Source organism: Zonotrichia leucophrys, chromosome 8 (assembly GCF_028769735.1).
Source record: "Zonotrichia leucophrys gambelii isolate GWCS_2022_RI chromosome 8, RI_Zleu_2.0, whole genome shotgun sequence".
Lineage (NCBI taxonomy): Eukaryota > Metazoa > Chordata > Aves > Passeriformes > Passerellidae > Zonotrichia > Zonotrichia leucophrys.
Window position 1 is genome coordinate 27,197,740 of NC_088178.1, and position 70,953 is coordinate 27,268,692.

The following is a 70,953-nucleotide window of genomic DNA, read 5'->3' on the forward strand; positions in this document are numbered from 1 at the left end:
GGCCAAAATCTAATTGGCTTTGAAAGAGCAAAAAGCTCAAACCTCCTGCTTGGAGAGACCTCAAACCCTTCACCTTTATGTTCCATGCACAGTGTACAAATCCACACATTTTACTGAAATAATCACAATACTGAGGTGTTTTTTTAAATGTTTATACTAAAGGAGAGAATTCTGGAAGATTTTAAGTTTCCTAGGTGACAAGTTTTGGGTTTTTGAAGCCCACCTGTGAGGATGACAGTTACAGATATAGACTCGTTTTCTCTTTTTTATATTTTTCTCTTTCCTTTCTATAAATCACACACAGCTTCATGATATACCCTTGCACCAGAATGTCTAAAGCATCAGGAAGCCTGTGGAAGCTGTATTTTGCCAAGGATTTGGGGGTTGATTTTTATTTCTGTATTCTCAATGTAGGCAATTCTTGTAGAAGCAAAATACTGTAATTAAATTGTCTCAGTATTGACAGTTTCTTTGTTGCATTTTTCCTATTCCCTTTTCACTAGGTCACCCTGATGGACTGGAGCAGATTAAAAACATGAATTCCAGGAAGTACTGCAATCCAAACCTATCAGCCCTAACCTGAGAATGTTCTATTCCATAGTATTCAATACAATTTTAAGAGAAGCAGGATTTCCTAGGTTAGGAAACTAACAAAGATACAGAATATCAATGAAAACATAAAATCACTCCTCTCTGCTTCCAAGACTGGCTTCAGAACTGGGATTTGCACAGACCAAGGTGCCCATCAGTCCCTGTGACCTGGCAAGGGTCATTCTCTTGGTGGAGGAGTTTTCTGACCTCCTAAAGATGGGGAAATCAGGTTCACTAAGCAGCTCCAACACAAACCTTTCATCCCTGACCTCCAGGCTGGATTCCTGCAACTCATTAGGTAGCTAGAGTGAAAGATGCTAATAGATTGCACATTCAGAGCCACTGGTGCCTCAGCACCTGGGGTGGAAGTCTCTGCAGGCAGAGTTCAAGGTGGCACACATCACTTGCTGCCACTGCCACGTGCCATGGGTTAAGTCACCTCAGCTCACCTGGGCTCTCAGCTGTCAAAGCTTCTCTTGTTATTTGGAAACAGAGGCAGAACAGAGTAACAGATGGACTAATAATCTGGATTTATCTTTACAGTTTTCACAAGAAGCCAAGTTTTAAGCACAAAAGCAGGGTATAAGAAAAAAGGTTAGGAGGAGGAAGCCTCAGAGGAAGGCAAAGATCACAAAGCAGCTCTGCCTAGTGGTAGAGAGGAAGAGCTGTGCCTGCAGCTCCTGCAGCAGAGGATTAAACATGTGTTTTATTCCAGGAGACAGAATTGTGTACACACACTATAAAAATGACACCAAGTCCAAATGACTGTAAGGAACATTTTTTTGACATATGAAAATTTGTAAACCATTAGAGCAGAGTGTTTCTAGGCAAAGTTATACATGGCAAAAGTGTGCTATTAGTGGAATCAAATAAGCAAAACTGGTATAAATACTGTGTTGAGGTTTGTTTCCTCTAAAAATAACTATGTTTTTATTATGTCTTGGTGTGACCCTTCTGCTTATCAGCACCCACATCCCTTCACACCCATGTCTGACTGGTAACCAGTTACAGCCTGACTCCACCTCAGTGGGAATAAAAGGGAAAGTTTAAAGACACCCAAAGCTGTTATTGTTCTGGATAATGACAAGTGTTATCAGTTATCAATGCACGAGAACCTTTTGAATATTTCTCTCTGCTAATGCTGTGCTCATTTTACTGGCTGTCTTTTTTTGTCCCTATTGAATTCAAGGTCCTCTTTCTAAAGTCCTAGATGGATCAGGTCATGAAGGCCATTCAGAAACATCCTGCAAGATGTGATGCCTCTTGACATATATGTCCCACAGGCACCATGAAACATTAAAGTGACAAAACTGCAAGTACAAAGTTAAGATGGAGATTTCTCCAGGGATAGCCTGACAGACTGGGACCTGCTCACAGAGAAAATCAAGAGGTCTGCAAGTGTCAATGGCTTCCACAGCCACATGGAAAAGGTATTTCAGGGGATCCTCACTCACACAATGCTGACAACAAAGAATGAGAGGTCAGTATGTCAGAAGTTACTAACAAAGCAGGAGAGACCAAACAGCCTCGAGGAGTTGTAGCTGAAGCACATTTAAGTTCTACACCCCAAGACAACCATGAGAAGTTCTCTAATTCCATACAGGGACATGTGTGATGTGTGTGATGTTTGCTATCACTACAAACACCTCTGGTCACCGAAGCTGCAGCTGAGGCAGAACAGAGCTGTAACAGGTGTGGGAGTGATGATTCACTGCTGAAGATGGGCAGCACTCAGCACAGCCCCAGGACACACTTCAGCTACAGCAAAATGTGTCTTTTCATGACAGAGATCACAACCCACTACAGCATCCAAAACTGTGTCCATCACAGTTATTCACAATAATAAAGATTACAGAGAAACCACTAAACCCTTGCACTTATCCAAACTCTGCCTTAAGGGTTGTATGTGATCAAATTGTGCCATCATGAATCACATCCTGAAGGAGCATGGGGTGAAAAGTCCACATGAGGAATACCTGATATCTGTGACTCTGACACACATCACCAACAGAGTGCAGCTACTTCATCTGGGTCCAAAAATAATACACATCATTTGGGGACATACTAGTTTCCTTGTCACCAAATCAACATAATTAATTTAACCACTATCATTACAGCTGAACTTTCCAGCCCAGTCAAATGAAATAAGTCAATTCCATCTGTGTACTTTTTTTTTGGATGTTTTCCTTCCTCAGTGGCTAATTATTGAAGATTTTCTTCTAAGCCCTAATTCATGCCTCCTTCCTGCTGACTGCAGATAAAATGTCATCTGTGCAGGAGCTCATCATCAGCTGATTCTGACAAGCAGAGGATAAGACACAAAAGGAAGAATATTGTTTTAAGGAGGGAGAAATCCAGATCTAACTACTGGGACTTCTACCAGCAATTTCAATGGGAACAGAATAGAGGCCTCATTGAGACAGTGGAAATTAGACCCTGTTGCTTCTCAAGGGTTTTGTTTCCTTCTAGCTTTTTGGATGAAAAAATGATGAAACAGAGCAGTGTAGCCTCCTCTGCATGATCAAAGGAAAGGGAAGGTGACAAAGCTGAGGATACAGCAAAGGAGAGGGTAAAACCCCACCAGGCAGGGTGCTAGCTGAGGCCTTGAGCACTTTGAGGATCGTCTGCCATTTTGTTCAAGTGCTTAAACAAAACATAGAAACCTTCCCCAGGCTCAGAATTTAAAGATGCTCTTCACATATCTGGCAGCCTCTGAAATAAAAGAGATACATGTTTAACTCCTTGAAACACCAGAATCAGTTACTGCCCTTCAGCCTCTTAGTTCAAGAAACACCTCAAATGGAATGGGGAGGGTGGAGGAAGGAGAGGGAGAACACTGAGCTTTGAAACCAGAGAACAAAATCGGAGTCCTCCCATTTCATCCTTCCTGAACAAGTGGGTCTGGCTGACCTCTTATTCTCTCCTTATCCTTCATCCTCTAAAAAGAGAAATCTAGAGAAGAAAATAAGAACACTCTAGCCTAATACGCTCATTTTCTCCTCCTGGTGTTTCGAGTTCACTCTAGGGAGGAGTCACTGCCGCTAACACTGAGGGAAAATGGCCAGGATTATTTACTGAAGCCGGACTGAAGCCGCAGGTGTTGCATCCATTGCCTGAGCCCGGCTCGGGCAGCCCAGCCGCCACCTGGTGACTGAAAACTCACACTGCGTTATTCCCTCTGCACTCACTCCTTCATTACTCATTCCAGATATGCATGGAATACATCTGACAATGTATCCCAGGTAGGAGCAAGGAGCTCCGATTCTCTAGAGTTTAAATATACAATATAGATCAATGTTAGAAAGAAAAAAGAGATAAATTTAATTAACTCAAGTCTTAGATTGCAGAGAGTCGTCGGAGGGGGAGTGGCTGGGTTGGATCTAAATTCAGGTACTACTCAAGAGCTTCCTCACATCTGTGCCTCCAGTGACTTTCTACAGGAAGGAAGCAGAAAAATGACCACATTCCAAAGATCCATTACCTTTCCCTTTGCTTGTGCCCTGCAGTCCCAGCTGGCACCACTGTCCTGAACTGTCACACAGACTTGCTTTGAACCAGGTGAATTCAGTAAAAAGATTTGCAAGCTGAATGCTAGAAAATAGATTTCTATAACATGGATTATGGTGGCATGACCAAAAAGTGCTCTCAGTCAATATTTTAATAAGCTGTAACAAAATGTTTAGGACCATCATTTTTAGAGGGCAATAGATATCAACAAACAGAAGACTGCTTGAAAAATGTTTATACTTAAAATATAATGACTGCTGCACATATTCTTTTCAACTTTTATGCTCTAGTCAATGTATTATAATTGAACTCTACTGAATTACTTTTCTAGTGGATAAATACTGTACACGCTGTACTGTGAAGAGACATCATGTAATGTATACTAATTAAGCCATTATATCTGTAGAGAAGATTGTATCTGAAATATCAAATTAGCAGGAATTAAACATCTCAAAGGATTAATGAAATGTTATGGAGCCATTCACTTCCAGGTCAACAGGTTCAATTTCAGCTTAGTTTAATAGTTATAATGAATTTATGTGCTGGAGATAACAATTCTCTGCATATGTCCATAAATCAGGGTAAGAGCCCCTAGCTCAAACCAAGAGCAGCAGGCTTGAACCACAACAAGGCAGGCAGGAATATTCTGCTAGGCCTGGCTTTGGCACACAGCCTGGGGCTTCAGGAGATCAAAGAGCACATTTCCTGCACGGCTGCAATGTGTGCAGGCAGCAGTGAGCGACACCAGAGACACTCGGTCAGTTCTCTTTACAGACCTGCCAACAACCGTCAGCCCCAGCAATAAAGTTATCACAGAACATCCAGCCCCATCTCCTCCTCTGCTCAGTGAGGAGCCTCTTCTGCTTCTCCTCATTTCTCTCTCAGCAGCCCTTGCTGTTTCCAGCAGACACCTGCAGCTCTAGGAAAAGGTGGGGCTGAAACATGGAAAAGGTGGAATTGTAACAAACTTTTACAAGGCTTTATCTTATCTTTATTTACAATGAATATACAAAACAATCCCTGCCTTTGTTGTGGAAACACAAATTTGAGACCAAACTTATTTGAGATTAAATAACCAGCATGTCAAGAGATGCAGGCATCAGCTCCTTAGTGATGATGGGCAGTGAGCAAACAACCACCAGTTTATGCATAAGAGAAAGTTAAGAAATAACCACATCAAGAACAAATAACTGTAACCTAGTGGAGCATGAACAAAGAGGTGCCTCCAAACTCTGCAGACAGACCTTGAAATGAGACCGAATTATAAATGCAGAGATCACCCAAAGCCCATCACTTCAATTTGCTGTGAGGACTCTGGTTTGGTCACACACAAACATCGGTATTCTGAGCCATTCCTTAGCTTGCAAAGTTCCTGCTCCAGATTTTTTACTAAGTTTCTCTGGAGCTTAGCTAAAATCTCCAAATTACTGAGCTCCAATATCTCCAACAGAACTGCTAGAACCATCACCTGTGCAGGTATTATGGAAAAACTCTATTTATGAGGTGCTTCAGGTGATTCAGAAATGCAAGTTGTTAATATCAGTCCTTCCTGTGAGTGTTTAACCCACACTCTGCAATATGGACAGGAAACCTAATGAAACACCCTGTACTGCTGACAGGAAAGTCATCCTGTCACCTCTACCATCACCACACTTTGTGATCATCCTGCTCCCCTTTCAAAAGCTCCAAGATCTGGAGAAATAAAGATCTTCACCAGAGAATATCTGGATGGCTGTAAAATGGCTTACACAGACTATTACAGAGAAACTCGTTTTTCAACCAAGGGTATTGAGATACAAACATCACACCAGAAAAAAAAAAAAAGCTCTGGCAGCCTACATAATATATGGAAAAAGCATCAAGCTTGCAGGATTGTTCTCTTTTAGAGACTACAAACAGAATTGAAGAACAAAGAGGATTGTAACAGCTGTTTGCTTTGCTTTCCTGGCATTTCTGTACTTCAAGTTTAAAGAAAAAAAAAAAAGAGAAAAAGCAAATCTAACCAATACAAAAGGGTAAACTTGATAAACCAAAAGGTAAAAGGAGCCATTTTTACTGCAGAACTGCCTTGAATGCACCTCAGAATCTCTCAACATTTCCACTACAGTAAATGCATTAAGAGTGAAATTTGTACCATGTATTTACTCTTCCAGCAGGAGGCTGTGAATTGCAGCACAAAGTACAGGAGGTGGAAATCCAGATGAATCTTTACTGGTCTACCTTGGCTTTTTTTACTTTAGCCACTATTCTCCCTGAATAGCACTGAATTCCTTCAACAGCACTTCTAGATCTGCTCTTCCTGTGCCATAGTGAGTTACAATTGCAATGGAAAGTTTCTACAGATAATCAGAAGCTTGTAACCACAGTATTTTCCTAAGGGATGTAGTTTGAAATTATATTTTAATGATTAATAATACTATAGTTTATATATTAAGATACTATGTATATTATTATATATGCCCACACAACATTATTATACCTTCTTTGACTTTAAAAGTGAAATGTTTACTATGGAAGGCAACAGTTTTTTTCTGTTCAAGAAAGAAAAAAGAAAATGCTTTAGCAATACATGCAGATGCACAAGAGTATTCAGTAAGAATTTAAGAAAAAAGTGCCTTCCAAGAGGCAGATGAATATAAGGCATTTTCTGTGTTGGACACAAGCAAAATAGAAAGTAGAAACCCTTTCCAAAGCACTTAAGAAAAGTATTGGGGATTAATTAAAATGTAAATTAAAACCTGAAATTTTCAGCATCCCACCTTATATGTAAAACTATACATTTGAAACCATTTAAATAGTATTTAAATATATAGTGTTCTAGTGTAGAGGCCTGTGTTGTGTTTGTACTTTATATTTGTGCGTGTATATGTTTGTAAAGAGAGGGGTGTGTTTTATTAGATGAGTACAGTTGGAAAAAATACATAATCCCCTTGTCAGTCTAATATAAGGAATTATCCCTCCCTTGAAACCTTTTCTCTCACATCACCATGATCATGGTTACAAGACTATTTACTTACAAATCTTAAAAAAGCTCCCTTGGTGAACTTGAAAATTGCATCTCCTGCCTTCAACTGCAGTACTTCAGTCACTTCCAAGAGACAGCAGAAATATGAAATTTGTGTGTTTCATACTTCATCCTGAATGCTATAAAAACTCTTGTTTGCTCTCCTCAGTCCTGCCAGACACAAGCATCCAGTTGCATGTCAAGCAGCAGCCCTGGCTAACAAAACAAGCTCTGACACTGGAGCGAGAGAGAGGCAGCAGCGTTGGGGTTTTGGTGCTGCAGGATAAACTCTGAGGTCCACAGGGAAATCTAAATGGTGTATTTTTCTGTTTACCTTCAGGTGACAATGTCCAAATGCTGCAACACATCACTGAGCCTCTGGTACAAAAACTCCTGTCACCAAGAATAAAAATGGATGGATGAATAATGGTCAGGCTGGACCTTCTGCCTCCTGCCAGCAGGATTGAGCAGAGATTTAAAAACTGCTTGTAAGCAATATGCAGCCAATCTAGACCTATATAATCAGACCTAGAATCATCAGCATTACACAGACATCAACTTACCTCTGAACAGAGACAAGGGACTTGGTGTTTCTCAAAGGACCCAGATTCATTGACTGAAGTCACTGAAAGCATTACTTGTTTCACAATCTGTTTTTCAGCACTGAATAGGTTATTTTTTCCTTCTTAAAAGCTTGCATTCTGATTAAATTGAAAAAATATGATTAAGTCTGCCCTTCTCTATATAAAAAAAGAATGTTTCAGGATAACCTGTAAAATATTTTGGATGTTTTCTTCAAGTAAGACACAACATTTATGAAAGAGATTTTTGTTTTGATCAAATGAATAACAAAAAAGCATAACAGCAAATACATCTGAACAGATGAAGGAACAGGATTTCCCTTTTTTATTTTAATTCACTGCCACCTCCTTATACATCTTCCAGCAAGATCAACATTTCAGTATTTCCATCAACTGCAAAGCAAGGACAATTCAAACATGTGCAAACAGAGATTAACATGCTGGGTACAGTGGGTCACCAATCCTGAAAGGCAGAGCTTTACCTACATTGTCCATATTTTTCTCCAGGGTATAAAAGTTTTCAGGGTATAGAGGAAGGGAGGAGGGGAAGGAGGAGAGGAGGAAGGGAAGAGAAGGGAGGAGGAGGGAGAGGAAGGAAGGAGGAGAAGAAGGAAGGAAGAGGAAGAAGGAAGAGTGGCGGAAGGAAGTGGCGGAAGGAAGTGGCGGAAGGAAGTGGCGGAGAAGGAAGTGGCGAAGGGAAAGGGAAGTGGCGGAAGGGAGGAAGTGGCGGAAGGAAAGGGAAGTGGCGGAAGGAAGGAAGTGGCGGAGAAGGAAGTGGCGAAGGAAGGAAGTGGGAAGGAAGGCGAAGGAAGTGGGAAGGAAGTGCGAAGGAAGGGAGAGGGCGGAAGAAGTGCGAAGGAAGGGCGAAGGAAGTGGGAAGGAAGGAAGGAAGGAAGGAAGGGAAAGGGAGGAAGGAAGGAGGAAGGAAGGAAGGAAGGAAGGAAGGAAGGAAGGAAGGAAGGAAGGAAGGAAGGAAGGAAGGAAGGAAGGAAGGAAGGAAGGAAGGAAGGAAGGAAGGAAGCTCAGCTTTAGATGCCAGTTTCCTGACAAGAAGTCACTTTCATGATAAAGTCATCTGCAAAAGCTGTGCAGTCAAGCAGCTTTGTATTTGTCTCCTATGTAAGATACTCCACATCAGCAATCATTTCTATCCAAATGGACATATCCAAATCTAATGTTGTGGCAGCAAAACTGCCCTCTGATGAGGCACCTGATCATTTAAAAAAGACAAGAGGCATCTTTGTAAAGCATTTGGTGCTACATGATTCCTTCAGTGCTTCCTCCAGAAGGAAGACTTCCCTGAAAATTATTTCACTCCTTTTTTTAAACTGAACTTGGTGCAACCCTTTCAGATTACTTTGAAGAAAAATGTTGAATCAATCCACATTCTAAAATGCCTGAGAAAGAAGCAAAATCCCAGCAGTAAATCCACCTAATTAAGTGAGGGTGTATCTAGCCCATAGCTATTATCACTTCTCAGCTTAATATTTTTAAACACCCTGTATGTGGAGCAGGCAGTAAGCTCTTCTCATTATTTCTCAAATGAAGCTGAGTAGATCTAACCCAAATTATGGCAAGATAAACCAGACAACTTAAGTGATGAAAATTATACTTTTCCCTCTGCTTTAGGGACGTTTCTGGCTCATCTGTCCTCTGATCAAGGTGAGCCTGATAAAGCTGAAAATTACACTGTGTGACTGGATTGTATGAGATTATCTTTCCCCTGAGAAGTGATTTATTTTAGTAACTCTTAATGAATAAGAAACTTTCTGCTCCAACACGCTGCTCTTCTTGTGTGGGCACGGTTCCTTATTGCTTTGAGTGAGAGATCACACCAAAGAAATGGAGAATCTGAGTGGCTACATCTTCTTCATGGTTCAAAGACAATTTTGTGTTATAAGATAGACCTTCAGGGACCACCAATTCCATAAAAAGTGAAAATTGATGTCATCAGTTCGTGGGTTTAACTGCAAAAGTCACTGGCATATCTTCCACTTTTTGAGTGTGAGGAAAGTCCAGTTTTGGTTTTGAGGGATCTTGCTTTGTAGAATTTGGGGGTGCTCGACCTTTAGATGATTCCAGGAGATGTTGCATGTTAAGTCTGAAAATAAGGCGAGGATCTGGTCCAGAAAGAGACGGGCAATTGCAGCTCTCTCTGATTTTAAGAGCCTGTGAACACATGGGAAAACAAATCAAATAGGAAAAACAAGAAAGGTTTCAGTCAGTGACTTTGGCTTTCCAGTCAGGTTTGCATTTGCACGTTGGTTAGTGTAATAATGAGCCTGAATTGTTACTGAACAACTTCTCAACAGAAACCAGGAATTCCTGAGACAAAATGGAGCAACATGGTCAAACAATGGGAAAAATGAAGAGTGAAATTATTTTCTCACACTATGATCTCCAAGGATGGATTCTCTAAAAGGTACAACATAATTAAACAGAAAGTTCTCCAATGCTTTCTGTGATACTTGTCCACATCAGTACCTTTTAATTTATATTCACATATAAACCAAACTTTTTGTAGCCCTTTCAGGCCACTTTGAAGAAAAAAGTTGAATCAATCCATACTCTAAAATGCCTCAGAGAGAAGAAAAATCCCAGTAGGAAATCCACTTAATTAAGTGGGGGTATATCCAGCCCACAGCCCACATACTGCACTCAGCTTCATATTTTTATATTTATATTTACATTCAAATGCAAATGAAAATGACTGCATCAAGGAAAAAAAGCCTCTGAATAATTTACTTCCTCAGATATGTTCTATTATTGAAGTAACTATACATAGATGTCTGACTCAAAAAAGGAGGGAAAATCTCCAATAACATAATGGACTTTTAACTGTTTGGCACAGAGATCCAGATGGTTCATCAGTTTAGCTATACTGCTGCACAAGTGATCTCATCTCCAAGAAGCATTTGGAGTATTCCAAGTCTCCAAGCATTATGAGAAAATCATGTCACAAGAAAATAATGTCTATAGAACGTAACAATTTCTCTGGATAAAAAGATCAGCAGTAAGAGACCAAACTTTAAGTTAGTCCTGCTCACTGAGTAAGTGCCAGTACTTGCATTTTACAAGTAAGAAAGTAAAGGCACAAAGGAGCCAGAGAATCTCCCAGAGAACCAAAATTCATTAGCACAAGCACATTCCCCCCAGATCATCCTGTCTGCCTGGCAATCTGAGAAAGGAATGGCAGTGGATGAATCTCACATCTCAAAGGCTCTGTGGAGAAATTGATACCAACCTGTTCAAAGGCAGCTGTTTTAAAGGATGCTTAAGTTGTGTTCATTGCCACAAACCTGAACAAACCTTAATTAGACCACACAAACTGGCAGCTCCTGTGTTTGGCACACAACAAGGGATGAGGTGCTTTGTAAGCAACTCTACACAGAACTACTGGGATCCATGGATCCTCCTAGAACTCATTTAAACTAATTAAGAAAAGTAGATCCTATGTATCATATAGCAAAATATTACAAGTAGAACTCTAGAACTCTAGAGGGTTCTGCATCTCCACTGAGAGCTACTTTTTCAAGATATGCAAAATGAAACACCAAGACCACAAGTCTGATGGTTACCATTAATCAATGGTCACTCTGTTATGGTCACATTTGTTCAGTATTGGCCTGGCCTCAATTAACAGCATAAACCATGGGCAGATTTACATCCAGCTCTGTTTTTAATCCTTTCATAGAGAAACCAGTTCAAATGTGCATTTTATTCCACTTCATAATCATGGATTCCTGAAAAGCAATGGCCAGAGCTGCCCTGAGTGGTAGCCAGGTGCTTCCTGGCCAGTATTTGGGACTGCCAGCAGAAAACACATGCTGATTAATTTGTTCTAGATGGATTCATGAGGAGGAAGAAAAAACAGTTTTCATAGCAGTCCTAGCATTGCATTGTAGACAGAGCAGAAATTTTTAATCTGCTTTATATCCACTAGCTTTGTCTGAAATATCAAATCAAATATTCCAGTACAGCTCTGCCCATCATTTTGAAACACTTTGATATTCTTCCACAAGAGGCACTGGAAACATCTTACTACAGCAGATTTGAAAATAGAAGAGCAGAGCTTCTTAACTCATTTTTATCTGTAAGGAGGTTCCAAAACATATTTCTCCTCTAACTTTACTACAGTGAACTGATAGAGTTTGCTGTAAATGGCTAGAAACAAACAGAATATAAAATTAACAAATGGTTTTGGAAAAAGACACATTCCAAAAATGTAGCAAGAGTTTCTCCAGTTGTTTCTTGCTGAAATGTAAAATTCAAATTACTGGAGACACAAGTCTGGATTAGGCATGCAAATATTGTTCCTGTCTAAGTTTTTAAAAATATGAGTAAAGCTTTCACAGCTTGTTTTTCTACAGCTGTTTCTATGATTGTCCATGTAGCCACCAAATGTAACTGTACTGCTGAACACTCTTCTGCTTCAGTGACCAATCCATTCCTAAACTGACATTTGTGATAAACCAAGAGTTTTCTCTTGTTCTCTTCTAGAACAAAAGCTGCTGCAAGACTGCATTAATGTCAAGCAGTGCTATTCAAGGCAAATGGGAATACAAAGATTTAGGCTGTATCCTGGAAAAGGCAACATAATCCTCTTTAAAACTAATTTAGCAATTTTGTATCTCTGGGTTTTCCTGGCTAAACAGTGCCTGACCTATTTCTATGGTTTCACTCACCTGAAGTCCCAACAGCAAAGACAAAAACCAGTACTTCAGGTGAACTCTGTCTGAATTCTTGCTAAACATAAAGCTGTGCAAGGGGACAGAAGGGAGGAATTCAACATCGTCACCTCACATGCCACTGAAAAACTCCAGATATGGAAAGAAAAACCAGGTTAACTCATCACCTCCCTGCTCAGGACAGCTGTAACTACACATTCCTGTGAGGGCAGCACCTGCTTATTGGTTCAGGAGATCCCAAATTAAACATCCAAACTCTTGCTTGTAAGTTAGAAAGGTGAAGCTGTTTTTCTTGTTAATACAACCACAGTCACCTCCTGCAATGTTTGGGAGCAGGGAAGGCAGAATTAGCCAGGTCTCCCTCATCCTATCACCTCCATGTAAATGTAAAGCTACCAGCAGAGGCAAAGAGAAAAATCAGGAATTTTTAGCTCCCAATATTAATCCCTCACATTGTCACAGACACCAGACTACCTGCTGGTCTCAAGCCCTTACAGTCTTAATGAAGTAGCAGTAAAAAGATGATTAAAGGAATTGACAGACTTTACTGGATAGAGAAGAAAAGCAGCTTATATACAATGTGAATACTTCCAACCTTCCACTGATGTTGGCACAGGAAAGAGAAATTGTGACAAAATATTTAGTAACTTTTTAGGGAGGATAGAAATGCAGGTCAGTGGTTTTTATTCTTGTTTCTATGTTGATATGGCTTAATTAATGTATTCTAGTACTAGAATTAACTAATAATGTTAATTTATGAAGTAATGTTCACATGATAAGCAAAGGGCAAATATACCAACCTGCTTTTGAAAAGGAAGGAAAATAAATGTATCTCCCATATCAAAAGGCAGCAGAGGAAAAAGTATTAACTACACAAAAATTAATAAAAATAATAAGAGCCAATGTGGATTTGACAAAAACAAGTGCTGCCCAAGTAATGAATTAACTTTTTTTGACAAGTTAAATGACCTAGCAAACAAGACAAGCAGTGCAGTGGGTATATCCCAATTTATTATTAGGCTCTAAATGACCTCACCATGGCATTTCCACAAGAAAGTGGAAACAGGACTTACAGTGAATCAAAAATGGAGTCTGAGCCAACAACATGATGCTAAAAAAGCAAATGTCACATCAAGATGAATTTTTGTATCACAGGCAAGGCTCAGGAGATAACTCCTGCTTTATTCAGGGCTGCATTTGAACAGCACACTTGGAAACAGACACTGCCCCAAGTCAGAGAACATGAAAATAAAACATTGAGATCAACTAGAAGATTCTGCAGCTTCTCTCTGGCACTGCACTCCCACAGTCTCTCTGTCTCCAGAACAATGACCATCTTCTCACCCTTATACAAAATTATTTTATGATTTCTTTTTCTGAAAATAAAATGCATCTCTCCAGCCTCCATGCAGGAATTCTAAGAGATTTCAGTTTGCTATTTAAGAGTGTACTCTGTTTTCCTGGTTTACTATCCTAACATCTCCTTGTCTGAGGGGAAAACACTTTCAAAACACAGCAAATCTTTTTTATTTGTTTTATTTCATTTCCAGGACAGCATCACTTTTTAACTGCTTATAGCTCTCTTGTGTACTGATTCCTCAGCATGGCTGTAGCTTCCAGCTTGCTCAGAAAAGCAGATGTAACATCTTTAACACTCATTTGATTTGCTCTCAGGCTTTTAATGACTTGAAAGGGATCCCTGTGATAGTTCCCCTTTAATTTACACTTCCTGAGACTGTTCAGTCACCTCATTCAGATGTGACATTTCATTACCTGAAGAAAAATTCTCACTTTATATGATTGCATCTTATTGTGAACCTGCTTAAAAGTCTGTAGAGAAAGATTAGAGAAGTCCAAAATCTTGCCCCTGTTTGTCCCAGCTATAGTAGCTGGTCCAATAGGAGATGCATTGTCCTGAAACCATTTCAGCTCCAAAAAGAGCAGCACATGAAACCAAATAATCTCATGATGGATCTGGCACTGAGGCTTAAGAAGCACCAGTTTCTTCATAGAAACACACTAGAGATAAAAAGGCCTTTTTTGATAATCTGGCTTCTCTCCTGGGCTCTGAGTATCTACTGGTAAATAATGTATGGTAAACATTCTGTTCTAAAGAGCTCAAAGCACGTGAACAATGAAACAAAAAGCTGATATTGAGCAACAATAAAAGCCTGGGGTTCCCTTTCCATGCCTGAAACCCAGCCTGAAGGCAGCAGCTCCCACAAGAAGAGGAGTCAATGCTGCAGACAAGAAGCTCCTCTACACATTTCCTTTCATCTTTATTCCAGTTTTGTAGTGCCAACCTCACTTCTGTTGTGAACTGCTAAAAACAGGAAAGATTCAGCCCCTGTTTTCTCATCCTACTCCAAAGAATGTTTAAGGTAAAAGGCAAACAAAAACATCTCCTCTCAGTTATCTTCTGGAAGATCTTCCCAGCCTTCCCTGCTCTTGGAAGTGAGAGTAGCTGTAAAAAGATGGGGGCTGCTCCACCTGCTAAACCATGAGAGATGAGACAGAAATAACAGTTCTACACAGTTGCTCAGTTCTTTAACTGATTTGCTCAGGCCTGGGGTAGAACATAAGAAGTAATTTATTTCATTATTCTTTATAAGCCAGTCAACAACTACATGAAAATAAACGATCCTGAACCCTTTATGTTCAATCTAGCTAAAACTGAGGCTCCACAACAAAAATAATTTTCTATTCAGCTGCTCAAATGTGTTAGAAAATCCATCAAAAGCATTCTCCCAGTTTGCTTTTGCAAAGTACAAACTTTGTGTATATTAATTTGAAATATCCAGTCTAGCCACTCTCCAGCCTCCTATCCCTAATGCTGACTTTGATTTACGCCATCATTTAGAATATTTACTGTATTCATTCTCATCAAAGGATTCATGAAACTCTTTTTTTCCTCCTTTGAAGTCAGCAAACACCTCAACATTTCAGAGCTCCCTCTGCCAATAAATCTTCAAGTTTCTTTACAGTTTGGAGCTGAGAAAGACTTAAAGGGACAGAGTTTTAAAAAAAAAGGAGAAGAAGAGTTGATTATAAAAAAGAGTATTTCCAAGCACAGTTTAGCTTGCTGAAAAACAGTATCGTAGTGGAGTGCTTTAACACTCTATTTTATTTTTTTATTTGCTACAAAAGCAAGAGAAGTCAGGACAATTCAGGGATCCAACTCAAAAACTGCCTTTCCAAAATGGCAAAAAATTAGAAAGAGTGGATGAGACCTGTGGCACTGTTACATCTATATCAAAAGGCCATTCAAAAGAAAAAATTTGATACTTTGATCAGAAATCAGAAAAAAAACCCCAAACCTCATGGAATATAATTACATTTTATCTGTGCTATCTTTAATAAAGTAATTTCAACTTTGAGGTTGAAAGCTTTGCAATGGAGAATTTCTGTAAGGATAAAGAGGAAGGTAAGCATGGTGCTATCAGAGTAAATTGGGAATCAATACCAAAGCAGGTAATTAATCAATTAATCCCAAACGACTTCTGGCAAGTTGTCCGGTTTTCGGCTGTTTGAAGGGCCTGGAAAGGCCCGGAGTGGCCTTGGGGCAGCCCACGTATCAAAGGACGAGAAGAGGCTTCAGTTCTTCTTTCGGTTTTTATGTTTATTAATTGTTTATCTAAAAGATTTTCTTTCAGCCCGACAGAGCTCTGCTCAGCAGCCAGCCATGAGCACACTGTGCTGTCCTCCGGACAGTCACCTATCTTTATACCCATTGTTACGTGTACAATATTTATCATTTTTCCCCAATCCTTTTTATTCTTATTGTCCGGTGCACTTTCAGTAACGACCAATCCTAATGTGACCACCATCATCACAGAAGATGGAGGAGAAGAAGAAGAAGAAAGGACAGGACACGCCCCAATTCCTCCATCTTACTTCTCTAAACCCCCCTGTACAGAAATCCTAAACCCTGTGTCTCACTCTCTAATTAACTAATCCCTTCACCATTCACCCCGGTGAAACCCTCCTATCCTCATACAGGTGTCGTCTCCTGTGTAGGATCAAAGTCCAGCCACCAGACACTTCTGGCAACATTCCAGGACTCCCGAGCCCCCCAAGGGTGCTCTCGGTGGCTCGGCACCTCAGGACTGAGGTGCTGAGATCCCACAGCAAGTTTCCTGAGAGGAGAAGCCGCGTCCCTGAGCCCTGCTCACCTCGGGGATGAGGCGCTCCAGGTGCTCAGCCCTGTTCTCATGGGAAGGGTGTGTGGAGAGCCACTCTGGCAGCCTGGGCTGCCCCTGCAGGGCCTCTGCCAGCTCCATCTGCTGCCAGAACACGCTGCTGGCTCGGACATCCACACAGGCCTGCAAGAGAAGGGAAACACAAACACCAATGGATTGAAGTGGAGTCAACCCATCCTCATTGATCAGCATCCAACTCCGATTTATTGATTCAATCAGTCACTTGTTATAACAGTGTTAATGAAGCTCATCCATATTGCAAAATCCGAGCTCATCATAGGTCAGAGATTACACACCAACCCCTCCTTTGCAGAGGAGGGCATATGTGGCCCGAAGTTTAGAATCCGACTAGCTGAGGGCGAAAGGCCGACGCCCCTCTGCAATTCCTGGCCAGCGCCCTTCGGCGTCTGAGGGCCTCGGGCTGTGCTGGCTGCGGACTGGCTCACACCGCTGGTATTGGGGAGGAACGGAGCTGACCATTTCCCAGGGGTTAAACATCGGTTTATTGAAGGTGTTGCGGGATCCAAACGCGGGGAAACCAACCGGGAAAAAGTAACTCCATAGGGGGTGAAACAGGATTATAAAGGAGGGGGGTGGGTACAGGCGGAACCAATCGGGAAAGGTGAGGGGATGAACTTCACAGAACTGACACTCCATGGAGACCAATAATCAAAAGGTAAAGGAGGTGTCCTGGGACCCCAGCCAACCACCATCTCCAGAGAGGAGAAGATTCTCGAAAACTGGGAGGAGAAAGGGAGTGATTGACTGGACCTAGGGAAGAAACAACTTTCACTTATAAGGGAAACCAGGGGAGGAGCAATTACACATCGGCAACTATGAATAGCGGTTACTATGGCAACTTAGCTGACAGGCTAGCAGTGGCGGGAAAAACTGGGGGAACGAAACCATTTTACACATAATAGGGGAGAACAATACATAAATTGGGGGAATAACACAAGAAACTTAACAACACACTACCACACTCCTTTTGTTTTCAATACCCATGGTTTGTTATTGAGACCAAGATTTGTGTTCTTACCCTGATATGAAAGGTTCTCAAAATTTACTTTTACTTTCCCAAAAAGCCAAAGATAGAATGGTTACCTGTTAGGAGAAAACTGCCTGAGAACTCTGAAACGTGCCTGCAAAAACAGGCTTGGGAACTGCTGCTTACAGCTGCCTTTTACTTTTCCATCAGCTGTATATTTTCATGGCCTTTTTTCCTTCAAGCCATGTCTGAGCAAAATTCTCCAACACCAATGGATGTTTAAAGTGATAAATACACAGTATAATTGATACAGAATTACAAAAGACATCTTAAATTTTAAGTTTCTTAAGACCGTTTACATGGTCCTTATACCTGAGAGTAAAAAGCTGTTCCAAAATATCTAAAAGCAATAAAAAACTTATGCAGACACTGGATCTATTCCTTTTAAACACTTGTGCTTTAAAAAACTTACATCTGAGTTATGAAAATTCAACAGGAAGGAAAGGTTTACCATTTCTGCCCTATACTTGCTCTTTAAGAAAAAGCTCAGTGCAAATTCAAAGCTGTATTTACTAGAACAAATTAATCATCTCCACAGATCTAGGCAAAGTTACAGGAAGAAGTTGAGAGTCAAAATATAAGGTGATAATAAATCATACTTAAATACACCTAAAAAGTAACTGGAAATGCTTTTCTGTAATTGATTAAATGGCCTTCCAAGGGTGATCTGTGGAATTCATGACAATAAAACAGGAATTCTGCAGGATTCCTGACTCTCTTCAAGAAGTATATATTTAACCACAGAAAGTCAGGGAACAGTAACTTTTAGAATTGCTTTTGTGTATCACCACAGACTTCTCTATTTTTAGGTTTAAGTATAAAAGAAAAATAAACAAGATTTCTTACACTGACCTTTATTAGCTAAGAAAAAGGGACTAGTGGGCAGAAGATAAGAAAATTATTTCTTCCCATTCCCTCTCCCAGGAACAGATATGGTGCTTTATCCTTTGAATTTATTCATTTAAATTACTATTATAAAAAGATTATCTGCACAACCAGAGAAATGTTCATATGTCACTTGACTGATTTCTTTCTGGTATGGCCCTACTTTTGCAGTATTAAAAGCAGTGAGCACAAACACAGTAATTACATTTTTTTAATTGATTGTATTATTCCCTTAGACAACTTCAAATTACAAATGCAGTTTTAATCGCAGAATCAAAGTTAATTTTTAGAACCCTTCCTTAAAGTAATATTAATAACTATTAAAAGGAAATTTTGCTAATGAAATATTAACACTAGATGGTGCTGCTCTCACTGGTATCTCACACAGAAGTCCATTGTACTTAGCCAGAAATCAAAGAGCTGCTTCAGTTCCTTTAATATAGAATTAAATTCCCCAGGGGGGAAAAAAGTAATTGAAAAAATAAACTATGAAAAAATGCTGAGTAGCTTCTGACCAAATTATTGAATTGCTTCAGCAAAGCTGTATTGTTGTTATGGCTGTATTTCACTTAAATCTTTAAATCTTTACATATAATTAAATCCTACTTATGCAAGATCCCTATGTAGAGTTCTCTTTACAAACACATGAGGGTTTCTTTTAATAGCAACAAACTCCAAGGAAAGGAGACTGTGCAGGTAATGCACAACTTTACACTCTTCAGTGTTATTACAATGTTATTATTATTATCCAATTAACCACATTGACTTTGTCCTTCCCTAAAAACTCTTTTATTTCCCACCACTTCATAAAACTACAGATCTTCAAAAACTTACAATTTACCTCCATATGAAGAATGAAACTCCCTCTGATTGTAACAGAAACTGAAAAATATCTGGTATTTATTTTTTTTGCTGATTTTATTTTTACTGCTAATAAAACCAATCAGTTGTAGTTACCTTTGCAGCAAACTGAAGTCCCACTTTATCAGCTTCAGCCTCCAGGGTTCTGCTGTAGGGTCTATCAAACATGAACTGCAAAGAAACACATCAAAGTTCTGTTCCTGGGTCTGGAATGTGTACAAAGATGGAACCTCATAGCTGTGTCTTAACCTTCTCATAAGGAGTGGGGTCTATCTATCTATCTAATGCTCACATTGCATGAGATCAGTATTAATTTTCTTAATGTAATCTCTAATTCCATTATGTGTAACTCATTGATCCTGTATTCAGTTGAAATTAATTCAAATTAGTTGTATTTTCATGGGTACTATCAGTAGCCATTCTCATTTTGCAGCAACTGAAAGCTAAATACCAACTTTTCACCAGAACTTTTTCACTTCACTCTTTTATTGACATCAAGATTTTTCTTGCAGCAACTCTATGTAAAAATTCCAGTGGTTTCCTAAACTTTAAGCATGGTATCATCTATTTCTGATGGCAAACTGGAATGTAACCATAAATATTTGCATGCAGAAATCACTCCTTTGCCATGACTATCCCTAACAAGCTGCAAATTATTCTTGAGAAATCAAACTGGAAGACATAAAGCTGACCAAACTCCTGTTCCATTTTTCTAGAGCATTAACACAGCCTAAGAGGCAGTGGTGGCTTTCTCAAATGTAATTCATGCAGATTTGGGCAGCCTTGGCCCAGTCTGTCACGTTATAGTAAATGCAAATCAGGACTTGTTTGAACAGCCTGCTCCTGCAGAGATAAGGAACCTGTCCCAACATCCTGGTTTAGTCATCCATTAGGAAATGGGAACTGTGCAAGGCTAGAGAAGAGAGAAAGGTCTGTCAGCTCAAAAAGGTTCTATCAGCTCTTTACCTGGCTACAGAAATCTGTCCTCCTTAGAATTTCAGGGGAAAAAAAACCCCAAAACCAAAACTAGAAACCACAAACCAATTTGAAATGAAGAGCACCAGAAAAGTGGTCCAGTAACTGTAACTTTTTGCTGCTTTCCAAAGAAGTACTGAGAGTTTTTCTTTCCTAAGTCAAAAATAAAAGCCAACCAAATCTGGTTTTAAAAGCCAAACATGCTGGTTTAGAAGTAAGCAGAGATGAGGTCACTTTTTAAATTCCTAGTTTCCATTCAGACCTTAAAGATTGTAATTATTTTTAAATCCTCTGATGATAAAGTAATTCCTTGAAGTGGAATTCATGTTTTTATTGCCTTGAAAAGTGCTCCAGGTCTGTGGGTGCACATATATTCACTAAACAGCAAAGAAGCCCCTGGCTAGTCTGTCATATATTCCTGAAGCACCATTTCCTAGTTAGCCAGATAAACCATTTGATTAATTATTAATCACTTTTTAGACAGAGGAATGAAATTTGTAATCTGTAAAAGAGTCCTGAGGTATCTAACATACATGGTAGTCATCAGCTACTGAAAAAATGGAACTGTTTAAACAATCTTTTGTGAATGTGCTAGAGTGAAAAATTGGAACTTCAAACTCTGATCTAAAATCCTTGTCAGAAACCGGACACAAAAAAAGATAAATTAGATTTTTCAATTTAATTATCAGAGCTGCCTGTGTATGTTGAATAAAAGGGAGTTCCAGGGATGCTGACTGCCCAAAATCACCAGTTTTTACATGAAATAAAAATCTTATGGTGTGAGGTGGACAAGAAAGGAGGATGAAGTACTGCATCTGTAATACTGGTGTGTGGGGCATGAGTAAAACTCAGAGCCATGCTTGGGGTTATTCCAAGAATAATTCCTAAGCTTTAGTTCCCATATAAAATATCTGCTGCTCTATAACAAAACCAATATGCTTCAGTCCAGAAATACATGCTTAAGGAACAACCCCAAATAAATGCAATAAGAAAAGTTAACAATTTATTAAGGGAAGAAAATCCATTATCTTTGGGGGAAAGGCAGACCTGGAGCTCTCATGCCCAAAGGCCTACAAAGAATCACTGGGAAACACTAAGAGCCAATAATAAAAAATACACAACAGTCACCAGGTCAAAAAGTCAAGCCTGTAAGGACATAAGAGAAAAACAAATATTGAAACAGAAGCAAGTACCACAGCATGGCTCAAATAACCCTTTCACAGAATGGGATGCTAAAGCTTTAAGAAGCAAAATACAATTATGGAAGAAGAGGAAGAGAAACATCCTGAGAAAATATGCAGAATAATTCACTTTCATGTAAGCACAACAGGCAAATACTGAATGAGAGAAACAGACACTGCACTCCTGGGTGAATAAAAAACTCAGTTTCCTATTCAGCTTCTTTTGTCTATGGATGAAAGCTTTGCAAGTATTTATCCCTTCAGCATTACTGAAGTCTGATCAGCCTTTAAACCAGGACAGAATCCCACAGATGATGTTTCCTTTGCACAGGACTCAGAACTTAAACCCAGATTCCCTTTCCAACCTAAAGCCCAGCTCCAGCCCACGATGCCAAAACTCCATTCTCTGTGGGGAGGAGGAGATGCTGACAGGGAGTTGAATCTTGCTGTCTAAATTCTGAGCAGTCTCAGGATTCATTCACACTTTGTTTTTGCCAAATTCAGCTCTTCAGAATGCTGGCTAGCATTCATCAATGTATTGGTTTCTTAGCTACATGTGCAAATATCCAAGCTCTTAGGAGATAATTTATGTTCAGAATCCACACATCTCCCCATTAGCATAAGAACTACCAAAACAGATTGGTTATGTTTAATTTCTTGTTTTTGAGGAGCTGGGGGAAATCTCAGGAAAAACACCAAGTAAAAGAAACCTAAGAGATCTTTCACTTTAATTCAGATTCCAGTTTTATGATCTAAGCAAATTTCTATTTAAAAATAAATGGATCAGTAACTGCCCAGAGAGTAAATTACACTGCTGAAGAAAACTGGCACCAGAAATCCTCTGAATTTTACTTTACTGCAATATCTGCATGGGTGTTTAAATTCTCAATTTTTTGATCTTGGAAATCATTCTTATCACTAACAATATGTTTAATGAATTCCATATATTTTATTTTGTTTAGGAAGAATTTAATAACTACTTAAAAAAAAATATTGCATTTTACCTTATACAACTTTAAAGGACAAGTTACTTTCTAAAAGACAATAATTTGTCTAAATTGGCAGCAGGTTCCTGCAGCCTGTGCAACTAAATCCAGTCATTTAGGGAAACCTAAAGTTCTTCAAGGTGACAAATGAAAATCAGCATCAACTAAAGCAGAATCAGATGTATAAAACAAGGAAATCTAAGGAAATCAGGAAGAACAATAGAAAATGCCAACCTTACCTCCTGCAACTTGCTCTGAATCCACTGGCCAACAACTGCCAAACTATCCCGAGGACAGATGGCCCAAATCATAGTGAGAAAGATGAGTGAGAGGAAATCCAAGAAGTGAACCAGGCTGGCTTTCTCTGCCTGCAAACAGAAATTGTCCCATTTTCATTCCTTACTGTCTGACATTTCTTTAGAACATTAAGAGAATTTGGAAACACTTTAAAAGTCACTGATTTTTTTTTTTTTCCTGTGGAGCCACAGGAAGAGGGCAAGCACAACATTCCCTGCTTGTACCAAAACAAACAAACAAACAAAAAAAATCCCAGTTGGATACAAGGTACTCTCAGGCCAGAATTCCCATAAGCTGCACACAGCTGGAACAAACACATTCTGCCTATCAGACTCTCCTAGAGACTCAAAGCTTGAGGTAGGGTGGAGGCAACAAGCAGAAAAAGTTCTTCAGTAACAAGGCTATGAAACACCTCAATGTGAATAAAAAAATCTATAAAAATGCCTCAAAGACTGTTCTTTACATTAATTTGAGAAGAGATAACACATCACTGAGACAGGATCATCCATGGGATAAGGGAACAGTACACATAATGTATTTCTCTTTTATTTTCTGCTGCTTTCCTTTAAATTCAGAATCCATGAGATGATTGTTTTCCAGAGCTCTATCTGACATTGCAACAAATTGATCAGAGCAGGATCATGCAACACTTCTCTCTGTGCCAGCTGGGTGACACCAGATGCCATACAAATAAGATAAGTTCTTTTTCATTATCAGAAATATTTTTTAGAAGTTTAAAGGGTTGGTTGGCAGAACCAAGCCCAAGAAACCATGATGTGAACTGTTGCTCACCCAAAATCATACAAGAACCAAGCTTTGGGTACTCCAGAATTCGACATTGTAAAACTGAGTGCTCCAATAATAACAGTATCAAGTATTTTAAGATACTTTTTAAAGGTGCTAACAATTATAGGAGTAACAGAGTTGCTGAGCACCTCCAGTTCTTTATGCCTGTGCTGTAAGAGAGGGATCTGCAGACCAAGCTCTAAATGACTGGAAATTGAGTCATAATTTACCTGTACAGCTGTGAATAAAAGCCTGGCAGCCTCTGTGTTAACAGGGACCACCACAGGTCTTCTGACAGTTATTAAGTGCTACACAAATAATAAAGATCTACTGTAGCAGGCTACTCATTTCAAACTCAATTTTGCATTAATTAGATAGAGTCACACTGAAAAGTTGGTTGGTAATGATAGGGAAAAGCATAACTAGAGTAATTAGAATGAATAATTTAACAATATTAGACATCTTTCTTTAAAGACTTACTGCATGTTCCAGCACAGCGTGAGCTATTTCATGTCCTAAAATAAATGACAGCTGATGAATATCAGAAACTGCCTCCAGTAACCCAGTAAAAACAAACACTTGACCATTCTGTAAAGAAAGAGAATAAAAATGAAGTGGGAGACATATCAAGCACTGTTTCAATATTATTATTTTTTGTGTGGTGTACAACTTACTGGAAGCACAAAAGCATTTACACCTGGTTCATCCACCACATGGATAACCCACTTGAGAGCTGAGACCTGGGGGATGTCCTTGTTGCTTTCAGACAAATGCCCAACAACTCTCTCCACAACCTGGTAGCGTGCATCTGTCTCAGGTAACATCTGATTTTTGAACTGCTCCATCCACTGAAAAAAAAATTCATTGGTTCTAATTTTTAAGGTGGACAAAAGTATACAAAACATGTAATTTGAGAATATCCTGTATTTGTTCTGTTCTTACCTCGTGTCTCTGACAGACAGGAATATGGATACATTTGGATATGGCTTATCAAGTTTCACTCTACAACAGGAAATCACAGAACTCAAAATTATAGGATGAGAACTTACAAAAATTACAATGGACAAGAAATAGTTAAGAATGTTTGCTACAAGCATGTTATAGGCTTTGTAACCATTATGTGCTTCTCGTGGAAAGGGAATTCTAAAAAAGGATGGGAACAAGATGAGGAGGTAACAGATGAAGGGACCCCTCAGGGTTCTGAGCATGAAGTTCAAAACTCATCAAGGACACAACATGGTTTGTTTGCCCACTTCATTAACAGGACTATCTCATCACTAAAAAAGCAACAATTTTTGAGTACTTTCAATTTCTTGTCTAAAATCTTACCATATCATATTCCATCTGTGACAGCTCCCTAAAATGCTCTTTGCCAAACACCAAGAGTCGAGCACGCCCGGTGATGGGGGTCTCCTCCAAGTGGGTAAAATAAAACATGATAAACACAACTCCCAAGCTGCTGGCACCCAGCAGGATCTTCCATTTGTTTTTTCTTGCACTTTCTTTGAAGAGTTCCCGTTTATTAGGAGGAAGTGACTTCCACCAATTTCTTATGCTCCTGTAAGATACAAACAGTGTTAACTTAGGACATATTTGAAAAGGAATTTGTTATTGTATTCTGTATTTCAGCCTCATCTCATATAGGAGCTTATGGGGGGTTATACTTTAATTGGCTTCCACTCCACTGCATTTCTTCTCTCCCACAGGAGAAGAAGGAATGCCCCTTAGTGTTTTGGTTCATCTCCCTCCACCACATGTAAATGACAAGGAAAAGAGGAAAAAATACATCTAACACCTCAGATAATGGAAAAAAAGACCTCTTGTTGAGCAAACTGTCAGTCAAACAAGACTACAAACACACCTGCCATCCCTCCCCACACTCACACTTTGCATGATGGGTCTTGCACTGAAAGGAAAGTAAGACAGTATTTTACCTGCCAAGAATGATGGCAAATAATTTCTGAGCTGGCTTCACAATAATCCAGAAAAGAGGAACTGGTGCAGCCTGAAGTGACGGTGATGTGTGAAAAGATCTGTTGATCTGAAAGTTCCAAGCAGCAAAGTGATGTGGGGGTTGTCCTACAGAACTGATCAGGAGGGGTGGGATCTTCTCCCCCAGTGGCTGAGAAGACTGGGAGAAAAACCTTCCCGAACCATGGATTGCATTCCTGTACACTTCCTGTCCACTTGTATGTGGGACATCCAAAAGACACCTCAGTCCTTTACTAATCAAGTTTCTATGGGAGTCAGGGTTTCCAGTCAAAAAGCAGTTTCTAGTATTTCCACTCAAATCCAAGCTCTGGCATCTGTTTCTGTCACCCTGACTCCGGCACCATCCTGTGTAAGACCTAGAGAGATTATTGCACTTCCCCTGCTTGCACAAAGAAGCCAAATGAGACAAAATACAGTTTCTGCCCGACAGCTTTAGACCACAGATGATATTCATAACTTCTTTGGTTGGTTACCCTGAAAAAAAGAGAAAAAAAGAGCAGACTGGTATTAAGAAACCCACCCAAACAAGAAACTCTGCAAGGTTATTTCATTTTCCCCTGAACGGATACTATGTATGTTTGTCAACATCTGCATTGCACAAAAGGAGGTCACAGTCACAACTGCATCCGGTTACAGTTGTAAAACATCCAGCTGCTTCCGACTGTGAAAGATATCAGTATCTTGCATCACTGAGAATAAAACAAGGTGCGATTTACTTTTTTCCTTTCACTTTTATTACCACCAGATCAGAGTGACTGCAGGTGTCCCTTGTGGGTCATCACCTTTCTGTGCAAGGCTCCTGCCGCCCCGGTGCCATTCCTATACATGAGGAAAATCAGGATCTTTGTGATCTGTGAGCATATTGCTCGTACTTTACTCCTGGCCTAGAAACAAAACACGGCCAAACCAAGGCTCGGCCAGCCGGGAGCCTCTAGCTCACGGACATGGAAATGCCTTGGCACGGAACTGACCCAGGCCCTCCCGCCTGAGGGGCCCCGCTGCCGCCACTTTCACCCTCTGGCTGCGATCGCGGCCTCTGCTTCTCCCCCAGCCCCGCCACCCTCGGGGGTAACCGCGATTATCGTGACATGGGCTGATGCGAGGAGCTGGGAATGGGGAATGAGGGAGACGAGTCACTCTGAGGCCCCCGCCCGGGTAATGGCGGGCGGGGAGGCGGGGGACAGCTCCGGCCGCCTCACAGCTGCGCGACCCAGGGACCGACCTCCTCCACCGGGCTCCCCTACTCACCACCGCGGGAGGCGGCGGCGGAGGGGCCGGACCGCGGAGCCGGTGTCGATACAGAGCCGGGGTGGAGAGCGGGAGGTGGGACGGCACCGCGCCGCTGCAGCGGCCACCGGGGCCCCGCGTCCCTTCCCTCAGGCGGGGCCGCCGCCGTTCCCGCCGCTGCCGCTGCCCTCAGGCGGCGCCCGCCATTTTGTGGCAGCGCGGGGAGCAGGGGCGCCCCTCTTCAGGCGCAGAGCCCGTTCTCCTGCGCGTTCTCCTGCGGGAACGCTGGCTTTGCCCGCGGTGTTTCCGTGTCACTTAGCTGCAAAATGTGGAATATGTCAGGACTATTTTAAATCAGCGTGTTCTTTGATGTAAGATCTTTGTATGTTTCAAGCCTAAGTCAGCTTCCCTTAGTCAATCCGGGAACTGAGAAGGTTTAAGGATGTAGCAAATGAAGTTGTTGATGTATATCTGTGTATACATTGCTAACTCGTCAGAGTAACGTGTATGTAAATTAATAATCAATCATAATAGAAGGGCTATGCTTGGAAAGTTACTGACTCTGAATTCCTACCTATAAATAATGGCTGGAAAAGTGTGGTGGTCCTGCTTGATTTGTGGACTCCAAGAACGGGGGTGCAGCTCTGAAATAAAAAACTGTCTCAAGTGTGTAATTATTGCCTTGTTGAACACCAGGTAAAAATCCCATTTTGTGGGCAACAACCTCATGGCTGAGAGCAGCCCTGAGTAGGGATGTTCTCACTTTGGAGCCAGGTGGAGGTCAGTCCTTCTCCTAAGTAAAAAGTGTCAGGGCAAGACAAAATGGCCTCAAGTTGTGCCAGAAGTTCAGGTTGGACACGAAGATCAATTTCTTCATAGAAAAGGTGACTAAACATTGGAATGGGCTGCCCAAGGAGGCGTTCAAGGAAGGACTGGAAGCACTGTGGGACTCAGTGCTCTGGGCTGGTTGATCCCCAAGGTGAGGATCTGTCACAGGTTGAACTCGATTTCAGAGATCTTTTCCAACCTGATTGACTCTGCAATTCTGGTTTTGGGGACCTGAAATGAGAAGTGGCTCCTGCTGCCGAAGGGTTGGTGACACTCCCAGGCAGGGAGCAGTCAGATCTGCTGCCATGGCAGGAGCAGAGGTGATGTTTTTCCCTAGAAAATAGCAAGCTGCTAACTTAATGTGTGGCTCTTGTCCTACTCCTCTGGCTGACAAATGCATCTTGAGCGATGTGATGCACAAAACAAGTTATTTGCTGAGGGAGGGTGAGGCTGGGATGTGTGGTAATACAGGGCAGCCCAGGCTGCATATAAGCCCTGATGCCTTGAATGTAAACAGAGGCCCTGTTGTTGTGGAAGGTAAAGAAACACAAATCTTTGCCTTCCAGAGCCACATCCTCTGTGTATGAGCACAGCTGAGTTCAGTGTTTGTTGAGGTATTCCTTATTCCACCTTTTTTGTATTTCCAGAGCCCTCCTGTGACAATTCTTAAGCATTGATGGTCATTGCCAAGGGAAATACGTAGTGACCTGTTGTTGCAGTCCAGGCCAAGAAGGAACTTTATTTAGTGATAATGTTATGATTTCCTCTGACACAATTCCTTTAAGACCTGCCTGGGCTCCATTATCATAAGAAGCACGAAGAGTAAAATCTGTCAGTCAGTAACACGGCATTAATTTTTGTGACTGTCTGCTCCAGTCACAAAACCAGCTGAGCTGTAGCAGCAGAAAAGCACTTTGTCTAACCCAAAGCTTGTGTGTGTCCCAGCTGTCAGGAAATGAAGAACTGAGATGAAAGCTTTCATTAATGGCCTTACTACACCTGGTATTTTCTTCCTTTTATTGTTTTCTCTATCTAGAATTCTCCATTCCTTAGCCATTCAGGCTTCTACCATTCTTTCTATCATTTTTCCACCTCAGTGTCTCCACTTTTTATTGAGTCTGCTGCAAACACATTGGTTTGGAGTTTTTTCTTTGCATATTTGTTTTTGCAGTTGTTTTTCCAATACATTAACTCTACATAGAGCATGTAGGACCTATTCCTATATCCTTGGCTAAATTCTTCTTAAAATCAATGGATGTTTTGAGTGTGGAAAGATGGGGCTCAAAGTTGTGCTCTACATTCTGCACTTCTAAAGTTTCCCCATGCATCATTGCTTGCAATTAAAACTCCAAAGCAGACAAGCAGCAAATACAGCTCAGGTAATTATAGGATCTATCAAATACCAGCACTAAATATATCCCTAGATGAAAATCTGGTAAACAGTTGAGCAATTGGAAAGTTGTAGAGTGTTTGGGCTTTTTTTTCCTTTAAATAGATGTGTAGTGGAAAAAAAACATTCTAACTTGTAATTTATATTATTGCTTCCCTTGAATTTTAATGAAGACATGTGCATACAACTTTTTTTCCTTGAGGAAATAAAATAGAATATTCTATGGTAAAGAGAGGTAGATTAAGACAGTTTTGTAGCTGAGTTTTTGCTTACAAGCATCATCTTATCTACAAAAAAAATACTATAATTCTCATTTCAGGAGAAGACCAGAAAGCAAATTTGAAATTTTTAGGACTGCAGAAGACCTATTTAGAAGTCATAAGTGATTTCCTAAGTCCAATTAAACAATTAACACCTTAACAGGTACAATTTTCCTGTGTGGGTGTGTCCATTAGTATTTGAGTATCTCTTTATATAAGTAGTTGTTCTGAATTAAATGAGGTTTTGTATATGTATGAAACTACTCACAAAAACAAATGCCAAATCTAATAAAAGTAATGAAAAGTAGTTTAACACTGAATATAAAAAGTATTTTCTGTGCTTGGTATACAAATACTTCAGTGTTTGGTACTAAAGTCTCTCTGGTACCAATTTTGATCATCACAATTAAAGAGTTGTCAGTTAAAATATACAGTCTTCAGCTTCAAATGAAAAAACTCACTATAAAATATTAAAATATTTGAGTATTATATAAATCCAAGGAAAAACAAATTATTAATTGATAGGATTGTAATTCAACTTTCAGTGTAATTCATTTCTGTTCATGAATGCTGGGCTAAAATCCTGGCTGAAAAAATGCACTCCATCACCTTCTGCGAGTCAGAAATTGGATTTAATTCCATTTAGTCTGTTTGGCCAGTTGAAATATCAGGAGTTCACAGTCATTTAAAAGATCAGACAATGCTTTTCATTAATGTCAAGATTTTTTCCAAATGTTGTGCACTAGAATATCCTGCCTTGATCCACTGTGTTGTGTTATGCACTAATTGTCCTTTACCCTCCCCTTCCCCACTGAGATACCAGTTACAGGATATTATTTAAGAATTTAATAGGTATTAACTATTGTTGCATATTATCTGTTGTTATGTTTTTTAAAAAGTAGATTTAAAATCCAGAAAATGAAGTTACTGAACCAAGCAGAAATTTACTGTAAAACTGTTCCTCTAAAAGTTGTCATAAAACTCAATGCCCAATTTAATTCCAAAACATGAGGGAAGAGGCTGGAAATGAGGAGTGTTATTTTCATTGCCTTCTAATTGTTCCAAGCAGCTTTTCTGGGTACAGCCAGAGCAGTAAAAGTGCTGATATTTCTCACTTCAAGCCTTACAAGGTCAAGCATTTATCTCAAAAGATAAATTTATCTCGAAAGAAAAATTTGTCTCAAAAGAACCACCTGAAAAAGGCTGGGTGCATTTACCCCCAGTACTGCTGGGCCCACATGCAAAAACCTCAGTGGAAAATTAGCAGTGCACATTTTCATAATCCAATCTTTCATTTAGATAATGCAAAGTCTCCCTAATTGTTTCTGTGGTGCTTGATTGGAGCTGGAGTGGGGCTGTAGGAGTGTCATCCCTCAGGGACCAGGGATCATCATGCAAATGAGATCTGGATCTTGTCAGGCTGCCTGCCATGGATGAAATTTTAACTAGGTGAAGCCTGGTACAGGAGATTTGCTTAGAACTGCTGAAAAATATTAGTAAAATTCTGGAAACTCGTTTTTCCTGCTTTGATAGCAATGGTAATGACTAAAGATTAATTTTAGCATTGACCAAAAAAAAAAAAAAAAAGTAATTGCAGTATTTAAAACCCTGGGGCAAATCAGAGGAAATGCTTTGGAAAGGATAATTATACCTGTATAAGGAAGATCTGTTTAATAGCATTAACTGGCCCAATTAAGGAGAAGTGGAGGAAGGGCCAATCTGTTACTTCTTTAACTGTACACTGAAAAAGTAGTTTCAATATTTGAGCAGTAAATACTGGTTTGGTTTTTTCCAGGATGATTCCCCAAGGTTTAAACATTTTAAGAAGCATTGAAGGGATCTTGTCTCCAGGTGTCCATAACATCCCAGAGGTGTTTCAAGAGGGACATGGCAGTCGGTAAAATTCTCATCTGGCATAATCCCATTCTAAACATCCCTAAAAGATAATTCTTAAGTGAGGGAAGATGGGACAAAAAGAGGATTCTTTGCTGTTCCACAACAGCAGCAGGTTGGACTGTTTGCCAGTGCAGAGTGGTGAGGGCAGAGGAGGATCTGCTGCCAGGAGTTTTCCCCAGGGCTTCCCTGCTCTCACAAACAGTGATGTGTGTGTGTGTTTTTAATGCAGGTGTGGAGCACACAGGTGTGTGCACACAGCAACACCTACCAACCAACACGGGCATTTCGTGTCAGAGCATTCCAGGGCACATACTCAGAGATATCAGCAGGCATGGATTTTACCAGGGGGAGTAGAGAGAACAGAGTTTAAGAGGGTTTTAATCCTCATCTTTCATTTCCTTGCTGTAGTGCTGCCATTGCTTCTGGCACTGTGCTCAGATCGTGAGTGGTACAAAAGTTTTAGTTGAAAGCAAAGGCCAAAGCTCAGTTGGTGCAGTTGCCCAGGGGTAGTGGCACTGTGTGCACAGGGCAGCACTGGCCTCTTCAGAGTTGGAGTGCAGAGAGGGGATTTTTTTTCTCTGCATGTGTTTAATTTGAGCTTCCCAAAGCAGCCAGTTGGAACTGCAGAACGTAATTTAGGCAACAGCCAGCTCTGGCATTGTTAAAGCAAACACCCTTTACAACCCAGATAGGCAGCAGCACAAAGGCACTCTCTGCTATCACCCACAGAACCCAGAAACCACTGCAGACAGCACAGGGAATAATTACTTAAATAAAACAAGCAAACATTCCATTAAAACAGGATGATGTAATCAGGAAAAGATAGCTAGAAATTTTAGAGTTAACAGCCTCAAAATCTGAATAGTAAAAAGCATTTTTATTTTGCAAAGTTTAAAGCTGAAAAGGGGCTCATTGTCTCTTTTCCAGTGAGAATATCAGGAGTGGTAAGAAGTCAAACAGGCAGGATGTGATGGGCTGTTACAGTAAAATACAAGATCTGCCACGTGCAAAAAAGATTTGGTGTGAGAGGTGGCAGGAGAGAAATGAGCACTCAGCAGGAGCAATGGGTCTGTTTGGTTTATTCAAGTCCACATCCTACAGTAGCTCTACACAGTTTTATTCAAGTAGAATGATCTAGTCCAAGGAGAGGTTCTCTGAGCCCTGTGCTTCAATTAATCTAATTTTATTGATTAACTGCAGATACCTCATCCCTCCTATTAACCAACCCTATGCATGACCAGTGTGCAGTCCACTGTGCTTAGCAAAGAAATAACCAACTCAAGGCTTTCATGGGGCAGTCCTTTAATGAATAATAAAAATTTGAATGGCACCACCACAGCCTCTCTTCTCAATCTCAGCTACTAAAAATAAAAGCAGGAGCCAAGGAAAGATGCTGACACTGTTACCTGTTAAGATTTTTTTCATCAATTAGTCACTTTATCCTCTCCTACTGAATGTTATGTCCAAATGTTTATATAATAATATAAAATCTCATTATTCACCTTGAAAATAATATTTTTCCTATAATGGAAAAGAGAAAAATGCAGGGATTTTAAAAGACTGGTGAAAGCCACCATAGATGTCCAGAAAAGACTGCACATCTCGTGATCCCTGATCGAGGGACAGCACCAACCTCTCAAACACATGGCTTTGATCTGCTCTGCATAAGTTAACAAATTGGTTAAGCAGTGTACTTGGAAAATTTTGATTCTCATCCTACATTTCTTCAGCTGAGGGCTGCTCAGCTCTAGATTTTTTATTATAAATGGCTACTTGTGAAATTGTGTGGAGTTAGGCTAAGTCCTGAGTTTTCCTATGACATGGAAATATCCAGCCTAGATCTCAAATTCTCACTTCATCGTCTCTCAGACAAGTGTGTATTCCTGACTGACAAACAACCAGCTTCAACATGTTGCTGTAAGGCACACAATGAATTATAGACCCTGCTCCAAAACTGGGAATGTATTAATGCTGCTGCTGCAATTGCATACAAATCTTATTTTGGGAAAACGTGATGCATCTGCCCCAAAGTATGTAACCAGGATTTTCCAGCAGGTAAGTGTGAGGTCAAATGGAAATGCTGCATGTTGAACCAGATGTTATTACCCAACAGTGTCTATAAACAAGGCAGAATCAGAATCAAAGCCTCTTGCCTTTTTTCACTGATAGCCTTTCCATTCAGTAGAGCTAGAGCTGCATTTTGGTGCTTTGCTGTGGAAGCAGCACATTCCTGACTGTTGTTAGAATTACAAATGAGCAACACTGAAACTAATGCAAAGAAGAAAAGAGCTGCTGGGCCTGTGGCAGTGCCCAGGTGGAGCAGGTGCTGCTGCAGGAATCAGAGAGTGATGGACTTGGACATCCACATGCAGCACAGAGAATGGAACTGACAATATCCCAACGTTCAACAAGCAGCATTATTTTTTAAAATGTCCTTCACGGTGGGTATGACTCTCCAAACCAGGAATGCAGCAGATGAGTAGGTAGCAAAGCAGTCCAGTTGTGTGTTGAGCAAATTCCAAGTTCAGTAATTACACTCTGCTCTTAAATTCCCCCCACAGCTCAGTTGGAATAAAGCTCTTTTTTCTGCCTGTCCCAGAGCATTGTGCAGTGTTTCTGTGAAGCTGTACAACACTGAAAAATATCTCCTCCCATTAAAACTGCAAGGGAATTGAGGTAGACAGAAAGTTATTACCAGAGTTGGAATGTGGGCAGAACACCAAGGTTCACTTACACTTGCATGGGGATCAAGAGATCTTTGCTGACAAGGAGTGTCAGACCCTTATTAAAGAGCACAAGTGGGAATAGCTCACTGTGCTGCCTGAATACAAACCCAGGAACTTGGGATCTCCACCTCTGGAAGCGACCCAACACCTGGGATGTTTCCTAACAAATCATTCTGTAAAAGCCTCTGATGTTGCAGAGTATCTTAGCATTATCTTATGTGGTTATTTAGTAATATTCATGAAATTATTTGCTGATAAAAAAAGTTCCAGAAACTTTTGTTTTTCAAAGCCCCCATGAACTAAAACCAAACTGCATTTTAAAAAAGTCTACCATGAGAAAAGCAGCAATATAGCCCAAATATGCTGAGGGAACTGTTTTAATTTCAGTAAATAGATACACCAAGAACCCCACAGAGTATTTAAGTATTTAAGCAATCTGAGCCAGGCCTGCAGCAGGACTGAAAGCCTTCTGTGTTATGTTAAATAGACAGCTGTAACAGTTTTCTTACCCTCCAAAGCAGGAGTCATTTAAAATATTTAGGTAACTGACTCCCAAATTAATTTCTACCCCAAAAATTTATTCTTACTAAACAAGAATAATTTAGAACATTCACTGTACAAATTCCCGCAGGAAGGAAAAAACTCCAAATCCATCACATACACCGAGTCTGTTCTTTGTATTTTGTGCCTTTTTTCTTTCCTTTTCTTCCTGTAGTTGCCATTCTTCTTTCAGCTCAGGGCAGCTCTGAGCTTGGGGCTTTAATTTCCCTCATTTCTTTACACTCGAATTTTTTGTATGTCCTTGTGCGCAGCCACCTGAGGATGAGCAGCACGGCGAGGCCGATGCCAGCAGTGAGGAGCACCACGGTGACCACGGCACCAATGCCGGCTGCCAGCTGCCTCATGGAGAACTCTGGGGGCTTTTCATCCACGTAGTAAATCCCAAGCTTCTCAATGGCCAGAGCATCTCCATTGACCGACACAGTTAATTTGCTGTTGGATGGGAACACTGAGTCGTTGTTCACGTCTTTTTCAAAGTAATAGGCCGCGTCAGCTATATCTACATCCCACCTGGGCTTCTTGTTCTGCTCCAGGCGGATTTGGATGAGGGGGGGCTCGTACTTGATGGCAGCGATGTACTTGGGGTGCAGCTTGTACCTGCTCTCAAAGAGCTGCGTCAGGGCCTTGGCCACGGCGGGAAGGGCGAAGGCGCTGGAGCTCCTCTTGTGTGTCAGCTCGATGTAGATCCACCTGGTGCGCACCAGCTCGCTGCAGCTCAGGCTGCTGCCTCCCCTCTCGCTCCTGCGCACGCCCGCCGTGTTCACGCACCAGCAGCTGCTGGACCGGTTGCACTGCCGGGCCTTGAACACGCCGCTGTCCTCGCACTCGGGGTCGTACATGCCGTCGCTGTCGGACACCGCCTGGGGAGGTCTCCAGAGGCGCTTCTCCTTCAGGGGGATCATTTCTGCCTTCATCAGGAAGCATTTAGAAGTCAGGGTTGAGCAGTCTACAGGGTGATGTGAACCTGCCAGCCTGCAGGTGCAGTTCCCTGGGCCGTCCTGGGCACACACTGCCCACTTGTTGGTCGCACAGGTACAGCTGTCATGGGCTGGTGAAGCGACTGCCAGCAGCAAACCCAGCACAACCCCAAAGAGAGGCTCCATAGTGCAGGAGAAAAGCACAGATAAAGTCCTGAGCGACAGCAGGCAGCATCCAAAGCTTTAATCCACTGATGGAGGCTGCTCATTCCTACACACTGGCGTGCTGCTCCCTTTATTGATTCAAATCAGACCCACCAAACAGGTTCTTCTTCCAAAACAACTGCCATCTCCTTCCCAAATCCCAGTCAACAGCTTCCCAGCTCCCTGTTAGCTCTCAGGGAGTGGCACCTGCCTCCAGCTGCCTCCCTCGCTCCTGCTTGATGAAGAAACAACAGGGAAGAAAAGAGCAGCCAAGCTCCTGCCATGGGCTCCCGTTATGGATTAAAGACAAGCAGCTGGCCCTTTTCCTTATTTAGACTTTGTATGGACTGTATGCAAATGGCTGTTTAAGAGGTTCTTCCACTTCTGCAGGAAGTCCTACTCCTCCACTTCCATCATGGTTGTTCCTGTGTCTTTCACTGCACAGCATCTCTTATCATTCCACTATCTAGATTCTTATCAGTTATGGACTTTCTACTTTCATAGCTTTATTAAATAAAACCTTTGGGAGTTTGATGGTTGCTGCCTGGGGCAACTGCTGTTCCAAGAGGAATCACAGCTGATCAGGCTGATGGCTGCTCTCCTGCAGAAATCAGCCTCATTTTCCAGCATGGAAAGCTTCTCTCCCACCTTCCCTTTGGCACATGCTTATTCCAAGGCAGCGCTAGGAATACTGATTTTCATGCTTGTGTTGCCCTTACAAAGTTGTTTGTTATTTCTTAAGAAATTTTTCAATCTGAACTTTAATAATGCCTGTCACAGAACACTCCAGTGGCTCCCAACTCTCCCAGTGATCTACAAACCTGTCTTACCATTTCCATGTGCTTTGGCAGCATTACAACAAAATGCAAACAAAAAGTTTGCATTAAGTCAATGCCATTCATCTGATTTGTCAAACCCTGTCAGACTGTTTAGAAATCATTATTTTGAGAGCAGCGATGAGCACAGAGCAGTGTGTGCACTGCACTCCCAGCCACGTGCCCTGCAGTCAGCTCCTACCTGGGAGCTGCTCACCTGAGCACTGCCCCACTTCCAGCTGCAGCTCCTGCACTCGTGGCTCTGTGCACACTGGGGAGGACCCTGCCTGCCAGGGAATGGCTGTAAAATCAGAGCTCCACATGGAAATGGGATGTAAATACCCTCTGCCAAAGCAGGACACAATCTGGATATTCCTTCAGGTAGTAATAACTGCAGTTAGCTTTCTTGGAAAATAATTGAGATCTACAGCTAAAACTATTATTAAAACTGCCAGGTAAGTCAATTTGTCATGTTGATGATTCTGTAATAGTTTAGCAACTCTTTTCCCATTTCTAAGTCATTCATTTACCCACGCTACAATAATGTCCTTTTTTCTTTTAATTTTCACATCCTTCCTTCAAAGTCAAAATCCATTTAACTATCACCTATCTCCTCATATCTTGTCTCTATTTTATTTCACAGTATTTAAATGCCAAATGTGAAATATAGTTCAAAATAAAAGTGCACTTCTTCATTGACTTTTTCTTTTATTGGTGGATTTTCCCCTCTGTAAATAAGGAAGGAATGGACTTATTTTAAAGACAAGTTTTTCCAACTATATATATCTCCAACTACATATATATATATATGTGTGTATATATATATATCCAACTACATATATATATTTATATCTATTTTTAAAATGTAATGCCTCTTTGACACCAAAAAAAGTATTATTTCTTTTAATCCATGCTAAGCTGCAACAGTACTACAAGAGTTAATTATTTAGAACAGCAGGCTGTAAAAGGAATAATCCTGTAGGAAATGTGGAGTGCATTATTTCTTTAGTGATCTCTGCTTCCATGGAAACAATTTCTCAGCACAATTCTAAACCTTGTAAAAGTAGGGCACTAGGTCTCTGTAAAGCAGCAATTAAACAACCCGAATACTTTTATCTAGGCCATTAAATACTTTGTCCAGCATCACATGTGATTACAGTGCTCACTGGGATGTTAAACCACCGGCTGCTTCCTGTGGGGATGGATGAAATCCTTATCCCTCACTTCCTTGGGGGGCACAGCACCAGCACAGCACCTCTGCCTCCTGTGCAGATGCTTGGGGTGCTCAGCTGTGCCACACCCCCCTTTTGGGGTGCACTGTCCTCCTCCACAGCCTCTCTTGGCCCTTCAGCCTCCCCGCCCTCATGGCTCAGCCCTGCCCAGCACACCTGGATCGGATCGGGGGAGGGAATGCGGCTGATGGAAAAGGATCTTTCCTTCAGGATGTGCCCCTGCCAACCCCTCACATTGAACACTGGGGTACCATCCCAGCATCCCAGCCCCAGCATCCCTGGATCATCTCCTGCTGGAGCCTAAAGCACAGCGGCTGCAAAACAAGGAGGGAAACACCTCCCTGTCGAGGCACTCCTGCCCGGATGCGCTCCCTGGCGCAAATTCACCAAACGCGCTGCTAAGAAGAGTTTCGCTCCGAGCTCCGAACCTCTCCCGCAGTGCTGTGACAAAGCTCCCTCTGCTGGAACCCAGCTTTACTCTGGCACTCGGTCAGCGCCACCGACACGGCACAAAAACATTCCAGAGACAAGATGTTACAAATACAGACACATCGTTCTGGGTATTGCATGTGCAGCCTTTATTAGTAGACTCTTGTCTGTCATCAGGCAGAAACAGCAGAGAAGCAAGCAAAGGAAAAAGTCCTGAATGAATATCAATGGCAACAGCGTTAACTTTTCACTTGGTTATGGATTTTGTTTTTTTCAACTGAATTGTTTTTGGCAAGGTGGTTAGTCTAAAAATAAAAGTCGGGATATTCCCTCCCCTTGCACACAAGATCTGCATCCCTGTGAGGCAGCACTGCTGGTAACTGGGAGAGCAAAACATGATTCAGCCAACAAATGCCCAGAGGGATATTTGCCAGAAGTGACATCTTGGGAGGGGTTGTTTGGGTTTATTTTGTGGGCTTTTGTTAATTTCTTTTTTCATTTCCTAACCTGTTGAATTCCAGTTTTAAGTGTATCATTCTACCCTCTACTCAAGGATTTCTCATGTCCTGAGCAACAACTTGGTATGGTGTAACACTGGTCCTAAGGAAAGGAACAGCAGATTAGTCTGCACAGGTCCACTGAAACAAAGCCTGGATGGGGAAAAAAAGCTTTTTAATACAAAATTTTCATGCCTAAAATGTGTTTGGTAGAATGGGTATATTAGTTAAACAGGTTTTTATTTCCTGGGAAGCATGCAACTTCCAAATTCATCTCATTAACCACTCAGTGAAACTAAATGATGAAAAGTAGGTTAGTTTATTTTCTTACCCTGCCTCCTGTCAACAAAATCATTACTCAGCATCACAACTGTGCTCTTTCCAATTCCTATAGAATTCTGTGTGCTAGACTGGATCCTGATGGTACAAGCATTGTATTTTCTCCACACCACCCTGCAACAAACACTTGGAATTCTGGGGCTTTTATCTGCATAACAAAGGCTCAATCCTGCCCATGTCCTCAGAAAAATTGCTTCAAAAGTCTGGGTTCCTCAAAAATTTCCTTACATAACACCACTGTTAAACACAATAATACAACTGTGTGACTTTACCTCAGTGACCACTAAAGAGGGAAGCAGCCAGGACATTGTCATCACCACCTGGGTAATCCTGACCCATCCCTAAAGGGCTGGGAACTGTGTGGACAATGAGCAGTATCTGCTTTGTGGTGCTGTGACAAAATGTGTTCAAAATTCTCCTCCCAGCAGCTCTAACTGGAACTGTCAGCACAGTGACACTGGGAGATTTTCCAGAAATCTGCAAAACTGCAACACAACTCCCCGTGACTGAGGAGGAGGAGGAGGAGGAATGTTCTCCCACCTGGAGTGCAGCCCAGCCAGGAATCCAGGAATCCTTGCAACAGTGGTGGCCAGGAAGCCCCAGAGATGAGAGTTTAGAGCAAATGCAGACTGAGCCAGCAGGCCAGAGAGAGGTGGATACACCCAGTGGTAAATTACACACAGTAGTGGGGCCTCCAGCTGTGCACCAGCACATCTGAACACAGAGAGCACACAACACCCACCAGCACTTTTGAGTCCACAGCTCTTAAAAGTGCGAAAATCTCTGAATTTCAAGGGCTCACATTTTCATCTGCTCAAGTTCTGCTCCCTCCCCTTAGTGACAGAGAGATTCATGAGGCCTGATAAAAATATAACATTAACTTCCCATAAAGGAGTTCCCTCCTTGGGATGTAACTCTATGATTTTAAAGCTTTTCAAACTCTTTATACAAACAAAAAGTTGAAACATATCAAATCTCAAAATTCCATTTATGTTATGTAGAACTATATATATATACACACATATATTTCCTTAAAATAAAAATTGGGTCCACTGTCTCCCCTCTAGATATAAACTCCAAGTCTTGCTTGAAACTTTCAAATATATTTTAGACCTCTCTGTGAAACTCTGGCCAAGATAAACATGTGGAAATAGTAATACCTGTAGACAAGTCAAGTTTCCTTAGTATTTAGAAAGCAACATTTAAAGCACATTTTTTTTTTCTAAAAAGATTCACAGTGATGCAGCTCATGAAACATTTCCAAGTTGCAATCAGGAAACTTCTCAATCAAGATCAATCTGTGAGTGATTTATCTAAATATATACCTGTATGAAATCCTAACTGAGGAACTGATATAAACAAATGTTTTTCTGTTGAACTGTACATTATAGAGAAGACTCTGAATAAAAAAGTGGGAATTATTTTTCTTCAAAAACACAAATCCTTTTCTGCTTGTAACACTCAGTTTGCCATCAGTCAGGAGCTCTGGTTTCCACAGGAAACAGTGGCAATTAGAAGTGGACAAACCACAATGATCTGGAGAACAACATAAAACCTCCCTGTAGAATGGAAGGTCAGAAAGAGGTAACCTGTAGTAAGACAGGAGTTATCATTTCCACTGGAAACAAGCACAGCCACTACTGAAAAGTCATGAAACTTGTCAGCCTTTTCTCCCCAATATATAAGCAGGATGGCAAAGAATATGCCAAAAAGCTACTTGACCAGCAAAATCAATGGGGAAAAGTAATAAGAAAAAGAATAGTAAAAAAAGAAATTGGGTGATGTATTTTGCTACAACTGGATGAAACTTCTTACTGGACACCAGGAAACTCTGAGCTACAAAACTCTCATTTAAGTTTTCCTTTTGTGAACTCATTCAAACTCACACTGCCTAAAGCAAAGGAACAAATCCATTCTGATTTAGAGGTGCACTTGTAGATAAAAACATTAGAGAAAATTCCCAAACTGAAAGACTTGAGAGAGGACAAGCTCTCCTTGCAGACTGGTGCACAGCATTCCTGACAGGGTGTCCCTCCCACACACCAGGCTGGTCAATCATTACCTCCATGGCACTCATCAGCATTAACATTCCTCAGGCACACAGGTCACACATCAGGAGCTTTCAAAGTGTTTTTCAACCACAACCATGAGATGACACTGGATTCTTAACAGTCACTACTAAAAGGGATAACAATTCTGAAAGAGTTGACATAATGGAGAGGAGGGGAAGAAATTCAAAAATGAAATCAAAATTCCAAAGCCATCACACTGGCAGTTCTTGTGAATGTTCATTCTCATTTCCTTCAGCATCTTTTTCACTCTTGTATGTGGAAAGGAATAAGTTCTCTATCTGAGTCAAGAACTCTTCAGCAATGAGGCAGTTTGTTACCTTGCCCAAAGTCTTCCTCATGCACTCCAAAAGCTAGGCAAAAGAAAAGGAAATCTGTTTTAAATTGTCATTTCCCCCCTCTTTTATGTGGTAAGTATTGCAAAGAGATTTTTATTTACTTATTTAGCATGAATACTACAAAAAGTGTTTATACATTATAAATTTAAAAGGAACAGGGTGATCTAAACCCAAGTCTTAAAAACCAACAGCTACATTTCAGAGCACTCTACCAACTCAAGTTTAGATTTACACTTTATAAGCAAAGATGCATTGAGAGGGAACAAAAAAAAAATCAATGTGTGCAATTACTGTGTGCAAGTTTTCTTTTTATGTCTTTTGCTTTGGGCAGAGTTTGTGTCTTGTTTGTGCCATAATGGTACAGCTGCCACTAGTCAGGGCTCCAGAGCAGTGACTACACTGGAAAATTAAAGTTCCTATTATCCATGACAAACATGGCAAGGCATTATTTTACTGATGGAACAAAGGACCAGGAAGGCCAAATCTGCTCCTGAGACGTGCAGGCCTTGACACTGAAAGCACACAAAATGCTGAGAGAGACCTGAGTAATTAATTGCCATTAATTCCTCTCCAAACTGAGGGTCAAACTTGGTGCCTGCACATAACCATCCCCACCTCTCTGAGAGGAGGATCTTTATTTTCACTGTGTTTTAAGTAAATAAGCTGTGCCACAAAAAGAATTTATTATCATTAATTTACATCTCTGATTTGTAAAAGTGTAACTCCAGCTGACTTCTGACATGAAACAGATTTGGATTTTAAAAAACATCTACCATAAAAAAGTTAAGAGAAGAAAACTTACTTTCTGCAAACAAGTCAGGTCAGAATCTCTATGAAAAATTTTATCCATGGGGACGCTGCTGTGGGAAGAAAAACAAACAGGAGTGCTGGAGAAAGCAGCCATGGGTCTTGACTGAAACGTAACAATAAATGTACAAAAATTCCAATCTGGCTGTTTGTAACAGAAGTGGACACAAACCTGTGGCAAAATCTGTATTTCTCAATTATCCACCTTGTTTTTTCAAATACTAATTCCCACTGAGGCTCCTCCAACATCTGCTCCATTTCAAATTTGTAGGGCAGGCCTGCAACCAATTGAAGATCATTATTCAGTGTTTCTGCTACACTGCACTGTTTCTTTGCCTGTTCAGTTTAGGTGCAATCCCTTCCCTCCCCATAACTGTTCCTCATTTATTACTGCCTGCAGAAGCCTGTAGCTCTGTTACTTGACAACATTCAGGAGGTTAAAGGATGATGTGTTTTGGATTCCAAATTTAATTCTGGTGGGAGTAGGAACAAATCTGTTCTGCTCCCTGCCCTTGCCAATTCCCATTCCATAATGAAGGACAGAAATCTACAGCAAATCCAGAAATGAAAAAAACGAATCGAGTGTTTCTAACTTAGCTGCACTGTTGTAGTGTAAGAGTTATATGGTTATTAAATTAATAAAAAAGGTTTAGTTTTTCAGTATGAATGGGTTGATGGTAAAGTGCTGACTATTGTTCTCAATTTCAAAGGAAATTTGTTCAGAATTGAAGAAATTCTTCTAGTTTACTGCAGGTGGGGGAAGAGAATTCTAGAAAATATTTTAAAAGAATCATCTAAAACTTATTTGCCTAACACAGTTAGTTTACCAATAATCAGGGAGCAAGAAAGAGACTGTACATTTCAGTGAATCATTTCCAAAGAGCCAGAGGAGATGGCATTTTGTAAAACCTTGATTTCAGGAGCTGAACAGAAATCTGAAATCCTCTGACAGAAAATGCTCATGACTACAAAAATGTCTAATTCTCAGGGCAATAGAGTTTGTCAGTATTTTAACTCCCCCTAAAAAGGGTGGGATGTGTGGGAGAAGAGGATGAAATGCAGGAGTCTGAGGGTGGCAAACAGGAACTGGGGCACAGATGTGGCCACTGCTGCCCCTGCCCCAGGACTGCAGTGGGGCTCCCTTGTCAGCTTCCACTGGAAAAAACAGAAAAAACTGTGGGCTCACAAGGCCAAGAGAACTGGAAACCTTGGAGTGTGGATGCAAAAACCAGGACTTTATAAATAGAGGGAGGAAGAGAGAGAACAGGAAGGTACCAGAACCATCTACTGTTATCAGGGGAATTTTCATCAAATCCATGTCAAGAAAAGAGCAGAAGATCTGATCATCACTTGCAGTACAGCAAATTTTATGTGCTGTGTCCTTTACTGTTCAAGAAAGGAAAAGACCCTGTTTTCATGAAATGCCAATGGTATTTTTAATCAGGAATTTGTTCCCTTAGGTGGGGGTTCATGCCAGCACCATTTCAGCTTTCATGCCTTGTGCTGCCCTGGACAGCTGGCACATTTCTTTGATCCTCTGACCTGCTGAATGCCACGTTACACAAAAATTAAGGATTTTTGGCCACTGTAGCAGCCAATTCTGCTATTTACTTCACTTTCCTTGAGCAGAGAATCTGTTCAGAATGTTGTAATGCAGGCCAAGTAAGACATGGGAAACAGTTTCTAAGCTGTTCACATGGATTCTGTACGTAAATAACAGGGACTTGTGTCCCAACCCTATCACTTCTTTCAGGAATTGTGAGAACTACTAACACAGAAGATCAATCTTGTATGTATTTATAGCTGTATATATATATAGTTGTATATCATTGTATATTGTTGTATATAGTTGTATATATAGTTGTATAGTTGTATATAGTTGTATATTCTAGTTGTATATATATATAGCTGTATATATATTATAGCTGTATATATATATAGTTGTATATTCCTATCCTGACAGCACAGACAACCACAGGTTTATTCTCGCAGTGAAATTCCTGTGTTTATCCAGCACATGTTGCCATTATAAATGACACCATTTATATAAAAATATAATATATTTATATATTATATATAAATATATTATATATTTATAATATATGGTATTATATTACCAATAATACCATATATTATAAATATATAATATATGGTATTATATTACCAATGGCATAATATATGGTATTATATTACCAATATAAATACATAAATACTGATTTCTCAGGTGCAAAACCAGACATCTTCCCCTTAACACACTGGATTAAACAGGGGTACTTACGATAGGAACCATCAGAACTGATCTCATCACTAATGACCAGACAGGTGATCTGGGAATAGGGAAGAGGATTATTCCTGTTGTAAGGGCTTATGATCATCCCGATGAACATGGCACCACCCCGGGAGAAATAGCTCTAAAAAACACCAAAAACACCACATACAAAAATCCAGTCTTATTGAGAGCAGCAAAGCTGAAACCTACAGAAACCTACACTGGTGCAGCAGTGCAGAGCCCAGGGAGCCTGAGGCTGCAGGGTGCCGGTGTGTCCGTGCCGTACCTGGTACTTGGCCTGCGTGTCGATGTCGCGGATGGAGGGGCTGGGCTCGAAGGCGGGGTGCGAGTGGTACCAGCCGATCACGCGGAAGCCGCGCGCTGCCAGCGACTCCGAGGCCTGAGTCTGCGACACCGGGTCCATCTCGCACTGCAGGCCTGTGCTCAGGCTGTTGCACGGCTCTGCTGTGCACACCTGGGGAGAGAACATCCCACTGCAGCAGTGCAAGGAGCCTCCTCAGGCTGCCCTGTCCTGCACTGTGCCCACAGTAACCCCCGCAGCGCTACAGGCTGGGGATGGTGTGGCTGGACAGGAAGGGGACCTGGGGGTATTGGTCAACAGCCAGCTGAACATGAGCCAGCAGTGTGCCCTCGGGCCAAGAAGGCCAATGGCTCCTGGCCTGTGTCAGGAATACAGAGGTCATTCTGTCCCTGTACTCGGCACTGGTGAGGCCACACCTTGAGTGCTGTGTCCAGCTCTGGCCCCTCAGTTTGGGAAGAATCTTTGGACACTTGAGCGCGTCCAGAGGAGACAACAAGGCTGGAGAGGGGCTGGGAACACAAACCCTGTGAGGAACCCCTGAGGGAGATGGGGGTGCTCAGCCTGCAGAAAAGGAGACTCAGGGCTGCCCCCATCACTCTCACAGCTCCTGAAAGGGGCCTGTGCTCAGCTGGGGCTGGGCTCTTTCTGCAGCAGCACTGACACAACCAGAGGACACAGCCTCAAGCTGCACCAAGGGAAATACAGATTGGATATTAGGAAAAAGTTTTTCACTGAAAAAGTGATAAACTTCTGGAATGGCTGCCCAGGGAGGCGGTGCAGTCACCATCCCTGGGTGTGTTTAACAAAGCCTGGATGTGGCACTGGGTGCCATGGTTTAGCTGAGGTGTTGGGGCTGGGTTGGACTCAATGATCTTGAAGGTCTCTTCTAACCTAATGATTCTGTGAATCAGTTACAAAAAACTTACAGAGTTTTAAAAGGCATTTACTAGATCTTGCTCATGATGCAGTTGATACATGAGTGTAAGCTTAACTTTCATATTTCAAGACTACAGTAATGAATTTCAACTTTAATATATATTAATTGCCTTTTAGAAATAAGTTACATCTATTCAAATTGTAACTATGGTCATTTCAGTTTTAATATAATACAGAAAATGTGAAAAGATAAACACTTACTTCCACAATTTTATCAGCTTCAGAGTACTTTCCACCGAGCAGCCCAATCACTTCTGCCAGAGACACGTGAGAGTGCTGGAATAAAATCAAACAAGTAGTGAAGTCCAAGCTGTGGGATTTCTCACAAGGCAGTGACTTCTCAAGGATATGTAGAAAAAAACCTCAAGACTCTCAAATACCCAGTACTTCCATTTAAAGCAAACAGAAAAGATTAAATTTGCTTATTATATGCACACCACAGATGTAGTGCAAGAATGCAACACTTCCATACACAAGGCAATGTGTATGGAAGTTCTAAAACTGCAGCCTGGGCAGTGCTGAACAACTGCACACATTTTGGTACAGCCTGTTATTCTTGGAAAAAACCCACACATTGCTCTGCAAACACAAAATCAATTCCCAGACTGGGAGAAAATGAAGCCATAGATTTCAGAAGGGCAGTCTGTTTCAGAAAGTAGCTTTAAGCAAATTAAAGTATGACAGAGAGTAGTGAGTAGTAAAGCTCTCAGTAAAGTAGCAAAGCTCTTATTAGTTTTTCCAGAAGGTCAATAGTTGTATATTAAGCATAATACCAAACCCATTCATTTTAGGGGCTTTATTTAATACTAGATTCTCACTTCTAGGTCTGACTGGAAAAAAATTACAGAATAGTTTTGAAAGGAACCTTAATGATTTTCTCATTATCGCCCCTGCCATGGACAGGGACACCTTCCATTAGAACAGGTTGTTCAGAGCTCCACCCAACCTGGCCTTGAACACTTCCAGGGAAGGAGCAGCCACAGCTTCTCTCTTTTATTTTCTTTGTCTTGTTATGTTGCTCATTAAAAACAAGAACCAAACCCACAGCACACACATCACAGCTTTTTGAAAGATAAAACTTAATGCTCACCAAATCCATTATTAAAAGTGCTTCAGAAGACACTTTCACCTGAAAGGGCTCCTGAAATGATAAACACAATGATAAGAAAAGTAACCCAAGCAATGGAGCCCTCTCAGTAATTCACTCAGAGGTACATACCTGCTTTTCTTCCGTGAACAAACAGCATGGTATCAGCTGAAAGGGATCAAAGGAACTATAAAATGAAAGAAAATTTCTCTAAAGATGTAGGACAGTCAGGAAACTTTTCAAGTTTCCCACTGTCTCTCTTTGGCAGAGGAGGAATAACCTTGTTGTCTTCACTGGATTTTCTTATCCCATACTAGGATGGCTTCCACCAAATACCAAAATTTCACTTCCCACACTCCTGAATTCCAGCACAGAACATCTGAAAAGCATCCCTGCTATTTCAGACCAGGATACATATTAATGCTGTGTAGGGTTCCAGCCTGACACTTCACAGGACATTTGTTCCATTTCTGGCAGGTCTATGTTTGAACATGATGTGATCAAATACCTTTTGATTTGTCTCAAAGCTTTAGAAGATTTTGCAGGTTTCAGTTTTTCTTCCTCTCTCCTTCTTGCTAATTCTTCAGCTGAGAGATGCTGAAAAAATTTTTTAAAAACTTGAATGTTTCAATGGCTGAAGTGCTTTTTCAGCCCTGATTGCAAAACCAGCCCAGAACAAATTCTTGATATCCCTGCCCTCTTAATATAATTTGTGTATTACAAGACTACTCAGGATAGAGGCAACAGCCATGGCAGAACCAAGCAGGGTGGAAGAAATGACAATCTGAGATCAGGTCCACAAGGTTCCTGATAAGATAATTCTCTCACTCTCCAAATCATTCAAATTCAGTAAAATCACAGCCCACATCACAAACCAGGTGTAAATCCAGGTGTGACCATCTGCCATTACAAACCACAGCCAGAGTTTATCATGCCCCCTCCTTATGGATGTTTTCAACCTTTCTTTCCATCCAAATATGTATTTTAAAGGAAATGTTGGAATTATTAACCCACAGTTACTCAAAAATAGGTATGCCATGATACCATGATGGTAGTAATTGTTACAGGCAATTACTGAAAGGCTGAAAATTAAGAGGGCTTTGTATAAAGGAAAATTTGATGTTTATAGTTTTTCACTTTTGATGTAATTTGTAATTGTAGGAACAGACATGCATTTTCTTTCCAATTCTCCCATAAAATATTTAACCTTGCATGAATTTTTTAAGCACTTAATAAACCACAGTATTACTGGGGATATTGCTAGTAGCAGAATTAATATTAGGAACTCATTATCACCTGCATAATGAGCACAAGGAAACCACACAGGACTGAAAAAAATAACATTTAAATGTTATTCTCCCATCCCATACCGTTACCCTAAAGGCAGTTAACTGAAAGCAACGGGTCATGAAATCTCCTACAAGACAAGGCAATGAGTTTTATGGGCACAAAACCCCTGTGCAAACCCCAAATGCAGCTGATTAATCAGCATAAAGATGTGGCAGCTGCTGCAGTACTTTCAAATTACACTTCCACAAGAGAGGCTGAATCCCTATGACACAGCTGTTCCCTTGTCTGTTTGATGCAACAGCACCAGCCAGCAATCAGCAGGAACTGATTCCTGGTAATTTAAGGTGATTTTAAGGTGAGGATTTAAGGTGAGGTTAAAACACAGGAGGGTTACCTCAAATGTCTGTCCTTCCAAATCCTTTGCATCACACCAGTTTCCCCACGGGTCCCGCACTCGCCGTCTTCTCGTGCGCTGAGGAAAGAAACCACCATGAGTCCAATCACCCTGGAAAAACTGAATTCCTTCATCCAGGCAGCCAAAGGACATTGTCCAAAAGGCCACTGCCCCAGCAATGATACTGACACTCCAACACATTCCCAGAAAATAAAGAACACCCCGGATTTCTGTAGAATTAAGTAGTTCATGATCCCCCAGGAATTATCATCAGTAAAGTTTTTGGAGTTTAAGGCTGTAGAGCCTGTTAGTGTTCCATGGAGTATCAGCACTCCTGACAGCACCTGGGTACTGATATCCAGTTCTGAATTAATGCTCAGACAACACACAAAGCTATAAACTCAGTGTGTTTACATTTAGTGTATGCTACAGTTCTTCACATTTCAATTTATTATTTTTAAAGTGGGATTGATTTAGTTCTCCTCTCATCAACTGATTTACTTTGCTGTGAAGTACTTAAAAGTGTGAATATAAAAATTAACTCTGGCAAGCCTTGGTAATTCATGCAATTATAAATGAGTTACTGCTGCATTTAATTGTGTGCACAGGGCTCTCAGTAAGCCATAACATATACCTACTGTACTGAAATGCAAGCAACTTACTCACACACTGCAATGCACTTTAATGTTTTGTGGCTAACAAATGATGGGGAAGAGGGGGTTCAGGCTGCAGGGGAAGGCCTGCAAAACAGCTGAGTGAAGTTCCTGAAGCAAGACTGACCCCTGAATCACAGGGCACCCTAAGGAAACTGCAACCTGAGTGAGAGGAGACATTCCCCGAGGTGCCCTGGCCTGTAAATAAATTCAAGCTGGGAAGGTTTTCCCCTTGTCCCCGCTGCCCCCAGGCTGTACCATGGACTGCAGGCGCTGGGCCAGCTGATAGGCTTCCACCGTGTCCTTGCCCTCCCTGCAGCGGCTCCTGTCGGCGGGCTGCGGCCGGTTGTACACGGCCTGCTCTGCGGGACACACAGGGGACAAATCCCGTGTCAGCAGAGCTCAGGGCTGCTCAGCACTGCCACACACACACAGGAGTGACACGGGTAAGTGACAACAGCAAATGGCACAGGGAGAAAGAAAATAGAAACCTCACAGCAAAGACATCTCTTGATAGTCATAATTCTGAGCGGTGACGTAGCCCTCTCCCACCACACTTTTAAAACAACAAAACCTCCTCCTCCTTCTTTCTAAATAATTTTTAAAAACTTACTTTGGACAAAATGTAATTGCAGGACATTGCTCCTCTCCTAGGTGACTGTCATTCAGACCAAAACTCATTGAGAGCCTCTAAACCAACATCAAGTTACAGACGCACATTCACTTTTAACAGTTCACCTAATTTTAACACTTGAATTGTTTAAAAAGTAGCCCTCAGGACGAAGTAGTCCTGAGGATTTTGTTTAAAATGTAGCCCTGAAGGCATTGGTATTTATTTAGAAAATTGTTACAATTTATTGTGGGAAAAGAAACAATTACTTGAATTCTACCTTGTAAGAAGGGCAGAATTTCAGACACAGTTGGTATCAGGACACACAGGAAAGCATGAAACAAAACAGACATCCCAGCAACTGATGTGTGATTAAACATGGGGAAAGGGAAATAAAAAGAAAAAATAGAAGGTTTGGTGTAAGCCTAAAATTTCTAATTGTGTTCATAAGTTACAAGCTCTTCTAGATTTTCCAAAGTTATGAGGGACAATCTGAAACAAGGTCCTTCCTAGCACGGATGAATGTGCATGCTCTGTGTGAGCAGCACACACACCCTAGTGCTGGGCAGTCCCTGCACCAGCAGAGGCTCTGTACTGACTGCTCTAACAGCAAGATCTTTACCACAGCCGAAGTTGATGGCTCCTATGAGCTCCAGGTAGGTGTGGATGCGCCCGATGCAGTTCACGTCCCCGCAGTTCTTCAGGCCGGGCCGCACCGAGGTCTTGTTCAGGTATTTGGGTTTGCATCTCTCCCTAAAACAAAGCACAGCACCTGGTCAAACAGCAGAACAAACCACGGGGGGTGAAGGAATTGGGGGACTTTAACTGAGGTCCTGTTTTCACTCTCTGTGCATTTGTTTTTCTTCCTTTAAGCTGATACTGAATTCTCAGTTAACACTCCTCTGGTGTCGAATGGAATTTTAGTCTCTCTTTGCAACTAGAAGCTGTCAGAGCACAAGACAACTGAATGAGGACAGAGCTAAACTCAGTAATTCTTTCTGCTTCAAAGCAAGCACAAACCAAAACTGGCAGCCAAATTATCTTGAGCCTTCTACTACAAGTCACTATGTTTCCTTACACCACTCCTGTGCAGATGGAATATAAAATATTTAAGTGCACAAGCACCAGTCCAAATTGATTCTGAATTTGAGGCATTCCTTTGGTCAACACTATTTGCTCTAGCACAGACTATTGCTTCTTGCTGCCTTTCTGTAAAGGCAGGGCTATGGAATTAATGCCATTGGTTATTTTAAGGAACCATTTGTTAAAACCATTCTTATGCATAGGATGGCAAAAATGGCAAGGAAATAGCACAGCCAAAATAAATGCAGCCTGTTCTGGTACAGAACATTCATTTTCTTAATGCTTCAAAGTATTTTCATTGCTCAGCTTCCAGAATGCCAGAGAAAAAAAATCAGGAAGATGCAAAAGAAGTATTAATAATGAATGTGCTTCACTGGCAAGCTACCATACAATTAATCTCACTCTATTCAGAAGTAAGCTATTAGTGCTAAGTAGTGTTTTAACTACATCAGACCAGGACATCTTAATCACTTATTTCAGTAAAAATTTAATGCATCTCACCACTGATCCAAAATATAATTCCTGATTTTCAAATAACGCTCTGGTGTTTTGGCCTGGCGCCCTTCAAAGAACTCGGGAATAGCTTGCTTCTCTTCTTCCAGAATGATGCTTCTGTCAACCTCCACTTCTTGATCAGGTGGCTTCAGCTCCTCTGCTTCCTCTTGATGATCTTCATCCCCTTGGCAGGGAGAAGGAAAAAGCAATCCATTGTCAGCCAGGTCTCTTTGCTCCTCACTGAGCTCCTGATCGGCTCCTTGTGCAGGACATGTGACTGGTCCACTTTGCTCAGCCTTCTCAACAAGATTGTTGTACTGCTGGTAATCCAAATTCACAGATTTATCCCCATTCAGGTGCTGGGAACACGTTGCTGCCACAGCAGGAAATACCAAAGCATCCATTGGCTCTGGCCTGGTGTGCTGAGGCTCTTCTTTAGGCAAAGCAGTTGCAGAACTGTGGCCAGCAGATGAAAAACCTTGTTCCACTGCTTTTGTTTCTACAACTGGACTTTTTGGGATAACAGATAATTCAGATTTTCCTGTTTCTTGCTGGAAGGCAGGAGTGAGCAGTTCATCCATGTCATCAGTTATGTCCACTTCCTCATCATCTGACAGCTTCTCGATTTTCACCGCGTTCAGGTTGGGGTCTGCACGGCCTCTCAAGCTTCCAGCTTCCATTCCTGCCCCATCTTCCATGGGAAGGCTGCTCCCACACTGACTTTGCTCTTCTTTTTCTGAATCACCATTTTTTGCCTTAGGAAAATATAAATCACTTTTAGGTGGGAAAAACAAGCCAAAATCATCTACATCCCAAATAATCAGGACTGTTTTATTTGAACAGCAGATATTCTGAAGTGTTTCTTCTTCAATTTATCGTTTTAATTTAGTTTAATCCATTGCAACTGACTTTTAGGATTATAGGTATGGTTTAGGCCAAATATAAATTTACATTCTAGTCAAAAAGCCCCAGAAAGTAGTTATTCCTTCTTAAAGCCCATGAAATCTCAAATAAGGCTGAAGCTAAATCTACAACACACAGCAGAAAGAGCTGTGTAGTAGAAAACCAGTATTTTCAAAATACACAACAGTGTAAAGGACCAGTGTAAACACTGCATTAATTGTTAAGTTATACAAGCAATAAAACCAGTGGTCACTCTAGGAATTTGAAACCAGGCCTGACTTCACATTTAAATCTGCAAATAACGATATTCCACTTCTCTGAATTTGGGAATGAATAGAATACCTGCTCTGACAGCAGTGCCCTGAAAAGACAGATTAAAACCAAGCTGCCCATGGGCAAACACCTTTTTGCCAGCCCCAGGATGCCCCATTTACCTTGTTCCTGAAGTACTGCCGAGCATAGCTCTTGACTTGCAGGACCGTTCGAGTGCCGATCAGTTTGGCAATTTTCGTCCACCTGCGGCCAAATTTCACCTGAAATTCAAAGCCCATGGAAGTGACCCCGACTGTGACATCCCAGACATGGCACTGAACGTGCCAAGTGAGTTCAAAACCTCATTATTCATTAAAATGCACAAACACTACAGCAAACCCATGGTAGAGAACCTCACTATTTATGTTCTACCAAGAAGGAAACTGCATCCAGCAGTAAGAATTATTTTTATTCTTAACTGAAGGATCTTCTTCACCCATTTCAGGCACTCTGCTGCCTGTTATCCCAAGGAATTCTTGTGCTTGGCAAAGCAAACCCTTTTACAATTGGCACAACCATATAATCTCTGCAGACCTTACAACAGTAAAGGTTGTAAGGTTTGCAGAGTAAGGATTTTACTCTATTACCTGATTTGCCTTCAGAACACACTCTACTATACTTCTCATAGTTAATGCAGCATTGTGATTATACAACATGCTTATTCAGGTCAAGTACTTTATTGTTTAAGATAAACTCATTAATTCAATTTAAAATATTATATATATATAAACAAACTCACCAGTCCTTGTTCAAACAGCTCTTTTTCCTCTGCTGTCCACTTCAAGGAACAGCCAGGTGATTTTGTGGGTGAGCGCACCCTGGGAATGCAGGAAGCAGAAATCAGTGATTTCCCAAATCCAAATATTCTCCAATCCCAGTCACTCAAGGCACCCTCTGATGGAAGGACTATTCCCCATCTTTGGCAAAACTCAAAGTATTGCTCTAAACATGAATGTGACTCATTAAAAAAATACTGAGAATCACATCAGCTTCTCCATCATGATGGGAGACTCAAAGCAACTCAATATTTATCAGTGACCAATGGCACAGAAATACATCAAAGCAGGCAACAGAAAAGTTCAGGTGAAAAGGCAACTAGAATTAACAAATTTTTATCATAAAGATCACTGTGCTACCAAAAAACTCCCCAAAACCTGGTTTACTCTAGCCTCTTGTTACACATAATATTTCTTCCTGTTGAAAGACGTCTTGAGTAATTTTTATACAGTCAAACAAAACAAACTTTAATTTTTTTAAAATAGTATCTGGTAACAAAATCAGACATCATACTTAAAAATGCAATTCAATTGTTAAAATGTACATACATGACTTTTCCAGTTTTCTTATGTGGGCTGCAAATGCAAGAGTGAAAATAAAAATTAGTAATTGTGTTGCTGGTGCACATCCAGCAAATAAGAAGGATTTTAGAAGGACTTTTCATTTGTACTCAGCTAACTAAGAATTTTTCCCAGACCTTACCTTTTCATAGATCTTTTCTCCACTTCCTTTTGGTTGAGCCATATTTTTTCAGAAAGTGATTTATTAGATAAATAATACCTGAAATAGTCATTAAGTAAATTTTCAAGGCATCAGAGATATTTGTACATGTGAGAATTTTAGTAATCAGGTAAATTACACTGCTTCAGAATTACCCAGCTGTAGAAACAAATACTGCAGGATTTCTGCCATCTACCTAGAAGTTGACAGGGCTTCAGTCACCTTAACAGGCAAAGATTTGTCCGGTTCTTTTGGAAATAAGAAGTTTTTTAGCATTCTACAGGAAAACATAAACCCAAATCAGCAAAAGGATACTCTTCCTCCAGCAACATCTTCTCAATGACAGCCCTGTTTTCTTCACTAATGCTGCTGTCCAACGTCCAGGGCTGCAAACAACAAAAACACATTTTAATATCTCAATTCTGTCACACTGTACTTGAGTACTGACAAGAAATAGTTTGTAAAAGTAAGGAAGAAGCAGTGGTTAAAAACCCAAAACATCATGTACATGGAGGGAAGAGAGAACACAAGCTCTGATAACCTTGCTACAAGCAGCATTGATTAAAAAAATACTTACAAGACTGTTGCCAGTTCTCCAAGATGAATCAAGATAGTGATCCTGCAGCAGGCTTGATGCTGTGTTTTCATGATCTCTGAAAGAGATTCCAGTATTCAGAACCATTGTATTTTTAATATTGAATGTCATTGAGTTGTATTATCGCCACCTAACATTTCTACATCTTATCCCCAATAAGGTAAAAGCATTTTCTTAAGGCTTCTTAAAGGCAAACTGCTTTTCCTGCTGAGGAGAGCTCCTGCTTGCACAAGGTCTAATAGAATCCTGTCATACAGGGTTGTTAAAGCCATAGAGTAAAATTTGGGAATGATTTGGTTGGAAGATCATCTCAATCCAACCCTCTGCCATGGACAGGGACATCTCCCACCAGACCAGGCTGCTCCAAGCCCTGTCCAACCTGGCCAGGGCTCACCACCCTTACAGGGAAGAGTTTCATCTTGTGCTCTTACAGACTTCATCCATTTTACGTTTAATCTTTTCTGTAAATAATTAGAGATTTGTCACTGATTAATGTCATTGATCAACTTCTTTTTATTTTCACGCAGCATAAGATCTCCTCAGGAATTTGTGTAAGTACTTGTTTTCAAAAATCTTTACTTCCAGAACATTGTCTTGTCTGAAGACTAATTAGCCCTACATTCCCTGCAGTGCCACTAAATTAAACTCACCTACTGCTCTGAACTGCTTTGTGCAGCATTTCAAACATCTCTTCATAGGATAAAGGATCACGATGAGTCTCCATGTCCAAGGATCAATACAACTCCTTCTTTTTGAGCCTACCCTGGAGAGGGTGGGATCAAGAGCCCCCTTTGCCAGCAGCCTGTCTGCAGCAGTGGCAGGGGCTACTTGAGGGCAGTACCTCTGCTACAAACCTCTCATTCTCTCCAGCAGCTGCAAGTGCTGGATTTGAGGCATTGCAGTCACTGCCTACTCACTTCAGCATCTCTTATCTGTGAATTTGCTGAACCCAGAAAGCCATTGGAATGTTGGGCTGCATCAAAACAGCACGGCCAGCAGGGCTTTGCTCTGGTGAGACCTCACCTGGAGTGAGGTGCTGCATCCAGCTCTGAGGGTCCCCAACATAAGAAGGCCATGGAAGTGTTGGAGCAAGCCAACAATGTTGATAAGAGCAGTGGAACACCTTCCCTACAAAGGCTGGGAGAGCTGGGGATGCTCAGCCTGAAGGAGAGAAGCTTGTGTGGAGACCTGATAGCAAACTTGCACTGTCTGGAAGGGCTACAGGGAAGCTGGAGCGGGACTCTTTGCAGGAACTGTAGTGATAGGACAAGGATTAATGGGTAGGAACTGAGAGACAGAAAAATTTGGTTAGATATTAGGAAGAAATTCTTTACTTGGGGATGGTGATGCCCTGGCACAGGTTACCCAGGGAGACTGTGGATGCCCAAGCCCTGGCAGCGTTCAAAGTCAGACTGAATAAAGCCTTGAGCAATTTGGTCTAGTGGCAAATATCCCTGTTCATGGCAGGGGGGTTGGGATTAGAAGATCTTCAATGTCCTTTCCAGTCCCTAACATTCTATGAACCCGTTTTCTGCACTTCCCTCCGGGCGTTCAGCTTCCTGAGCCTCCCTCGCTAACAGTTACACAACCCAGCACCTTCTCCATGGGTATTTTAAGGATTCTCCCAGCAGCCTCGCAGCGCCGTTGCGGGCTGTGGGGGATCCCATCACGGCGGTTCTCCTCACACCAGCGCTATCACAGCCCCGTTCTCTGTGCCCTTCCCGACGATGCCCCGCACCGGCGCTGCCCCCTCTCCACGGGCACCCCGTGACACTCCAAGGTCTCTCCCGGAGCGGCGGGAAGCGCCCGGCCCGGGCCGCCCCCTCAGGAGCGGCTCTCCCCTCACGCTGCCCGCCCGCCCGCCGCGGGGCACGGGGCGCGCCGGCCGAGCCGCAGCGAGCCCCTCGCGGCCCTCACTCACCCCGGCGCGGCCGCAGCGTCCCCCTCGATATCCACCTCGGGCTCCTCCGCCGCCGCCATGACAGCGGGCCCGGCGCTATCGCGGGAAGGGGCGGACCCGGCGGCGCCGAGATGGGCGGGAGCAGCGCCCCGAGGAGCGGAGGCGGAGATGGCGCTGCGATAGGCGGAGCGCAGGGCGGCTGGGGCGGGCGGCGAGCTGAGGGACAGGGCCGGGCAGTGAGGGGACGTGGCCGGGAAGTGGGGGGTCACGGCTGGACTGAGGGGACATGGCCACCGCTGACGGGTCACGGCCGGACTGAGGGGACATGGCCGGGAACAGGAGGAGCATGGCCGGACCGAGGGGACATGGCCGGGAGCTGAAGCGGCGTCACGGCCGGACTGAGGGGACATGGCCACCACTGACGGGTCACGGCCGGACTGAGGGGACATGGCCGGGAACTGAGGAGACACGGACGGACTGATGGGACATGGCCACCGCTAAGGGGACATGGCTGGGCTGAGAGCCAAGGGGAAAAGGGTGACAGTCAGGCGGGGCCTGAGGGGGGTGCGGGAGGCGGCAGTGGGAGGCTGGAGCACTGGTGAGGGCACCCTCGGAGATGTGGGTGCTGCAGCACACATGGTGAGGGCACCCTCAGAGATGTGTGCGGGTCTGGGCCGCTCACTGCGAGAAGGACATGGATGGGCTGGAGGTGTCCATAGCTGGGGAAGGGCCTCAGCACCAGTGTGAGGAGTGGCTTGGGTAGTTCAGCCTGGAGAAAAGGAGACTTGCAGGGACTTTTTCCACAATTCCCTGTCGGGAGGGTGAGCCCGGGATCAGGCTCAGCTCCCAGGGGGGAAGGGACAGAACAAGAGGGAATGGCCTCAGGTTGCACCAAGGGAGGTTTAGATTGGATTTAAGGAAAAAAATCTTTGCGGAAGAGGTGATTAAACATTAGAACACCCTGCCCAGGTTGATGATTTGGTCCCCATCCCTGGAGGTGTTTAAGAAAAGACTGGACATGGTTGACAAGGTGATGATTGCTCACAGGTTGGACTGGATGGTCTTGGAGGTCTTTTCCATCCTAAATGGTTCTGTGATCCTCTGAGACCACATGGGCTGTGTGCCCCTATGTCCTTCAAGTTCATGGTCGTGTCTGTTCCTTCACTGGGCATTGCAAGAGTCAGGTTAAGGTGTTGCTTTATCGATAACAAAAATCAGCTTTAGTCTCATGCGTTCTTAAATCTGTGTTTCGTTTCTCAAAAGGTGTTTGGGTATTTGTGGTAACTTAGCTTGTAATCTGAGGGGAAGTGTAATCATTGATTATCATTATTAGGGAAATAATCCCAGAGAGCTTTCTGTTGATTTCAGATAGTGTTTCTGTTTATATTTGTGTTGTCATCTCAATACAAATATTTTGAACCAAGAAACTCTGTTGCAACCTTTTTATTCTACATATTTTGTCTTTGTGCTGGAATGAAAGTGAAATTAATAAATGGCAAATGTGATGGGTTTTGTTCTCTCTATCTAGAAGTACAAACTCTAGACAATGGTATGACAAAACATAGAAAGAAAAATAATTGTTAATAATTGTTGTAGTCTCGGGAAGGAATACCTTGAGGAAATAGAGACATCTTCATGTTCATAGTAGATTTTTTTTTAACTTGTGATTTTGCCAAACAATGCATAACTAAGCTATCCATACAGGCTAATATTCATGGATATGTGAAAAGATATTTTCTATCTTTGTCTTGATTTACACTAGAAGAGTTCAAACACAATGTTTATAAGGCAAGAACATTTTATATAGATCCCAAATATGTGATTCATGAGAGAAGCAGAAGACTAATCAGTGCTTTAAAGTTTAACTGTCTTTAAGATCCTTTTTTCCCAAGATCCCCTTTGCTAATTTAATTCTGCCAGGTCAAGCATAATTCTCAATCATATTCCACATTAGGACTATCTAAATTCCATTAAAGAGAATTTTGCACTTAAATGTAAAGTTTTTTCCTTTGCATCTTCATTTTGCTATTAACATTTTCTTCCTCAACAGCGTTAAAATTTGTGCCTGGTTTTCTGTTTTATGAAACTCTGCTACTTGCAGGGGGGTTTTTCTGAGGCTGTTGACAGCGAGCACATTTGCCTTTTCGCCCCGTGCCCAGCTGAGGAGGGCGCTGACAGCGCTGAGGTGCCCGGCCCTGCAGGCGCAGTGCAGGGCAGTGTCCCTGCTGCTGTCCGAGGCATTGATGGCAGCCCCGTGGCTCAGGAGGACATTTATCAGCTCTCCATGCCCGTACTCTGCTGCAATGTGCAGGGCTGTCTTCCTCCAAACGTTTCTGTCGTTGATATTTTTGTTTTTCCCCGAGGCCAGGAGAAGTTTTAGGATGTCTGTGTTTCCTTTCATGGTGGCATAGTGCAGCGGGGTGCATCCATCCATGTCCTTAGCTCCAGCTCTGCCCTTCTTAGCCAACAGCAGTTCCACGATGCTGAGGTGTCCTCTCAGAGCTGCAGCGTGCAGGGGAGTTTTCTTCTCCTTGTCCTGTGCGTTGGGGTCAGCTCTGGCCTTCAGGAGCATCTCTGCCAGTGTTCTGTGTCCCTGCTCAGCAGCCAGATGCAAAGGGGACCTTGCCTGCTTGTCCTGAGCATTGACAGGAGCTTTGTGGTGCAGCAGCTGTCGGGCAGCATCAGCGTGACCTCTGTGGCTGGCGATGTGCAGGGGGGTGGCAGAGTCCTTGGTGACAGCGTTAATTCTGGCCCCAGCGCTGAGCAGGAGCCCGACGAGCGCCCCGTGGTTCCGGAGGGCAGCCACGTGCAGCGGGGTTTGCTCAGCCTGGTTCCTGAGGTTGGCGTCCATGCCCTTGCTCAGGAGCAGAGCTGCGATGGCAGCAGCCCCAGCCTGCACTGCCAAGTGCAGAGCTGTGTCTGCAGCAGGAGTCCTTATTCCCAGGTTTGCTCCTTTTTCCATTAGAACTTCTGCTGACTCTGCTTTGCCCATTTCACAGGCCAGCAGCAAAGGAGTGTAGTGCTTTTTGTTGTGGGCATTGACATCTGTGCCTCTGTCAATTAAAGCTGCTACAACACTGTGCAGATTCTTCTGTACAGCTCTAAAAAGAGCTAACTCCATTATGTCAGCAGGCAAATCTTTAGAATATTCCAGGAGTATTTTGAAGATGGATGGGTGGTTGCTGTTGAAGGCTCTTTCAACCGTGTTGGAATCAACAGTGGCTCCAGCTTCCAGAAGTACTTTTGCAGTGTTTTCAGATCCCTGAGAAACAGCATAACTGAGAGCAGTCTGTCCTCTCTCATCCTTCCCTTCAGTGGAGGCACCAGCCTCTAAAAGCATTTTGGCCAGGCTGCTCTCATCCCTAAGAGCTGCCATGTGTAAAAAGGTGTGCTGATTCCTGCAGCTCCTTGCCTCCTCTTTCAGGAGCATCCTCACGATGTGGCTGTGGTGATTCTCTGCAGCCCAGTGCAGTGGTGTCTTGCCTTCCACATCCAGAGTGTGCATGGAAGCCCCAGCTCGGAGAAGCAGCCTGACTGCCCCTCCATGGCCTTTCTGAGCTGCCCTGTGCAGGGCTGTTCTCCCTCTCCTGTCCTTCACACCTGTCCGTGCACCTTTGCTGAGCAAATATGCCACGATGGAGAGATGGCCATGAGCAGCTGCAAGGTGCAGAGGTGTTTCACTGGAGGGGTTTAGCACACTGAGATCATTGTCCTTCAGTGTTTTCTCTAACTCAGGAAGGGAGCCTTTAGCTACTGCAGCAAAGATGTCAACAGCAGCAGGATCATTTCTAGGCTTTGTTGCCCTTGAAAGTGGAGTTACTTTTCCTTTCTTCTTAAGAGCCCCTTTGTGCTTTTTTCCCCCAGGTCTGTCTTTATTCCCCTGGTGCTGTTCGCTGCTGTTTTCAAACCACACTTTATCTTTTTCAAGTAAATACCCAACCAACTGTCTTCTGGCATCTCCAATGCTTTCATTTACTTCACTGACGTATTTTCTTATCTTGCTGTAAAGTTTTGGCTCCACTTGCTTTAAACATGGATAAAAAAAGAGCCTGCAGGCTCGTTCACCTTGAGACATGAGTATGTCTAACACCCGAGAGTTCTTTGCTGTTCGTGTCCTGTAGAAACTCAGGACCAGCTTTTTTTCTGGGGTAAAAATACCATTTTCTACCAGCCAGTGCAGGAGCTGCTCTGGGTCATTTATGCCTTGTACAAGTTCTTCTTTTTTAGTCCTTAGGACTTCAATTGCATATGGGTTTGTAAACAGGCTGCTTGAATGCCTGATCATGTTGCTAATCAAAAAGTGAATTGAGGTATTGTTTGATGGAAATAAATAGGAAATAGCAAAGCAGGCTCACATCATTTCAGTCTTTTCATAGAACTGTGAACTAACAATCATTGTAGGTCAGTGCTAAATCTTTAAAGAAATCAAAACTCCCTCACCTTTGAGTTTCTGGTTGTTAGAAGTCCTTTGATCTTCTCTGTTCTTCCTTAGCAACGAGCACAGCTTAATAACAAAACAAAAGTCTGTGATATGTTAAGATAGTTCACTTGGAAAGCTTCTTCCAGATTTTAATTCATAATTAGAGATTTAAAAAATGCTTTTGTGAATCTGATGTTTGAATAGAAGATAGCTGTTAGTGGAGTTTCTCTGTTCCTCTGGCCAAGCTGGTTCCTAAATGACCAGTCAATTAAACATGACAAAAGAAAATTCACAGCATAGTTACTGTTGCCATGATCACACACCTTGTATGATCTGAAATGAAAGAGTGCACGCTGCCAGCTATGCAGGTGAAAACCCTATAATGTAATGAAATAAAAGCATAAAGACCCAGATAAAAATAAACTGTATAAGCAGCTGGTTATAAAAAGTGATCCAGCCTTTCTAATATGAGCTACAGCTCCAGTCAGGGGTATATTTAAGGCCATTTAGCTTGTCATTCCTGCTCTAACCCAGAGTCTGTCTGGAAGTTAATTCTTTTACATGAGGTGGATCAAGGCATGTGATTCAGTGTGCAATATTTAAAGTGTAATTACAGCTTCAAATCTGTGTAGTCTTCCATATGGATGTAGGACCTTGGGATCTAGCTGTAATTAATTTAACTTATTGGTGTTTAAATTCCCTGTGGAACAGAAGGAAATAAAATAGTAATTATCCACACATTTTGAAACCAATTGAGAGAGAAATTGAGATTACAAAGTTTGGGGAAAGCTGGAGGTAAAATGAGCTGAAAAGGCGAAAGCTTGACCTTATTTAAGCAAATGGGAAATTCTGCCTTCAGTTTCTTAGTTCAATGCCCTTTCTGCTGGGTCCTGCTCCCTTTGCATGTATTTTCTTTAATAGCATGTACAAGGTGACTGATGAGATTTTTAATTTTTTGCTGTTGACTTTAACTTTATAAGTAAGATCGCAAAATTTATTCTATTAAAAAGAAAAAAGTTTTATTGAAGAAATAGCTGCAAAAGGCAAGGCTTTTAATATATATTTTGACAGCCAGCCAGTTACCCAGTCAGCGAATTTGACAGCCAATTTAAGAGCCCAGTAATTCCTCTGAAATGCAAAGAAGGGCACAACACCAAGAATAGCAAAACTTTTGTCATTTAGTTAATGATTGGTAACTCATAGCATGTTTAATGTGGACTGAATGGTGTTCCCAAATCTGCCACTGACTCAGTCTCTAAGCTGCAAATTATTCATCTTCACATTTGACTGACCCAAGCCCTGAAGATCTCTCTGTGCCTTGGGTAAATCCGTCCTTACTCAGTTTGGGGAGATGGGATCTTCATTTTGTCATTGTTATTCTTCCCATGAAAAACAGAGATGGCAATCCTTGATCACCTTTGCAGGAAAGTTGGGAGCTCTGGAACTGGGAAATGTTATGTGGGTGCTGAGCAGAGTCATTCTAGATGGCATTTTTGGAACTCCTGAAAAAAATAAAAAAAGAAATTGTGATATTCTTAAAAATTCCATTAGTAATTTCCCAGTGTTGTGAATACAGGAATTTCCTTGGTAAGCAGGTCCTAGTAAAGATGGAAGGGTGCAGTTCTCCTCCCTGGCCTTGAGGAGGAACATTTGAACAATATTTGCAGGCAGCACCTCCTTCACAGCCACTTCACTTTATTTTGGAAAGTAACAAGCAGCAAATGATGTGTTATGAGATGCAAATCACAGTCCTCAAAATATAATTATGCTTTTTTTTAAAGTTTCTCATTATAAACATCTGTCTTATGAGGAAATTCTGTCTTACAACAAGAATCACATTTTGCAAGAAAGTTTTGGAAGCTTGTTGTATAGATTTGTTTTAAGAAATTATGCTTTAAAAGCCCTTATTTTTTAATTATTATTTTAGCCACTTTTAGAATTAAGCCTTTGTTCCAACAATGACTTCACAAAGGGATTCAGAATTGGCTATTTGAATTGTGCTTTTTTGTTTACATCTTTTTCACTTACTAACTCACTTTATTTGAGAAGGGAAAAATATTGAGGCTCAACACCTTTTCTCATTTAATTAAGTGCATGAGACCACAAATATGTCAGATCAGCAGTAAACCCCACATTAAAAATAAAATTGGCACTATTTAATATTACTGAAGATCTAAGAAAACAAGTTGGAGAGAAGGAAGAGGCAAATCTGTGGGCTGCTTTGTTATCTTTTGTATTTATTTGTTGTCAGAGGGGCATAAGGAACTTCACAGACCACTTTTATTTCTGCTGGCTTCTTCAGCTCCATGTGTCCAAGGACTGGATTATTAGGTTATTTGGAAAGGTTATTTATTAAGTTATTTTAAAAACAAAATTGTGAGCTTTATTAAATTTGTATGTTTGAAGGGCAGGTGATGCCCTTGATAGGAAAGATATCAGTTTTGGCCTCTGCTGAATAGGTGTCTGTGCAGGGAGCTGTTTCAGTCTGGCTCTAGCTGGGACACTTGAGTCAGTTATTTCTGACATGCAATCTCACTTTTGCTCCTAACTTGTGTCCTTGGGCAAATCCCTTAATCCCCGTTCCCTGTTTACACAAGCATTAAAAAAGGAAATTTTTTTTTCTACCTCACAGACACGTCCTAAGTGTTTATTACTGTTGGTGCAGTGCTTTGAAGTTATGGAGTGCTTTGAAGTTTTTGTCCTTTGAAGTATTGTTTTCTGGCTTCTCAGCGATGAACATTTATTCCTTAAATTAACGCATGCCCGTGTTCTCGATGTTGCCATGTCATCATCAAATATACATTTAATTTTCTCTAGTTTAATTTCTCAAAGATGAAAGCGACCCGAAGCACACCTTTGTGCTGGAAGGAGCCCGTGAGGGGATGAGGCTGCGGGACCGAGGCACCTGCAGAGGTCACCATTCCTCCACCGAGGCTCTCGCCGAGCTCGCTGCTGGGAGCGGATCCGCTGTGGAAAAGCAGCCTGTAAGAGATAACACAGCCAGCATCGCTGTCTAAACATCGGGAGGGGTGCAGAAATATCTCTGGGTGATCAAGACGTTTTCCTTAATAAACACGGCTCATGGAGAGAGCCCTGCTTTGGATAACCAGCAATCTGAGTGTGGCCGAGCTGGTTGAGGTGGAACTATATTTATATTTAGGCAGAGCTGCATTGAGAAACAGCAGAGCTGGAAGAGTTCATGGTGATGATTACAGTGAGCTTCACTTGTTAGAACGTTGGGAGAGCTGAGCAGACAGGATGTCTGCAGGAGGCAAAGTGCAGAGCTTGCTTTTGCCTAAAGATGAACTGCAGTAAATGAGGGGAATCCAAAGGGGAGCTTTGGTGCTGAGTGATGAGTTTGTGTCACTCATATTTCTGTGGAGCAGGCTCGGGGCCTTCCTGGCTGGTGTTGAGATGGGAGCTGCTCCCTAGGGAAGGGCCATGCCCAGTGGCACACACAGAACAGGGAGCAGGGCCCTGAGCAGGGCCCACTGAGGGTGGGGAAAGCTCATTTGGGCAGTCTGACTGTGTTCTGTGCCTGACTCAGCATCCACCCCACCCCATCCATCCCACCCCATCCCATCCATCCCATCCCATCCATCCATCCATCCATCCATCCACCCATCCTCCATCATCCCACCCATCCATCCATCATCCACCCATCCATCCCATCCATCCCACCATCCATCCACCATCCATCCCATCATCCACCCATCCATCCCATCCCCATCCATCCATCCATCCCATCCATCCCATCCATCCCATCCATCCATCCCCCCATCCCATCCATCCCACCCATCCCATCCATCCCATCCCTATCCCATCCCATCCCATCCTCCCATCCGCTCCCATCCATCCCATCCCATCCCATCCCACCCCATCCCATCCATCCCATCCCATCCCCCTCCCATCCATCCCATCCCATCCATCCCATCCCATCCCATCCCATCCCATCCCATCCCATCCCATCCCATCCCATCCCATCCCATCCAATCCCATCCCATCCCATCCATCCCATCCATCCCATCCCATCCCATCCCATCCATCCCATCCATCCCATCCATCCCATCCATATCCCATCCCATCCCATCCATCCCACCACCCATCCATCCCATCCCATCCCATCCCATCCATCCCACCCATCCCACCCATCCATCCCATCCCATCCATCCATCCCATCCATCCCATCCATCCCATCCCATCCCATCCATCCCTCCATCCCATCCCATCCCATCCCATCCCATCCCATCCCATTCCATCCCACCCCACCCCACACACCCCTTGGTAGCACAGAGCCACCCTTGCTTGAAAGAGAGCCCTGCAGAAGCCACAGCTTCCCACATTTGCCCACTCTCATGGATGCTTTCCTAACACCAATAAAGCAGCAGCTGTATAACAGCCCAGGTATTTTATTCTCGTTCCAACACAAGGCACAGGCTTATCTCAGCACTGTAGGGCTGTTTCCTCAGGCATAAACAAATGAAGGTCACATTAGGCACTGCAGCCATGCAATGCAAACTGTTCTTTTTCCCAAAGATTAATGAGCACTCCCATGCAGTTCCCCAGCCAGGCTAGGGTAGCTGTGAGTGGACAGGGCACATCTGCAAAGAGCCACTGATGGCTGTAAATGCCAGCAGAGCAGGCTGGCTGCATCCAGCTCCAGGAAAGAGCCTTAACAAATACATAACTCAGCCTAAGTGAGGATTAGGACTCTTTTCCAGTTTATCATGCATTTAGAAGTGAATTTAAGAAGGAAGCTTTTTTTGTGCCATTCAGGTTTTGAATAATCAAAGTATTTTTCCAAAGTTCTTCATGGCATTACTTGCCAGGTTGTTTTCTAAAAAGCTACATAGTGGAGGTTGAAGGAAAAAAAGTTGCTAGTTTAAATTCACAGAGGTAAACAAAAGAAACATTCCTGTTTCAGAACATAATAAAGTAAAAGTTGGTTAGAAAGAAAAAATGTTCTGATTTGATGAATGACATATTTAGCTACTGCAAATTTCATAATGCAAAGTTTAAAAAAATTTAAAATTAAAATTTTTCTGTCTAACTGATGATTATCCTGTCATTAGGATAAAATGTAAATGATGTAAAAGTATTGAGTTACTAAATGCTGAGGCAGCTTTAGGATCAGCAAAACCAAAAGGAGAGAGGGATAGGGTTTTTCTCCAAAATGGGCAGATTTTTTTGCATTGTAAACCAAACAAGCCCTTGTGATTTTGAGTCAGTAGCATGCACTTTGTCAGGGAAAACTTACAGAAGAAAATACTGTATAGAAGTTCTGTAACTGGTGAAGAGAGTGAGGATTTTCCTCCCAGCCCCAGCATTGCCCCCAGCAGGGTTTGGTGCTGTCCCTGCATCTCCCAGAGAGCCTTTAGCCAAATTTGCTCTGTAGAGGTAGAGCACTCAGTGAAAACTATTCTGGAATTACACCAGTACCAAGCAGCAGTTTGCTCTTAGTGACATAAAAATCTATCACCAGTACATCTTCACTGTTCTAGTTAAATCTCTCTATTGCACTTTCCTAGTCTTTAGACAATTGAAATTACTCAAGGGACTAGCTTGTAAACATGTTTTTTAAAAAATTGGTATTATTTTCCTTCCTTCTTCTGGAAAAAAAAATATGGAGGCAGTTGCTTTTATTTATTCCATTTGCCTTTATTATTATTTTGTTGTACTCCAGCCTGATCAACTGGTTAAAATAATCTTGGATTTTGAGTTGCATTTGGTTTATGTTTGTTATACATCAAAATGAAGTTTAACTTTCCTGCTGTAGCAGAAAATCACAGGCATGTAATTGTTTCTTTCTTATTGGTGTTTTAGCCTGTTCTCAGTTCTATAATTTGATATCTTTTACTCAGTCTCACAGTATTTCTCAGAGGGATATAGAATTGATTCTTTCATGTTATCTCCCCTTCCCATTTCTGGCAGCAATTGTTTCTTTCTCATTGGTGTTTTAGTCTGTTCTCAGTTCTATAATTTGGTATCTTTTGCCCACAGTATTTCTCATTCAGAGGGATATAGAGTTGATTCTTTTATGTTATCTCCCCTTCCCATTTCTGGCAGCTTCCCCTGTCCTCTGAATCCTCTGCCTTTCACTGACTATTTTGGTTCCCCCTCAAAGTTCTTGTGTGTCAGGCTCTGGCTCCTGCACCTCAGCCCAGAGGTGACACACCCAGGGTGCCTCAGAGCAGTGCCAGTGGGGCTCCCAGCAGCATCAGCAGGACATCAGCAGCTCCTGTCTTTTCCTGAGTTCTCAATAAAGCTCCAGCACTGAGGACCTGGTTCACTGGAGCACTGGCTCAGGACCTCAGCTGCCCTCTGGTCAGTTTGGCTCTGTGAGAAACACCCTTGTTGATTTGGAGAGCTCCCTAAATCACAAAGTCCTGACAGCTCCTCCAGATTCCTGGTGTTTGCTTTCCTTGGCATGTCCCAAACACCCTTCTGTGCTGGGCTGCACCTGTGATATTCCAGCAGCTCCCTTTGTTCCCAGGCCATGATGTCTCCTACTCAAATTTCCATTCAAAGGGTGATTCATGCAGCAGGGGAAAGCCATGACCTGGCTGCCCCCTCAGTTTCCATGTGCAGGCCCATCTGAACTGGAGCTTTCATTTCAGACTGAGATTTCCCTGTGTCTTTTGACACAAGGGAAAAAAAGCAGGTTGATTCCAGCTATTAAAAATCATTATTCTTTCCTTAATCTGGGTCTTCTAAAATCCCTAGTGGGGATATTACTGTTCTATTATTGAGCAAGGATTTTGCCTCACTGGGATCTATATCATATATAAATACATTTACAGGTAAATTACAATGGATCTAAATGCCTGTTCAGCATCTACCACATCACCTGACAGGAGTCCCACAAGTCTCAGAGACCTCAATTAAACCCAGAACTGCTATTTAGGCAAGGAAAGGGGGAAAAAAAATTAAAAAAGCACAAACCAAAAAAACTTTTAAAACTTTCTCAAACAGGGAATGCTTCAACTGCTCAGCAAACTGAATTTACAAATGAATGTGTTGAGGTTAGAGGGACAGTGTGGAAGAGACTCAGAAAGGCAAAAGGCAGCAATATTCAAGGGATGAAAAGGAAAGTAGTGCAGGGACTGTGGAAGACATCAAAGCTTTAGGAAGGATGCCTGAAGAGATGCAGCTCTTGTAAAGACTGCTGGTGGAGGTGTGCAGCTCTCTCCAGCTGGACATCAGAACCAAACATTCAAGTTATGGAAGCTATTATTTATTAAATAAAAAGGATGCTGACAGAATGAGTCAAAGTTGTGCTGTGGCACAGGTACCAACCCTGTGTGCTGGGAGAAGAGGCATTCCTAGGGGGAAAAGAATCCATGCTCTGTGTTTGCATTACTCCTGTGACTAAATTTAATTAAAATTGCTACCTTTTGCCTTTCTGAGTCTCTTCCACACTGTCCCTCTAACCTCAACACATTCATTTGTAAATTCAGTTTGCTGAGCAGTTGAAGCATTCCCTGTTTGAGAAAGTTTTAAAAGTTTTTTTGGTTTGTGCTTTTTAAATTTTTTTCCCCTCTCCTTGCCTAAATATTTCTGGGTTTAATTGAGGTCTCTGAGACTTGTGGGACTCCTGTCAGGTGATGTGGTAGATGCTGAACAGGCATTTAGACCCATTGGAATTTACCTGTAAATGTATTTATATATCATATAGATCCCAGTGAAGCAAAATCCTTGCTCAATAATAGAACAGTAATATCCCCACTAGGGATTTTAGAAGACCCAGATTAAGGAAAGAATAATGATTTTTAATAGCTGGAATCAACCTTCTTTTTCCCTTGTATCACAAGACACAGGGAAATCTCAGTTTCAATTAAAAGTTCATATTGCATCATGAAAATGGGATAAATGTGACATTAAGAAGTGCATAGAAGGGATATTGTAATGACAGCTCAAGTGCATTTAGTGACTTCATGTTTAATTCAATAAAATATCTCTATTTAAACATTATCTGAAGCAGCCAGAGCTTGCAACAGAATTCAGAGCAAACCTACTGGAGAGTTTTGGCCATGGCAGATTTGCTAGAAATATTGGCAAATTGAACTTAATTGTAACAGATTACATCTCAAGTTTGCATTTTCCAGTTTGCTTGGTTTCTGTGTTACTTTGTTTCTGAATCTTCCAAATCAAAAACATCTTTTGTGCTCCCTAGGCTTGGTTTTGTTAGTTTATTTTACAACAGGATGCATCACTGTCATCTAGATGTGACTTTCAGTTTTGCTTGAATTGACACCAAAACCATGGGATGGTGGTTTGTTCCCCCTTCCCCTCTTTTACTCACTGCCATAATTTCCATCCAGCAAAGCTTTTGGGAAATAAGGAAGGAAAAGCCTTGCTGTCCAAGCTACCTGTGAATCCCATCCAAACAGAAAAGACTTGTGTAAAAGCTTGGCAGGCACTCCCAGCACATGCCACTCAGTGACTTCCTCATTTTATGCTATCATTCCATGTACAGAAAATGAATCTGAAAATCACAGTCATTTCCATTCATTTTTGAATGTGAAATTGTAAATGGTAAATTTCCTATCTGTGTATAACACCCACATTTTAAATCAAAAGTCCTGAATGCTGACAGCATTAGTCAGAGGAAATCCTGTATGAACATCCAGCACTTGAGTTGGACCTTCCCCTGGATCACACCATAGAAGGAGTTTGCAGGAAAACGTTCTGTTGCTGTCAAATCCTGTGTTGATTTTAACCCTTTACCTGCCATTGACTCTGGTATGACAGTGCTTTTTTTTCTAAGGCCACTTGCCATTTTCTTGTGATCAAAATGGTATTAAAAAACCATATATTTCCGTGCTAAAACTGCCTGTATAATAATAATAAACCAGTAGCATTCTGTAGTGCAGATGTGCACTTTGACACTCTCCCTTATGAGCACAAATAGTCTTCAGTGTATGCTGCAATTTGAATAAAAATGCCTATTTAGAATATTATATTGTTAATATTCATGTGTTAATTATCACCATGAAACAAAGTGCACAGGTCAGTAAAAATGGAAAGCTAAAAAAAAAGCCAAAATAACTTTGTACATTAACCCATGACATGGCCAATGCAATACCAGCAACAAACCCAGCTGTGTTGCACAGGATCATTTCACATTACATGGCTGAACCAGCTGTGACAATTTCTTTGCCTTTATTTAAAAGGAGCCATCTCTCAATGGGCTCATAATATGTCTTTAAAAATAAAAAAAAATCCTGTTTATCATTTTCATCTAGTGGGAAAATCCCACACATGCTGAGTTATTGTGGAACAGCTGGCTTAAATTAAAGCTTTGGACTTAAGGAAGGAATCTTAGAACATAAAGTATCAAATAATAGCTAAATTCCAGATTAGGATGAAGTTTGTCATGTCAGGCATGGCAAGCATATATTAGGCAAATGGACTTGAAGAATCTTAGGGATTTTGTTATGTGGTGAATCTTCATACTCCTCTTTTAGAACTAGAACCAGCCATGTTTAAACATAGTTTAATCTAATTTGATAAATAAATCAAAATACATTTCAATATATCATTGTTCATATGGGACAGGCTTTGGACTATGAAATACTGATGGATGTGCTCAAAAGAAATAGCAAGCCATTAAAAATTCTCAGTAATTGAGAGCTCTGCTTTTATTCTGACTCTTCTCATGAATTTGAAGAGCCTTTCATAGATTTTGGGAGCATCATCGTTTACTGATCATTAGTTGTAAGGCAAAAGTGGTAATTTTTACTACATGGAGAGTCTGTTTATTTTGAACCTGTACTTATAAAACTTTTCTTTGTGAACTCACAGACTCATGGAGTCATTTAAATCAGAGAGTAGATCTCTGTGAAGTCGGTATCATATTGAAGATCCAAGCAGAGGGAGGATTTAGACCAAAACCAAGTTGTTTGGTTTGGGGCTTTTCAGCTTTGTTTTTTAAGCCAAGACCTGGCCTGCCTGAGGAAAGGAGAATTAACTCAGTATTTCTGCACTGCAGATCTCAATCAGCAGTTATGGAGAACTGTGTGTGCAAATATAAAGGAGCTCCTCATGTACAGCTGTTGCTGGAATTAGAAC

The 70,953-nt window shown here is 41.8% G+C and overlaps 4 protein-coding genes across 6 annotated transcripts; all 4 read right to left on the reverse strand.

Moving 5' to 3' along the window:
* Nucleotides 1–8,608: 8,608 nt before the first annotated feature.
* Nucleotides 8,609–27,176, reverse strand: OMA1 (OMA1 zinc metallopeptidase). 2 transcript variants are annotated; one of them, XM_064720386.1, is made up of 9 exons: nt 26,830–27,176; nt 25,524–26,055; nt 24,919–25,147; nt 24,264–24,437; nt 24,070–24,177; nt 22,746–22,874; nt 19,461–19,535; nt 16,544–16,693; nt 8,609–9,852 (listed from the first exon to the last, which is right to left on the reverse strand). In XM_064720386.1, the coding sequence occupies exons 2-9, from the start codon at nt 26,033–26,035 to the stop codon at nt 9,634–9,636; spliced, it is 1,596 nt and encodes a 531-aa protein (XP_064576456.1). In that variant the 5' UTR covers nt 26,036–26,055; nt 26,830–27,176; the 3' UTR covers nt 8,609–9,633. The 2 variants fall into 2 exon arrangements, with proteins under 2 accessions (XP_064576456.1, XP_064576458.1); XM_064720388.1 differs by having other exon boundaries at nt 26,804–27,176.
* A 7,466-nt stretch (nt 27,177–34,642) lies between these two features.
* TACSTD2 (tumor associated calcium signal transducer 2) lies at nt 34,643–35,572 on the reverse strand. The gene has a single exon (XM_064720098.1). The coding sequence runs from the start codon at nt 35,570–35,572 to the stop codon at nt 34,643–34,645; it is 930 nt and encodes a 309-aa protein (XP_064576168.1).
* Nucleotides 35,573–38,863: 3,291 nt separating this feature from the next.
* On the reverse strand, nt 38,864–56,595 carry MYSM1 (Myb like, SWIRM and MPN domains 1). 2 transcript variants are annotated; one of them, XM_064719901.1, is made up of 20 exons: nt 56,484–56,595; nt 54,545–54,620; nt 54,283–54,353; nt 53,950–54,027; nt 53,796–53,822; nt 53,210–53,288; nt 52,593–52,691; nt 51,262–52,010; nt 50,300–50,430; nt 49,326–49,429; nt 48,415–48,492; nt 47,239–47,327; nt 46,863–46,917; nt 46,734–46,784; nt 45,845–45,919; nt 44,672–44,860; nt 44,395–44,527; nt 42,289–42,394; nt 42,112–42,166; nt 38,864–41,324 (listed from the first exon to the last, which is right to left on the reverse strand). In XM_064719901.1, exons 1-20 carry the CDS (start codon nt 56,540–56,542, stop codon nt 41,166–41,168), a joined length of 2,463 nt encoding a protein of 820 aa, XP_064575971.1. In that variant the 5' UTR covers nt 56,543–56,595; the 3' UTR covers nt 38,864–41,165. The 2 variants fall into 2 exon arrangements, with proteins under 2 accessions (XP_064575971.1, XP_064575970.1); XM_064719900.1 differs by having other exon boundaries at nt 42,112–42,169.
* A 1,884-nt stretch (nt 56,596–58,479) lies between these two features.
* LOC135450752 (CARD- and ANK-domain containing inflammasome adapter protein-like) lies at nt 58,480–60,747 on the reverse strand. The gene has a single exon (XM_064719167.1). The coding sequence runs from the start codon at nt 60,745–60,747 to the stop codon at nt 58,480–58,482; it is 2,268 nt and encodes a 755-aa protein (XP_064575237.1).
* Between the last annotated feature and the right edge of the window lie 10,206 nt (nt 60,748–70,953).

What these genes read in the sequence shown, in the direction of transcription:
- OMA1 (XM_064720386.1), bottom strand. Translation starts at nt 26,035, where the DNA reads ATGAATATCATCTGTGGTCTAAAGCTGTCGGGCAGAAACTGTATTTTG. An exon ending in TAAATGCTTTTGTGCTTCCA is followed by an intron (nt 24,178 to 24,263) that starts GTAAGTTGTACA and finishes CTTTCTTTACAG; the next exon opens with AATGGTCAAGTGTTTGTTTT. An exon ending in TGGAGCGCCTCATCCCCGAG is followed by an intron (nt 9,853 to 16,543) that starts GTGAGCAGGGCT and finishes ATGTGTTCACAG; the next exon opens with GCTCTTAAAATCAGAGAGAG.
- MYSM1 (XM_064719900.1), bottom strand. Translation starts at nt 56,542, where the DNA reads ATGGCGGCGGCGGAGGAGCCCGAGGTGGATATCGAGGGGGACGCTGCG. An exon ending in CCCAGCGCCTGCAGTCCATG is followed by an intron (nt 48,493 to 49,325) that starts GTACAGCCTGGG and finishes TTCTTTCCTCAG; the next exon opens with CGCACGAGAAGACGGCGAGT. An exon ending in AAGCTGATAAAATTGTGGAA is followed by an intron (nt 44,861 to 45,844) that starts GTAAGTGTTTAT and finishes TTCTCTCCCCAG; the next exon opens with GTGTGCACAGCAGAGCCGTG.
- LOC135450752 (XM_064719167.1), bottom strand. Translation starts at nt 60,747, where the DNA reads ATGATCAGGCATTCAAGCAGCCTGTTTACAAACCCATATGCAATTGAA.
- TACSTD2 (XM_064720098.1), bottom strand. Translation starts at nt 35,572, where the DNA reads ATGGAGCCTCTCTTTGGGGTTGTGCTGGGTTTGCTGCTGGCAGTCGCT.